General features: G+C 31.5%; 3 protein-coding genes across 8 annotated transcripts; all 3 read left to right on the top strand.

Moving 5' to 3' along the window:
- Positions 1-11,956: 11,956 nt before the first annotated feature.
- Positions 11,957-13,857, top strand: LOC119662598. 4 transcript variants are annotated; one of them, XM_038072252.1, is made up of 4 exons: positions 11,959-12,545; positions 12,711-13,111; positions 13,193-13,277; positions 13,400-13,857. In XM_038072252.1, the coding sequence occupies exons 1-4, from the start codon at positions 12,077-12,079 to the stop codon at positions 13,636-13,638; spliced, it is 1,194 nt and encodes a 397-aa protein (XP_037928180.1). In that variant the 5' UTR covers positions 11,959-12,076; the 3' UTR covers positions 13,639-13,857. The 4 variants fall into 4 exon arrangements, with proteins under 4 accessions (XP_037928179.1, XP_037928180.1, XP_037928178.1 ...); XM_038072253.1 differs by having other exon boundaries at positions 11,960-12,521; positions 12,702-13,111; XM_038072251.1 differs by having other exon boundaries at positions 11,957-13,111; positions 13,403-13,857.
- Positions 13,858-22,433: 8,576 nt separating this feature from the next.
- On the top strand, positions 22,434-24,064 carry LOC119689444. 2 transcript variants are annotated; one of them, XM_038104279.1, is made up of 4 exons: positions 22,434-22,865; positions 22,930-23,598; positions 23,657-23,701; positions 23,788-24,064. In XM_038104279.1, the coding sequence occupies exons 1-4, from the start codon at positions 22,517-22,519 to the stop codon at positions 23,952-23,954; spliced, it is 1,230 nt and encodes a 409-aa protein (XP_037960207.1). In that variant the 5' UTR covers positions 22,434-22,516; the 3' UTR covers positions 23,955-24,064. The 2 variants fall into 2 exon arrangements, with proteins under 2 accessions (XP_037960207.1, XP_037960206.1); XM_038104278.1 differs by having other exon boundaries at positions 23,764-24,064.
- Positions 24,065-39,939: 15,875 nt separating this feature from the next.
- Positions 39,940-41,578, top strand: LOC119689275. 2 transcript variants are annotated; one of them, XM_038104067.1, is made up of 4 exons: positions 39,940-40,379; positions 40,444-41,112; positions 41,171-41,215; positions 41,302-41,578. In XM_038104067.1, exons 1-4 carry the CDS (start codon positions 40,031-40,033, stop codon positions 41,466-41,468), a joined length of 1,230 nt encoding a protein of 409 aa, XP_037959995.1. In that variant the 5' UTR covers positions 39,940-40,030; the 3' UTR covers positions 41,469-41,578. The 2 variants fall into 2 exon arrangements, with proteins under 2 accessions (XP_037959995.1, XP_037959994.1); XM_038104066.1 differs by having other exon boundaries at positions 41,278-41,578.
- The last annotated feature ends 14,385 nt before the right edge of the window (positions 41,579-55,963 follow it).

Genomic DNA, 55,963 nt, shown 5'->3' with positions numbered 1-55,963 from the left:
TTCTTCGAATTATGTCCACATCTTAAAATTATACAAACATGTTAAAGTTATCTCTTAAATGTTTAAAGTTCACTTACTACTTACTAAGATAGGCGGCAGGAAATAATTGAAGTATTGTCTTCAAATTCCGAAGCTGCTGATTCTTGCGAGTCCGACAACGACAGTGTGGTCTCTCAGAAGTCCGGTCTAACTGTCGTTGGCTCCAAAGTTGGTAACCTCACTTTGGAGTCTCCTAAATTCACTCACCTCAAAAGAAGTGAGAAAAGAAGATTCAAGGCGGCTATGACATCAGGTCTTAGCAGAGCAGAAGCTCTAAAAATCGCCACGCAGTCTTCGACTGCGATTAAGCGGGGCAGATCGGAGGAACAATCTCCCGGTTTGACCACCGTTAAAAAACCTAAGGTAGGCCATGTGGGACTTGCCAAGCCATCGTACAGCCTAGCTGTTAAAGGCGTACGTTTAGGCTTCACGTCGGCTGATCCAGCTGGCACTTCGCTCTCTACAGAGCAAATAACACGTCTCCAGGAGGCGATTATTGATGTTGCCATAGAGCACCAATGTGAAAATATGCAGCCGGAGTTCGAAGGGTGTTTGCCCAGAACGGGGTGGCTACTTATCATCTGCAGTGATGCCAAAACCGCAGAGTGGGTCAAGCGATTTTCTGGTCACATAGGGGCCAAATGCGGGCTCGCCATTAACGTGGTTGAGGAAAAGGATTTCCCACGAACTCATGTAGTTCGTGGCTATTTTCCCCAAAGTTTGACTTTGTCAAACGAAAAAGTTTTGGCTACCATTGGTTCTCAAAACAAATTCTCCACCAAACGGTGGAAAGTGATACGCAGACTGACGCAGGATCAGATGCTGCATCTTGTTTTCGTCATTGATGACGAATCCATGAGGTCGCTGTCCGAACTAAAAGGTAGGATTGCATACCGGTTCGGTCACCTGAGACTGATGCTTAAGGGTACCACCCCCGCTTTTTCTCTACCCATGGATAAAGCTTCAAAGGTGGTTAAGGATGACAAAACCACCCAGTCATCCTCGACTCCGGCAACATCCCTTACGGACAGTTGCCCAACGGTGACTATTCCTGTGGAAGAGGAACTAGACGCACGTCCATCTACTAGCAAGGCGGTTGGCACTGCTAGTGGGCGTGCTGTTCAGATTCCCACCTCAGGAAATAAGTCCACAATGCCCTCCACGGGCCCAATTACGGTAGCAGGTAAACCTAGGACCGCTATCTTTAAACCACCCTTACTCAGTAAATGTTTACTGGAGCAATCAAAGGGTGCCAGAAACAAGGGTTCTCGACGAGACAAACGTGAAAGTCTCGTCCGTAAGTCTCTTAACGAGACCTAATGAGCACTTTAAAAGTGCTCCAGGCAAATCTGCACCATGCAAAAGGAGCATCAGCCACCCTGTGCAGAATTGCCCAAACCAACAACATTGCTCTAGGACTTATTCAAGAGCCGTGGGTGTTCGGTGGCCACATTCGGGGTCTTAACTCTAAATCAGGTAAGCTGGTTTATGACCGATCGATAGCAGTGCCGCGTGCAGCTATCTTAATCGGTGGAGACGTAAAACATCTTCCGTTAAATAACTTTATTTCTATAGACCTAGCAGCGGTCCTTGTCGAAGTTCCAACATTAGGAGGGGTGACAGACATTGTCGTGGCCTCTGCCTACTTCCCAGGTGATGAAAATGCAGTTCCACCAACGGAAGTCCAGCAGCTGATTAGCTTCTGCAGGTCCACTGGTCGGCAGCTAATCTTGGGCTGCGATGCAAATGCTCACCATACGGTGTGGGGGAGCAGCGATATTAACAAAAGGGGTGAGTACCTATTAGAATATATCATATCAGCAGGTTTGAATATAGCTAACAAAGGTAATAAACCCACATTTATTAACGCAATTAGAGAAGAGGTACTAGATCTCACTCTATGCACCAGAGGTATTGAGGAATCTATATGGAATTGGCATGTGTCGGACGAAGTGTCCCTCTCTGACCATCAACATATTAGGTTTGAAATTCCCGGTATATCCGCACAGCAAGAAAAAGTTTACCGACCCAGAAAAACCGACTGGCATAGGTGCAGGGACTTAGTGTGTTCCGCAAACTTTTCCATAGCTAGGCCTTTACAAACTGTAGAAGAGTTAGAGTTAGCCGCTAACCACTTAGGTGAGGTATTACTAACCTCCTTTCATAACAGCACGGTTGCAGGCAATGCCACAATTTTGGGTAAGGTTCCTTGGTGGAACTCGCAACTAGCTAATAAGCGCAAATTAGTAAGGAGCTTATTCAATAGAGCAAAACGCTCAGGTAGGTGGGAAGAATATAAAATTGCACTCACAGACTACAATAAATCAATCAGACAGTCCAAACGGACTAGCTGGCGAAGCCACTGTGAAAGTATTGAGAAGCTGCCCGAGGCTGCCAGACTACACAAGGCATTAACTAAGGTCAAAAATAACGAAGTAGGCCTTTTAAAAAAACCCGATGGATCCTTCACCACTGGTCGTGAAGATACCCTTGAGTTTCTGTTGCAAACACACTTCCCTGGCTCTTTAATCGGAGCATCAACATCAAAATCAAACAGAGAAGTAACTGCTCCTACACGTCAGGAATACGCACTTTCTGGTGTTATCTTTGACAAGGACAAGGTGAAATGGGCGATCAGCTCATTCCTACCATTCAAGGCGCCTGGTGGCGACGGTATCTTTCCTGCTTTATTGCAGAATTGTACTGATATCATTCTAGACCCATTAATCAAACTCTTTAGGGCATGTTTCATTATGGGTTACATCCCTCACTCCTGGAGAGATGTAAATGTGATCTTTATTCCCAAATTGGGTAATAAACCCATGGACCAGCCAAAGTCCTACAGACCAATTAGTCTTACTTCCTTCTTATTAAAAACTGTCGAAAGGCTAATTGATCTGCACATACGGGAAAAAATGGGACAAACGGTTCCACTCCACCCCACACAATATGCCTATTCAAAAGGCAAATCTACGGAGGTCGCGCTGTATCACTTGGTCAGCAAAATTCAAAGCACCTTTCAATCTAAAGAAATTGCCTTATGTGCATTTCTGGATGTAGAAGGTGCTTTTGACAATACATCTTATGAGTCCATATCCAGTGCATTGGCCCGGAAAGATATAGACTCCTGTACAATAACGTGGATAGATAGGATGTTACGTGACAGGAACATATCTACCAAGTTAGGTAATACCACCGTTAGCATTAGTGCAGTACGGGGTTGCCCCCAGGGTGGGGTTCTCTCACCATTGTTATGGACGTTGGTAGTAGACGATCTACTAGTCAAACTGGAACAATCTGGCTACCATGCCATAGGTTATGCAGATGACTTGGCAATCATAGTTTGCGGTAAATATGAGGCCACAGTTACTGACTTAATGCAGGCGGCCTTACACAAAGTTTTGAGCTGGTGTATAAAAGAAGGCCTAAGTATTAACCCAAAAAAAGCAGTAATTGTACCATTTTCCAGAAGGTACAAACTGAATTTAGGGTCCCTATCTATAAAAGATACGGCTATTGAATGTTCCGACGAAGTTAAATATCTAGGAATCACCCTAGATAAGCGTCTTAATTGGAACACTCACCTGGATAATGTAATTGGCAAAGCCACAAGGGTAATGTGGACATGCAGGAACGCATATGGTGGGACCTGGGGCCTTAGTCCCAGAATTCTCTCATGGATCTACCGTACAATGGTCAGACCCATTGTATTCTATGCAGCTCTGTTTGGTGGAATAAGGCACAACAAAAAGCTGCAATACTCAAATGCAATAAACTGCAAAGACTCGCATGTATCGCTATGACGGGAACTATCAGAACATGTCCCACATCAGCTGTGGAGTCCATAGTGGGTTTTACCTCTCTGCACCTCTTCATTAAAAAGACGGCAGCCCTGAGTGAAGCTAGGCTACACTCTGGTATCAATATGCACGGAAGTCTTGACAGTTAAAACTCTATCTGCAGACTGGTTCCTGGCATAGAGATCTGCGATAGGACAGATCGCATGAACATGGAACTTCGCTTCGGTAGAAAGTTCGAAGTCCTCATTCCCGATCGATTGGATTGGGTAAATGGCACCCCTGGAGCAGAACCAGAAGTGATATCATGGTTTACCGATGGTTCAAAAACCACGGAAGGTGTTGGTGCTGGAATATTTGGTCCTAACACCAGAATCTCGCTAGCGCTGGGTATATGGCCCACTGTCTTCCAAGCAGAGGTTCACGCCATCGAGGTCTGCGCTCGTATCAACTTAAACAACGGGTTGAAAGGCGCCCGCATCTGTATTTACTCAGATAGTCAAGCGGCAATCAAAGCTCTATCCACCTGGAGGTTTTTCTCAAAACTTTCATTAGACTGCTTTGATATGTTGCAACAGCTGGCAAGCAGAAATAAGGTGACGCTTTGCTGGGTGCCTGGACACACAGGTATAAAAGGAAATGAATCTGCCGACAGCCTTGCAAGGGCAGGTTCTGCAACTAAAATCTGTGGACCAGAACCCTATTGTGGTCTAAGTTGGTCAACAACTAGTTATCTAATTGATAAATGGATCTCAGCCGAGAGAGGTCGCTACTGGAGTGACAATCGAGGTAACCGTCAGGCAAAACAGCTGGTTCATCCATATAGTTATGGCAAGGCATCCCTCCTCAGCAGATCAGATTTGAGGTTGCTGGTGGGATATTTAACGGGTCACCATGGACTGCGTTATCACCTTAACAAAATAGGTCTGTCCGAAGAGATAGAGTGTCGACTATGCTTAGAGGCAGACGAGACTACGAGCCACATTCTCTGTGACTGCCCAGCCTTGATCTGGGCAAGGAGGAAATCACTGGGAGGAGAGCTGCTCTCTCCTTCTGACATTAGGAGGTCCTCAACGGACGACATTCTGGCCTTCATTCGGAAAGCGGAATGTCTTCTGTTCAATTAGGGTCAGTTACGGCACAAAAGATCAATCTGGTCGCAGTGCTCTGCTCCAGTGGGAGCTAGTACCCTGTTTATTTCTATTTCTATTTCTACTACTTACTAGTTCACTAACTATACATAAACTCGAAATAATCGAAATAAAGATCGAAATAAAATCTGCATTTGGACATGATGCATCACCATCATTGAACTGATTTAACTGATTTATAGTAAAATTATTTTAAGAAACTTCACCACTATACGCCATGATTTGAAACGGATGAGTTCCCTCAAAAATTATGGATAAAGTCCAAACTATGGTAAATAATTAGATTTTGTGAGAACGAGCTTTTATTTCGTACTGTGCAAAACGGAACCAATCTGTTTGTATCACCTCCACGTATTCAAGTATTCCAGGTAAAGCACACAATTATCATTTATTGAAATATAATTATTTGTTTAGAAAAATTATTGAAATATTTGATAACGTTCGTAAGATATTTGCTAAATAGAGATTATTTGAAGTTTATATATATTTTACTATAACTACTCTCCAAATAAAAATCAAATTAATTATTCAATTAATTCCAGATTCAAGGCCTCTTTATGATTAAGATTAGAATGAGTTATTATTATCTTACACAATATAAGACCTTTTATTTTATATTTTATCAAATTATATCGAATAATGTATACTGCCACTATATTCCTAATTATTAAAAGCATAGGAGACATTGTGTGGTTATTATATTCAAATGTGACGTTTTGAACGTGTCGAAATAATAAAATTTATTATATGTCTTAATTTGACTGACTTCCAACTTCTGTATCTTCCAACTTAACATGTTTCCGATTTAGACACAAAATTAAACCACATTTTTTAAAGTTTCAGAAACAATAATTTCAAGTGATGAGTTTGGTTCAACTGTGACAGTAAGAAACATAGTGTGCACCCTCTTGATTAAATTGCAACGTTGGGGACATTGAGATCTATTACATTTTCTGTCATTCGCAACAACGATTCGGCTTTCACGAATATTTGCGAAGGTGTAAACGTGACATCTTCATTTGTGTACGAAATTTCATACGGTGAGGACGCGTTATATAAATTTTTTTAAAATCGGTATGATAAGTTAATAATTAAATATCTATATATATCAAATTAAACAATTATTACTTTAGCAATGATTATTCACCATGATATATTCGACTGTTATGAGTTTGCGGTTAACAATACTTTTGCTGGAGTTAATAGGCAAGAGCCTGGTATATGTGAGGCTTGTGGATATCGGTACGCACCTAACCCTAACAATGTTAATACTACTGAGCCAACAGCACCCATAGCACCCATAGCCGTTCGGGAGGATAGAAAGGAATCTGATGGTGTGTCTTCCGATGGTGACAAAAAGGACAGTAAAAGTTGTAACAATGGTGGTCAATTGTGAATACAAATTCACAACCACAAATTTTTAATATAACTATGTAACATTTTAATAAATGTGTTCATAAAATTAAAATTCTAATATCGTTTGGCGTTTATATTTATTGAAAGTAAAGACCAGTTTGATCTCCCAATTTTATTAAATAAATTATTAGGTATATTAATTAATGATAGGATAATTTTCAGCCTTTGTTTATGAATTTCATCTTGAACTCACTTGGCATCTACTAGATATTTATTTTAAAGAATTTATTGAAATAGGTAGCTCTGTTTTAAGGAAACTAATATAAAAATGTCAGTCTAAGTATATGATAGCAAAATGAAAGCATATTAAGTCGTGCAATTCTTAACAAATCAACGGAATCCGGAAATTATTACAATTGTCTTAAAACATATGCTTTGTGTATCTAAAGACTTTCGTACATGAGTATGTTAACATTTGTATATATTAACTTAAAAATTATTTTGGATGAAACGGAAATGATAATTTTATGGAAGCATTTATATGAAAGATATACACGAGGTACCTGAGGATGGGTTTTTACTAGTTCCTTTTTCGCAGATTATATTTTTTGATGTAACAAAAACAATTGTTTCTACACAATTTATATTTTCATTAAAATTCATATCTATTAATATATATATATATATATATATATTCATACATATATATATATATATATAAGTGGAGAAAATAGAATTTAATGTTGTTTGATTGCAAAATGATACTTCTTAAACTATATTTTGTCTTATTTGAAAACTTGAAAAATGGTAACATTTTGTTTATAACTTTGATATATTTACTCTTTAAGAGAGCAAATGCTTATGGGTGATACTTTTACAAACCGGACCGATTTTGGCAAAAAATGACCTCATGATCGTAGATTTGGCTAAAGTCACGGGAAAAAATTTTGTGATTTTTTTCCTAGGAGATATAGACGCATGGGGTTTTGAGAATTGGCATTGTAGATACATTTGCAAATGACTATATCTCAAGTTCATTAAAAGATAGAAACTTGAAATTTACAGCGTTTCAAAGATAATTGATTGTACTTTTATGAAATTGTTTAAACAATTAAAATTGTTTATATTTAAGTACTAATATTAACCGTTTAATTTCAAAAAAAAAATTTAAATATTTTCAGTGTGATATTTCTTTTAGAAGTAATTTAAAAAAATTATTTTATCAGGTGTCCTTCACATTGCTCACACGCACCATAATACCATTAAATCAATTTTCGAAGAAAAAATATACAAAAATGTTTACTTTTTATTTCTAAAATAAATGTATACATAAAGTGTTAATATGTTAAATTAGTTCCGCATCATTTTTGTTTTTAAATTATGAATTTTAACATAATTCAACAGTTTAATAAACTTTTTTCTTATATAGATGAATTAAAACAGTTGGAAAAATACTCTGCACAGGCAAGAAATATTATAGGAAATAAACTGTAAATAAATCGATATGGAGAGTTTAGGTACTTCTATCTTATAAAGATACTGGAATCAAATTAGGCATAAATTGTTAAGTAAGTCTGACAAATCCTCAGTTTCTGTTTTGAAAGCGAACAAGTAAGAACATTTAAATAATGGCAAAAGTTGGAAAAAATAAAATGCATCTACGGCAATTGAATGACTTAAAATGTTTCAATCCGCTGATACGGGTCTTCTTATTTTATGAAAGGAGCTCATAAAAAAAATTTTAGCCAAATCTCCGATCATGAGGTCATTTTTTGCCAAAATCCGTCCGGTTTGTAAAAGAATGACCCATATGCACACGAGGTGTATCTATATTCTATATTATATCAATTTTATTTTTTCGTTGTATTTTTATCTATGAACTATAACTACAATACATTTAATATGTATATGGGAGGTATCAGCTTATATAAAAATATTTGTAGAATTTCATGATATAAATTTCACGGCATTTAACATGACAAGATTTTAATGTTCGAAAGCGAATAGTTTTTATTTTCGAATTATGTCTGTATAGAGTACATTATCTTGAGAAAGTACAGCCATTGTAGAAGCTTGGTAACTTGAACTTTTTTAGTATATTTATTAAAATTCGAGCATCTTTTTCATCCTCACTGTACTTATTAGTGCCTTTATCATTGTGATTCTGATTAAAAATCTGATTTTATTAAACAATTTTTACAAAAACTATATTTTACAAGGAGACTACAATTTACAAACGCACATTTCTGATAAAAAATTAATGGCAAATATTTTTTTTATTGTTAAATTAGATTTTGCTTACTTACATTAAATGTAGCTCACATTCCCAGATATGGGATACTTTGGGTGATAAAGTCTACGAAGTTAAATTTTAATTATGATAGAATGACATTCTATCATATTCGATAGAATATTTGAACCTATTCGTACTGATAAGTTAATGTGTCATAATCAGTACCACCTTCTTTCATAATCAACTTTTGATGTCCTTTTTTGACAAAACTTACCTACGATGGTTTTTCGAACACCATTTTCTTGATGTTCTCGATGTTTTGTCGTTCTTAGTCGTTAAAGGCTAACAAGTCGAGCCAAGTCAACTACTACATTTCGACTTTAGACTTCAGAAATGAAGATTTTTTCATCAATATTTCAAACTATATAGTACACACGGTTTCGTTTAAAATTCAAAATTTAATGCAAACTCTTGGTTCAACTAATTTTTTCACAGAATACTCTAAATTTCTAAGTGATTGCAAATTGATATTAACAGCTTAGAGACGGTAACTAGAACGAAACCAATCGAAATGAGAACAATTTAGAGCCCAGATGGTTACAATAGAGAAAATAAGGCTTCATCGATTATAAAGAGAAGGTAAAGTAATTAATATCAGATATGTCTGTTGTAAGCAGATAATGAACAACTAACGTGACACTGCAAGCATTCAGCTTGTAAATGCTATAGTGATAACATTATATCTGCTATACCATCAAAAGTAAGACTTCAGTATTATCAATCGTTTATTTTAGTTTAACATACATTTTTTTAGCTGCTTTTCAAAAATAAATTTCGCAACAAGATGCTGAATGTTTGCAAAAACCGAATAAAAAATATTTTCTATACGCTTAGGTCGGAATTAATAAATAACTAGCTCATTGAAGTAAACTCTGGGGTCTCATTTGGATCGAGGTCCTAACGTGAAGAACTTGAAGAAATTTTATTAAAAAAATTTGTGAAGTTAAATTCAAGTAAATCGATCTCAACTAACAACTTGATGTTACAAACTCTGTTACTGTACTTGACTTTAGATACGTAAACAGATTACAGATTTTCAAGTAAAGTTTTACTCGAATTTTACAAGTATATACGGGACAGGACCTACTATCTTAATTATATCTCAATTCATGCAATCGTTTTCCTACACAACTTTTTATATCTTATAACGTTGTTGTCGTTACTATTTTTAATATAAGCGTTAAAATTAAATATTTACAAATATACATATATATATGAATGTGTATTAATGGAAATATTATTATATGAATATATATGTATATTAATTTAAACTTATGTGAAGGATCAGAATTCGCGTTGTCATCAACGTTACAGCTTATTTAAGCTAAATTTGATCCTAAAAGATATAACAAATATTGAAGCGACTTTGAAAAAAGAATTATGTAAATATAACATATATATTATGTTGGGTTTGGCTTTATACCGAACAACAGTTGTATAATTACAGTTAGATGGTAAATATTGAAATGGTAGATAATAGAAAAGTATTTCGATTGTTCAGCTTATGACAATCTGTGTTCAAATTTTATATTAGAACCTGAAAGAGTAATATGCATAGAACACATAGGTATGTCAATACTTAAGGGGTCACCTCTAAATCAATTCGTTTTAAATTTTATAAACTATATAGTGTAAATACTTTATGGAGCCCCCAAATCAAATTGACATCAAATTTATAAAAGGAATTGTTCCTTCAAATGAAAAATATGGAAATATAAATAAGAACAGCTGTACTTTGCCATCATAAAAATTATTTAGGGAATAGATTGTAAAACTGTTTTATCTGTTCATTATTTATTTGATATAGTTTCAGCATTTCAAAACATACATTGTGACCGAAAGGTTTTCGGAAATTCTCATTTAAAATTCGCGCGCTGTATATTTTTCGATATTTTAAGTTTATGTAGTTTGGCAGCACTGTCCTTAATTACTATGCCAAAAATGAGCGCGATCTGTCAGACAGTTCGTTTACGGCAGCTGTTGAAACCAGTTCCCCTCAGTAGTGCGTTGCGAAAAAACAATGGAAAAAAATATTGAACAAAGAGTTTGCATCAAATTTTGTGTTTCGAACGAAATTTCGTGTGCAGAATCGTTGCGAATGCTACAAAAGGCTTATGGGTAATCAGTTTTATCGAAAACTCAAGTTTATGAGTGGTACAAAGCCTTTCAGGACGGTCGTACGACCGTCGAAGACATGCCGCGTTCTGGACGACCTTCGGCCTCTACCACCGACGAAAACATTGAAAAGGCAAAGGAAATCGTGTTCCAAAATCCTCATGTGAGTGTTAGAGAGATAGCACGAGAGCTAGGCATCGGTCGTGAGAGCTATCCGCCGTAAACGGCCTCAATTGTGGAAGGATAATTCATGGATTTTTCATGACGATAATGCTCCCTCGCACCGAGCCAACATTATCAACGATTTTAAGGCCAAACATTCAATAAATACCATCAAACAGCCACCGTATTCACCTGATCTTGCACCGTGTGACTTTTTCCTGTTTCCCAAACTCAAATTACCACTCAGAGGAACGCGTTTTGAATCCATAGAAGACGAAAAACAGAATTCGCAGAGGGAACTCAAAGCCATACCGGAAAGCGCCTATAAAAAATGTTTTGATGATTGGAAGAAACGTTGGCATTTGTGTATCGCTTCTAATGGAGCATATTTTGAAGGAGATAAAATAAATATTGATGAAGGTTAAGAATTTTGCGTTTTATTTAAAATTTCCCGAAAACTTTTCGGTCACAATGTATGAGTATAGTATATTACAAATGAAATGAAAATGGTTTTCTATTGTGTTCTATGTAACTATATAGGAGCAGTTATATTCTTATACTGAAGCGAGGTAACAATAATTATGTTGTAATTTTCTTTGTAACGATATTACAATAAACAAGGTCGTATCCAGTTTATTTACTTCAACTCGTTCATGTAAGTATCCTCTTTATCGTCCTAAACACAAATCCAATAGTTGTAGTAGTTTTTTTTTTTGTTGTCACTTCCTTACAAATAAATATATCAAATAATGATCTCGCAGCCATCCAAACCTCATCATTGTACTACTGATACAACCCCTTTATTTGACAATATTTGAGGAGATGAGAAGAGGAGAGATATATCTAAATTTTTCTCTTAAATTCTCTTTTAAATTATAAGCTGGGAGTCGTACAGTTCTCAAATTAAATAAGTTAATAATTTTATTTAAAAAAAAACCTACTTGACATAATAATATAACTATAGAACGTAAATTATTGAATAAATGCAATCAGAGTAATCATTTTGAGTTGTCAAAAAATAATAAATCTAATCAAAACTTATCTTTTTCTGTTCTGTTAAAAATTATAAATTTCTATTTATTTAGAGTCACTTTTAGTTCATTGGAACTTGAGTAAAATATCTGCTTAATTGCATTTGTAATTTTATAAACATTCTGAAGAAAATGGATCATATCGAAGATGCAAGCGCAAATACAGTTGACTTTGAAATAAGGGCCTGCACATCTACTATATTGCCTATTAGCAGCAAGAAGCATATTTTGAATGAAGCCGAAGAAGGAAAATACACTAATTCCGGTTTGCCACCTTCGTCATGTACATCTATTGCCAATGAGGAATCCAATCATGCAATAAGTGAAACTGACAGCATACAAGATGTGCAAAACGTTGCGGAACAAGAGCAGTTCAATGTTTGCTCCAAAAAACAACTCACGAATGAAATATCAGTATCAGTTATCACTGATACTGAGCAACAACAACAACTGATACTGCCTCAACAAAAAAAGTCTACATCGAATGAGCCACAATATGAGGAAGCTACAAATGAGACAGATGGTAAGATTATAAGGTTTTCGATTGATGAACTCACGAATGAAACATCAGTATCCGTTATCACTGATACAGTTATCACTGGTACTGAACAACAAAACTTGTCTCAACAGAAAAAGTCTACATTGGATAAGCCACAATGGGAGGAAGCTACAAGAGACGTGTCGATATCAAAAACTGATGGTGAGATTATAAAGTTTTCCATTGATGAACGCAAGCAAACTAAGCTTGATGTATCAGTTATCACTGATACTGAACAAGAAAACTTGTCTCAACAGAAAAAGTCTACATCGGATGAGCCACAATTTGAGGAAACCACAAATGAGGTGTCGATATCAAAAACAGATGGTGAGATTATAAGGTTCTCGATTGATGAACTCACGAATGAAACATCAGTATCCGTTATCACTGATACAGTTATCACTGATACTGAACAAGAAAACTTGTCTCAACAGAAAAAATCTACATCGAATCAGCCACAATGGGAGAAAGTAACAAAAGAGGTGTCGATTTCAAAAAATGATGGAGAGATTATAAAATTTTCCATTGATGAACTCAAGCAAATTAGGGAAGATATAGAAAGCAAAGTAACTAGAAACAATTTAAATTGGGAACCATTTGATCTTACAACGAAAAACAATAACGATAAGGTTTTTATTATTATATTCTTTCCAAAAATTGTATATTTCTCCTTGGTAATAATTAATTTCACGCTCTGCGTTTGACTACAGGTTATTAGTAACTCAATAAGCAACAAATTGAAAGAAGTTTTCCCTTATCACAGTGATACCTCTTTGGAATACCAATATTCTACAGGTAATGTTTACATATTTCAAAACGACGTTCTCTGAGCTTATACCTATATAGCAAATAAAAAAAATTAAACTCTGTTATAATTTAAAATAATTTTTCATTTCCGATCAATTATGCAATAAAAGAAGTCAATACATTAAGTGAGGTCCGCAGAACAAATTTGAATATAACAAAGTCGTCTAGTTTCCCATACATTCCGAATTCAGTTTCTCAGGGACACATGAATTTTTTAAATGAGAATACCATCGCGTCTGAAAGGCCAACGAAGAAACCTGCCAAATATCAAAAGCACATTACTATTCGATATGATGACTCAGACGAAGAAGATAAAAAACGAGTTCCATTCTGCCCATACTGCTTATAAGCACCTGTAATTGTTAAAGGATACATAAAGATTAGTCCTAAAAGAATATATGAAATGAAAGGAAACAGTGCTCATATATCTATGTCTATGGATTACTAAAACTCACTTCGTGCCTTCAGTATAAACATAACTTCGTCGAAATTTTTTGTTTAAGTCTTATTGAATATTTCATACATTTGTGTTCAATATACGTTCAATATATATTTTAGTATTCCATCTATAAAGTAAATAAAATCGTTTGTGTTTAAGTATTATTATTATTAGGAATTATTTAAAAAATGACACTGCATTTCAGACTCTATAAAAATCTACATTTGAATATTTATTATCATTCTAAATAAAAAATATGAATAGAATGCAATACAGAAGCTAAAATCTTGTCATGAATTGCGAACATCGTTTTAAATCCTCTAAAGACAAAAAAATACAGATAATTTCAAAATTTAATACAGATGAATTCATTTATGAAAATGTTTTAATCATAAGATGTTTTTGAATACAAAAACAACTATCATACTTCACCCACTGAAGAGTTTTATTTTGCTTTTATTTTTTGTTTTTCAACTCCGGAGACTTCGTTACTATCCCATTAATTGAAATTTCCGAATACTTTCCGAATCGTAAATCTAAATACGAACAGCACTACTATTGAATGCTGCTATTCGTACATTACTTCAAATATTTCTCAAATCCATTTGATTCACTGGTAAATCTCTTGTATACAGACATTTGTTGTCTATCTCATATTGTATGTACAGATTGTAGCATAAAAAAGTAGTGTAAATATTCCCTATAAAATATTTTAATTTTTTAGGTTTCTCCAAATGATTATACATACAAATACACATCAAAAATTATTGTGGTTTACTAACCTGAAAAAAGTAGAAATAATGTCTCTGACTTTTTAGGATCCAGTATGTTGCTAAAACTCTTAGGAGATCATTGTAAACGCTATCTTGTAAACAACATCTGTAGAGAGATGATTAACAGTAGTTGTCGAACTTAAATGTAATAGTAGTGTATTTCGAAAACATTCGATCACGCCTTCAGTCCTCTAAAAGAAAATGTTGAATTTATACAAAAGAAATGTTTGTTTCTTTTTTATAATTAGCATATGCTTTTCTTAATGGTATAATGTTATCCTTCCTATCTATCAATTTAACAGTTATTAAAGTCAAAGATATAAATATTATTTAAACAACGAATTACAATATTTTTTAAATCATTAAACTATACAACATTTATTATATGCTCAAGTAACTAACAACAACTAACTCAACTAATATATAATTATATATTATTATTTATAAAAATATATAATACAATATATTATGTATATAATATAACTGGGTACACATATGAGCTTTAAGAATAGTTATTATTATAACATATATGTTATAATATTATAATATTTACTATAATAGTTATTATTGTTTGTCATTACAACTTGTTTTAAAATGAAATTTGTTTGGCTTTTGCAGTGATTGGCCAATCAGACAGAGGAACATCTTTAACATTAAAATTTCTAAAACGCAATCGAGCAACCACGCCTGGATTCGCCATCCTCACCGTAATCCTCACAAATTTTTCGACAACTTTTTGCATTCATTTCACCTTTTTTTAAGGATATAAAGGATATAAAGGAAGCATCAAATAGTGTATTTAATAGATTTATAGGAAGGAGTTAACTTGTGCGGGCTTCAGATCAGTCCTGAATAATTCGAATTTAATTTGAATCACTCATATTCAGTGCAACTTTTTTAACTTACTACTTAATGGCATTAATAAATAAAGTTAAGAATTCTTTTTTGATGGTTTAATAAATTTCAATTTTAAATAAAAAAAATCACAGCATTTTGAAAAGTCACAATGTGAAATTATTAAAGGATCTAGTTGTTTTGAGCAAGCCAATGCATGGATAAATTAAATAAAAGTGTCCTACAATACATATTGAAAGTTCTATGGTTTGATGGTCAGCATTCTGGACTTGATTCCAGCGATCCGAGTTCAGTTCTATGTAGGCGTTCAGAGTTTGCTGTTGTGATGGATTGTATAAGCTCGATGATTAATATAAATTGGATGCTTATTAAGAATACTGGAATATTAGACCATTAGAGAGTCTAGACTACAGAGAAACAGTCTAAGAAAGAGTGGTAGATTTTAATTAAACATGTGAACACTGCTTTAAGATACTCTGCGCTTTTCTCTGCATTTTAAATAATTTTCTAAATACAACATACTATATATTAAATTCTATGTATATAAAGAGGTTTTTTCGAACAGTGGTGAACTGCAACAACAAATATTTTATTTTTTATATTATTTTAATTAATTGAATATTTGGCTGACCATACAGCTGTTTCGAGTATTGCCAAATACCTATCATCAGTGGTCTTGGAAATAAATCTTGTATTTAAATATTCTTAAATACTTATTTTTGAGACTGCAAGTACCAGGAATCGAACTCGGGTCCTGCCAAATGTGAAGCTCAGAATCAGCAAACCTATATACATGTAAATATAGTTTAAATAAATAAATCATAAAACAATTACAATTACTTCCGTTAATTATAATAATGAATATTAGTAAAAAAAATAATAAATAACTACAAAATGTCCACAGCTTAAAATTATACATATATGTTAAAGTTATCTCTTAAATGTTTAAAGTTCATTTACTACTTACTACTTACTAGTTCACTAACTATACATAAACTCCTTATAGTTAACTCTAACCGCAGGTACTCGCAAACGTTCCTACAAACCTTCCTCTAATCATGTCTCTGTTGTCTTTACCTCCTTTTAGTGATCGAAATAAAATCTGCATTTGGACATGATTCATCACCATCATTGAACTGATTAAACTGATTTGTAGTAAAATTATTTTAAGAAACTTCACCACTATACGCCATCATTTGAAACGGATGAGTTTTCTCAAAAATTATGGAAAAAGTCCAACGTGCCATCTCGGAAAATTATCTCTCCAGACTCTCCAGATTTTGAATGCTCCTTTGTTGTATTTTACTAGGTCTAAATTAAATCGAAATTTTATATTTCTGCCTAACATACAACGGAAGACTGGTGAAGTGCCAAATGTTGTATAATGTTTCATAGCACGATAAACGATAAAAGGACATCTTTCAAGTATTACTTTAGACGTAATACTGTTTCTTGATAAAATTTTCAGCCAGAAAGTGCATAAATTGATTTAATGCCATTTGCTTTTAAACAGTGTTGGAGTTCCCCTGCTGTGGATTGGGTTCCATTATCGTTTACTATGGTATCCTTGAACCACTTTACAAGAAACTTTTCTCAGTATTGTGATCGTGGATGCCGTCGTTATATATATGTTGGGTTTTAGTAATTCTTACCCATTTGGAGTATACATCAACTGCAACTAAGAAGTAAACATTTTTTATTGGTGCGGCAAATTCAATGTAAATCAGTGTTCAATTGTTAAACGTTCGTTTTCTCACAGAACCTCCCGAAAATTCTACCGTCTTATGCGAGACAATTTTGTTGATTGCAAAAGAATCTAATTATGGTTCAAATTCACAATTCCTTTTATTTTTTTTAAATAGGCAAACCATTCCAATTTTGTTTGATCTTTACTGCGAAATGCTCCAAAAAAAGTTTGACTCTCAGCACATGTTACTCTGTTTATAATAGAGACTCTGTTTATAATTATATTATAATAATTTTATAATAGGTCTAACCATTCTACTTGATTATCCCGATATTCCATTACAATAAAATGGGAGTCCAATATTTTCACCCAATTCCTCTTACTTTAAACATGTGGCCTGAATTTTAGCGCACCTTAGTTGTTGTTATAATGAACACTCTATCGTTCTGGACCATTATCTCATATTTTTTTTTTTTTTGTTTTTTCTAACTTATCGAAAACTTAACGCATCTCTCTTGTATTCTACTCTTATATATAAGGTGTCATTTAATACTTCTTAAAAAAATTTTTGTTTTTGTACTTTAGAAAATATATTTCAACATCTTGCAATCACCGGGACATAAAGGCAGATAATAGCTTTGCTATATCTTTACTGATTATATTAACAATTAATGTTAAAAACAAACTCAAATGTGCTACAATTATTGCCTTATATGAGGAAAATACACAGATATTCTTTATTCTTGTTTTATAAAAGCACAATTGTATTCTTGGAAAGCATCATATTTAATAACCATTATTATGTATCTAAATCGTACCATTTTAGTTAAAAAATACCACAAATTAACCCTAAAACCCTAAACATTTTTAACCATAATTATTATTTAGTAATGTTTAATGTGCTTCATTTATTATTTAACACATTATTTTTTTGATGTTTTTTAACCAAAAATTTAATTAATAAATTTAAGAAATGTGAAATGCAATAAGTTTTAAGAAATTTATTGACGAAATACTGATATTATTTATATATGTATTTTTCATTAGTATTTTAATAAAAACTAGTACTTGAATCAAGAACACTAAGTACAAGAGGACATCTCAACTCAAGCAATTTCATTTCTACACACATTAGACAAATTTTTTAAAATCTCAATTGAGAAGTTCTCTAGTATTTAGTGTTCTTGCTTGAATACTTTAAAATGCAATTAACTTTCACCATTTTTTATATATGAGATTTCTTTGTAAAAGAATATAGAAATAAATACCTATCATCAGTGGCCTTGGAAATAATTCCTGTATTTAATTATTTGTAAATAGTTGTTTTGAGACTGTAACATAAATACCAAGGATTACCAGGGATCAGGGTCAGCGCTCCTTAACTAACTAACCCAAAGCCGTACTTGACTTGTACCTATATTTGAAAGACAAAAGTGTACAATAAATGAATAACTAAAAGAACAGAAAATTTACATTGTTTCTGTATGTGGCGAAAAATAACTATATCTGATCATTTATGAATTGTTGAAAAATAAATTTCACAAAGTAAGCGAAATGGAACTATAAGAATTTTAAAGTAGGGTGAGAATTAGTTACGAACAGGAGATTGTTGTGGACAAAGGATCATCATTTTGTTTTGGTGTTAAGCTCCTGGAGGTCGTTAAGAAAAAAAGAAACCCTTAACCTGGCTCATTCAGCCAAATTATTATATTTCTTAGCACAGGTCATCCGTCGTTTACGAAAGGATAAGAGAAACCCCGGGCGCCATGTATTCAAGAGACATAACTTCACCTTTATGATATAATTACGCGCTGGAATAATAATTTCTTTGATCTTTGTCAAAAATATTTTCTTCAAATTATAAAAATATATCTCTTTTGTTTTAATTATAAATCTATTTTGTTTGATACAAAAATAAAAATTCGATTTTTTTAAAAGTGAAAGAACGAGTTCATCGCACAAATTGTCTCACCTAAATATTGTTTTTTGAATTTAAAACTAAATGTTTTTCATTATTATTATTATTTTTTGTATATTTTTTTTATTAATAGTTTAATGCATTAACTTTTAATTTAAATTTATTTAAATTAATTTGATTTGTGATTTTTTTTTAAATTTTTTTCTCTTCCGTAACAAATATTCAAATTATTTAACATTAATTTTATACTTCTTTAAATTTTGTCAGTAATAAGAGTTTTAAGAATTTTTCTGGAACAATTGTTTTATTTCATATATATATATATTAGGGTGCCATTAAGGTATATGGGCAATTTTTTTTTTCGAGAAATCGGTTGACTGCTCCTTCAAATCGGTTCATTTCACTAAAAAAATAATCTGTGTAAAATTTTAGTTCAATTGGATAAATAGAAATGGAGCCCCAAAAGCACCAAATTTTGGAAAATAATCATTTTTTCCATAAAACACATATTTAATTGCTTATATTTCCGACATATTTAATTGTGGAGTTATGGAACCAAAAAAATTTATAGATCTATTAGAAATAAACAATTCACTCATACAAAGTTTTTCTGATTATAACTTTAAATACAAAATAATATATTTGAGATAAATGTAATTTTTTTTATTTATTTATTCTGAAGATATATTTATAAATTTATTAAAACTTATAGTTAAAAGATTTATAGAAAACATTTTTGTTTTGATTGACACATATATACAGCCATAGTCTCTATGTATTTACACAATGAAAATTTTTATTCATATTGCATTAAAGCAGGATTTTATCTATGGAGAAGCAAATAAAAAAAGCATAGGAAAGATAACATTAACATTAATTAGCATTTATTCTAGGATTTCCGTAAAGTAAGTGCAGTAGTTAGGCAACTAATATTTCATTAGGAATTCCAGGATCACACAATTCAAGTTTCTTTAGTGTTTATTTACAATATATTAACATTAGACAATTCCTTTCAGTTCGAAATGAATAATCTTATAAATAATTTTTTTGAAAGTATATGAGAATTATAAAAAGAATATTTTAATATATGGCTTGGTTGTGTTATGGTCAGAAACAAAATTCCACCACAAGCTAAAGACTGGGTAAAAACGATTTTTTGTTAGAAAAAAGAGGAATAAAGTCGAAACGAAGGAGAAATAGTGATTCATTTCAGTTTCGACTCTATGGTACGAGTTCAATACTTGCCTATACATACGTTATGAGCATCGTTTTTCAGTTTTTAAACTTTATTAAATTGACGAAAAGAGTGCAAACTATAAAAATTTAAATTATACATTTTAAAAAACTAAGTTATTTGATTTGAACTACATTTTAACCAATTAACACTTAATTTAAACACATTTAAGATATCCATTCAAATGCAATTACATTTCGAAGCCCTGATGAGTTGAAAGGTCACTTGAAATGTCATATTTAAAAGTTTGTTTTCTGTTCTTGAATAAGTTTTTATAAACAATTTTTAATGCCCAATAAATGACGAAATCATATTTTATACAAAAAGCTATAAGTAAACATATAAGATATAAGAAATATAAGATATATGATATAAGAAATATGAAAGAATGTTCATCCAAAAATTTAAGAAAAATAAGGTTTTCTAGAAATTATTTTGATTATGTTTAAATTTAATATTATTGTAATATAAGGCATCTGGGTTGGATTAATACAGGTACTTCGAATGTATGATTGCTTTGTATAGAGTTTCTTTTTTATTCTGCATCTCAAACGTTGTAAATGGATCGTCCCAATACGATATATCTTGTTTTGTGGTACAAGAATCTTTCACCTAAAGTTAAAGTTCTTAGACACACCATATAGAGTTTGTCTCATATCTTAATAATTATCATATATTTGTATCATATTCTTCTATTCCAACTGTTAACCTAAAAATATCATGTATTTTGCAAATTTTTTTCCTGTCCCGATAAAAATTCGTTCGTTCCTTACGGTACTTTCTGAATTAATCGAATCGACTCGTACTACAGTACCGAGTTTTATTTTTATTTTAGTCCTTGTACATGTTGTACCTTAACTTTAATCTTAGTATTTGGAATTCAACAAACCATTTAGTCCTTAATTTACACATGTAACACCGAAGCAGGGAAAGCATATATCCAGAAATTAGTGCTGTTCCGGTTATTGGCGGGCAGTGATGTCGGGTGGTGATGCTTGTACTCTACAAAGAAAAGTAGAAAAAAAATTATTGCTATTTATCTCGCCAGTCAGTAATAGAAAACCTTATTTATATTTTATAAGAGTATTAGCTTATAATATAAGCAAGACTGTTGCACATAATGTGCACATAATGTAAGCAAACTACATTTTATAAAGGCAATTTTCAGAATGTAGGAAATTTTTAAATTTCCTTTCACAAAAAAATTAATAAGTTAAAAAATTTTATATATATTTCAAAATATTTTATATTCATAATATTAAAATTGTTTAAACTATTTAAATAGGTTTGGAATTATTTCTGGTATTGAATTATTCGTAAATAATTTTTTGAGACTGCAAGTACCAGGAATCGAACTCGAGCTCTTCCAAATTTAAAGCTCAGAGTCAGCGTTCATTAGCCAACTAACCCAAAGCCGTACTTGACTTCGATGCTCGCACTTTTTTTAGAGTTTTCTTAATTTGCTGTTAAAATTTATTAATTCATGTTTGTCATAATTGATGTTTGTCTGGTGCTAGATAGAAATAAATATGAATAGCATAAATTGTTAAATAACGAACAAATGCAGAAACTTACTAAATATTATTTTAACAAGTTAACAAACACTACTTACATATTCGAATGGTTAGAATAGAAACACAACACTTAATACCATTAAGAGCATTTTTTAACAAGACTACCCAGACAAGAAAAAATGTAACTGCATAAAACTGTATATATACAGCTCTATGCAGTATATATACATATGCTTGAAAAACCTTAGCATATATGCAGCGCTAAGGTTTTCCAAGCATATTTTATTGCATACTTATTTCAGATGCAAATATACATACATACATAAATGACCTATAAACTTTATTTAGACATAAGTTCTTTGATGATTTGGCATACATTCCATAGACAATTGTCAAGTATGAGGACAAAATGCACCTTACCACTCCCAAAAAGTACTATAGCAGTAGATCTCTCCAGGTAACAACAGCAACATATTCCCATTAGGACTGGAACCCTGTGATCACCTGATCTGTTATTCCAAAATACTAGTAGTAGATTATTTTTTACAAAACATTTATATTTCTGTCAAATTATTATGTGTGTCAAATTATATATACGAGCAACAAAGCAATCAAATTTGGACAAATTTTAAAAAGTCAATTTGAGTTTTAAGTTTTAAAAATTTATTTTCTCAAGAGTTTTTTCTTTTGGTTTCTTAACGACCAAATTTATTTGTTGCGAATTTATTTCTAATAAATGAAATAATAATAATCACTAGACATTTTGAGTTTAGACTAGACATATTTTGGATATTAATTGTTAAATTTATGAAAATGTTGTGTAGATATTGTGCGCAAAATCCTTCTCCGGTTGGAGGCCACATGTCTATGAAAGGTTATCTCGTTTCAACACAAAACTTATGTGAAGGTTGTGGGCAATTAATTCCATGTTTTATGCCTGTTGATAAACAAAACTCTATGGCGGACAATAAACATGAGGTGCAGAAAGATGCTGAGTCGATAGAGTGCTCCGAGTCAACATCAGGTTCTAGTATAAGTACTCCGGAATTAATGCAAGCCTTACAAATGAATAAAGATCTTCAGCCATTTAAAACTGATCAGCAATTGACTGTTGATGATGCTCAGTCACAGTTTATAGACACTGCCCAACAACAAGGTGCGTTTTGATATATGTTAAGTAAGTTGAGTTCTTTAAATTAATCAATTTGTTTCATGTTTAGAGCACCCACCAGAAACAACAAGAAAAATATCTCATATTCATGGATTCAATTCAAAATTATTTGCCGATATTGATACTACCGGATTTCCTCGTACCATATTCACTTCAGCCACACGAGAGAATGAACCAAAGGATCTCAACAGCCCATCAAAACAATTGGAATTGAATTTAAATCAAGCAACTTTGTGTAATCCTCATGCCACACTTATAAAACCAGGACTAGTTAAGAAACTTCGTGATAAAATAGAATATGGAATTATTCACGACGGACCGAGAAAATATAGTGAAGTCAACACCTTAAATTTAGACGAAAATCGCGCAATTTGCTTAACGAAGTCAATTCAAACACAGGTTTATGAAAATGAGGAAGCTGTTTCTCTTCATTTAAATGGTTTGGGTAGAAACGCATTTACTAGATCCCAAAGACCCACTACTTTATTGCATGGTGACCAGAATGTCCATAAAGTAATGAGAAGTACAAATACTACAACAAACGTTCATATGAATAAGAATGCCAAGAATATTAATGCAGTGAAGTGTGAGAAAAAAATGCCGGCGTCATTGTATGAGGAGTTGAGCGCCGCTGTTAAATTACATGGGAGCAGACAGATTGACAAAAACCGACAAACCGAAAACGTCTTTGTGTCATCTAACTTAGCGTCAAACTCAAGTAAATTAATTTTATTTATAATGAATATAACATTTTAAGCATACACAATTCCATTTAGAAAACGCGCAGAAGGATTTGTCAGTAGGCAAGAACTCAACAATTGGTAATTCTGTACAATATAATCAGTATTAAATTTATTACCGTAATCCATACGAATTAATTTAGACAATATTACATCTATTATTCCAGATGTGAAGGATTCGCCAGCCGGTAGCACAGCACTATTAAAACTGAAAGACCAGAAAGTACCTACTGCTGACCGCTTTTCAAAGAACTCGTGTTATGAAAAAGGACAAAACACAAATCTATCGGCACTTCAAAAGGTGTCGGAATATAATCAAGCGAACCCCAACTGAAGAGTTTTATACGATGTGAATTGTCTATATCGCACATATTCTTAATGCTTTTATGATATATTAAGTACCGTAACTAGTTATAAAAATGCATAGTTTGATTTGATTAATAATAGAACTTAATTTTTTTCAATATACTTGTAAACGTCGTTTTCTTCCTATATGGTACACCAAGAACGAAGGTTTTAAAATTATCATACCTGCACGATTGACTGCAACCTATAATTGATAAATTTTTATATGGGAAATAAGTTTATTTTACCAAATCAGGGCATTTACAGAAGAAGTGCTGTCATTTTTTTACAAATCTGATTGCATGTATACCTATATATATATATAGTAGTACATATATATAATAACTACAGTATTTAATCAGAGAAATAGGACTTGGTAAAGTAGGTACGAAATTATATTTTGATAAAGAAATTAGACTCAAAAAATTCGTCAAAATCCATGTAAGGGAGCCACAATTCTAGGTACCAACATTTGGTAGACCATTTGAGAGTAGAAATTTGCTCTCTATAACTTTTACGATTACTTATAGAATTTAAACACTTAAGCGCAATCGTTATCATATTTGCTGCACTACTGTGCAAGACAAGATTCTGCTCTACAATCAAATTTTAAAACCTGCATAGTTATATGGTACTGAACTATGGGGAACCGCTGGTCAAAGTGACTTCGAATAATCCAACGTTTCCAGAACAAATGAAAAGTTTTTAAAAGATTTTATTTTAAACGATATTTCGACTATAATCTATAGTCATCACCAGGCTACTATAAAATTTAAACACAATGTAACAATATTTTAGTACATATATTATCACAAAGAAATAATTATAAAATACATTCACATCGAAACATGAATTATATATAACATATGTATATAGAAAAGAATTAAACAATACTATGAAAATAGATATGAAAATGGCATATATAGGAAAGATATATTAATTCTCTTCCGGATTTGTTGAAGGTCTTTTTGTATACCTGAGCATAGTGTTCTATGTCAGTTTTAAAATTGAGTCTGGTATCACTAGGAGTTTGAAGGATGTATAATATTTCCAAGAAAAAGCGTTTTTGTTGATTATTTTCTTGGTGTAATACCTTTATATCATCGAGGTCCAGCTCATGCTTTGATATAATACAGTGTGATGCCTACTATTCGCCAACTAGAAATTGCACAAAGCCAGGCTCTGAGAAGACTTTTCAAGTTACCATGGTACCATTAGACGAATGTCATCCTCAGGGGCCTCTAGATTGATCCGATCAAAAAATACATAAAGGATAGAGCCCTGAAATTATTTACAAAAACTGACAGGCTTATCAACACCGCGTTAGCGAATCTCAGAATGGTTACAGGTTCCTCGGGGAGGTATGCAGATATAAGGTCAATTGTTGCTTAGTCTGATGAAGCGATAAACAATAATCCAATAATCCAGTCAAGGCATTTAGAGGAGTTACAAAGAAACCTTGCAGTTAATAGAGAGTAAAAGTGCCCAAGTGCACTGACTCAAGTAGTCTCAACATAATAATAAAATGCTTATTCCCTTCATTCAAAATTGGTACTGACAATAATAAAGGCATAGCAACATAGGTTGCTCTGAACATTACAAATGAAAAATTAAGCATAAGAGAGATTTTTTTCATTCATGTTTTGCAAATTTGCTTGATTATGTGGACGCAGTATCAAAGACAGTCTTGAAGACAATGTCTTTGAAGACCACTTTTCCAACTGAAAAGTGCTGTCAATAAATGTATCGTGAGAAGTACACAACAAATAATTTAACTGTCTTTAAAATTACATTTTCTCAAAATGTTAGACTTGAAACTAATCTGCAATAATAATAATAATAATAATTTGTCAATTAACCTTTTCAAATAAAATTTAATTTTGTCTAATGGTGAAATGAGTTTCCTGAGTGCCTCCGTGTGATGTGAATACATTAAAAAGTCTATAAATTTAAAACTTACATAGCTACTTCAAATATCATATTAAATAGGATTACTAAATTCATAATAAAATGACATCACTATTTATAATTATATTATCAGGATTTTCCTGGAGTAATAAGTATGTTTATTTGTTTATTATTTGCATTTGAGAGCCCTATTAAAATAGATGAATATATAAATGTTCTTTATTGCTCATGTAAGTTATTACTCCCACATGACCGAAAATATAATCCTTTAGTAAAACAAAAATCATTAAAGGACAATTAAATTAAATTCACAATAAAACACTTCATACGAATGTCATCAATCATTAGCAAACAGTGGCGCATTGACAGCAACCATCACCGTCCTTCAGCATAATTCCCCAAACCGATGTTTGTATGTATATAAATATGATATCAAATATATGTGTATGTGAATGCCAGCTGTACATAAATCTAAAATAAACAGATAAATCAAAATCAGCCAACACCTAACTATATATATTAATACTGTCGCATTCACACCATATGTGCGGATGCATGTATTCCAATGTGACGCAGTTGATGTCCTGAATTCAGCATAAACATTAATTCCTCTCTCCCTCCCGTCAGCAGTTTACAACATATGACTTTAAGTTGCTTATGAAATAATAACCTTATAAATGTAGCATAAATTTATTTAGTTTAAAATGGCTCATTTGGACATTTGCGAAATATTTATATTAGAATATGGGAAAAACTATTTCTGCTTTAAGCAGCAGTAGTCGAGGCAGTACTCTAGATTGGTCCATTTTCTTTTTTATACAAATTTTTTGAGATATAATTAGGATGTACCTAAAGCACAATCCTGAATAAGATATTATAATAATAAGGAATAAGTATTTATAAGGACGCCATCTATTGGCCATTGCATACGTCTACAAATTCTTTAACTAAAAATAGTCTTTTAATTATTTATTAAGTTAATTAATAAAGAGGTTTTCGAACAGAAGTGAAACAACAACAAAAATTTATTTATTTTTTTTTTTTTTTTTTTTTTTTTTTTTTAAATTTATTTTAATTTATTTAATTTTTGGCTGACCATACAGCTGTTTCGAGTATTGCCAAATACCCTTCATCAGTGGTCTTGGAAATAATTCTTATATTTAATTATTCGTAAATAATTATTTTTGAGACTGCAAGTACCAGGAATCGAACTCGGGTCCTGCCAAATATGAAGCTCAGAATCAGCGCACCTTAACCAACTGATCCAAAGCCGTACTTGGCTTTTTTGTTCGCATATTTTTCTGGAGTTTTGTTACTTTTACTATGAAAGTTTTTATTAACAATTTTACTTGCTGTGTTTATATTAGAACGAAATCATAAACCAGCTGTAGAATAATTGAATTAATTAATTAATTATATTTTTTTATATTTTTAATTGTTAAATTTCAATACTATTCTATTCGTAGAGGCATTATTTATTGCATGATTTGTTCTTTCTTATGTATAGAACCTAATCTAGGAACGTAATGCTGAGAAAGTCATGCTAATGTTACTCCACTAGTCGCACGGGCGAGACCAATATTTTGTGAGAATATATAAGTTGTAATTTAACGTCAAATTTTCCAGACGAAAGTGACTATTATATTTTAATAGAAACTTATTATATTTCATAAAGAGGTTTTTCGAACAGTAGTGAAACAACAACAAAAATTTATTTATTTTTTTTTTTTTTTTTTTTTTTTTTTTTTTTTTTTTAAATTATTTTAATTAATTGAATTTTTGGCTGACCATACAGCTGTTTCGAGTATTGCCAACTTAAGTTAATTAAGTAAAAGTAAAAACAAAATTTTAGTTTCGCAAACGTTTTACAATACCTTAAGTCTAAATCTATTATTCAAAAACAGTTGGCTCTGAACTATATAATATGTCACTCCGCTTCAAAGGAATTTGATCCTCATGGCTTGTGCGACATACACATATAAGAGAAATTCTAAGCTTTCATTTGAAATCTATTAAACTAATATTAGTAATATTGGTCTCTAAATGGGTTTTATGATAGCAGTCTTTCTGTGTAGTAAAATATTTCATAGTCTTCATGTATTGATGTAGGACAGTCAGTAATATCATAAAACTAGAAAAAATATAATTTATTGTGGATGTAGAAAGCATACGAAAGATATCGACTTACTGAAGAATTGATTCAATAAAATACTTGCGAGTACATTACCGTGCTTTGGGATCCTATTTTTAAAGATATTCTGATTGAAATTGCGATCACTCCAGAAGGATGTGTCATTTTATTGACGTCACTTATTTACAATATTTGCATTTTATGTTTTAAGTATTCAATTGTTCGAACGAGAAGTTGTAGTTGATTGTATCGTAAGTCAGATGCGTATCTCCCAAAACAGTGTTGGTCAACTTTTTCCACTTCTGCAGTTGAGAACAATACAATGATTGTGTCACACTGTTTCTTAATTGCGACAGATTTTCCAGGTGTTATAGGTGCTGTGATTGTACGCAAGTTGAAAGAAAAAACTCACATAGAAATAGAGCATCGCTACAGAAATAGAAAAGGTTATTTTTCGAAAAATGTGCAGATTATTTGCGATCATGATTTAAAAATCTTGGGATGCTATGCACGCTAACGGTGCCTTCATATGGGAGAACAGCACAACCAAAAAGTTTATAGAAGCCAATTACATGCAAAATAATAATTCAAATTGGTTACTGGGTGATTCCAGATATCCTCTATAACCCAGATATCTAGTTCGCTTTGCTCTGGCAACGTTATGATTTGGTTGTTGTTGTTGTTGTTATTGTTACATATAATGTTGCATGTAAATGTCATTATGCATAACTCATGCTTGTCATTTCAGCATGATTTGATTGTTAAGTAATATCTATAAAAAATACCTGTTGTTCTCTCCATAATAATAGTAAACACCATAACTTTTCCATGCCGGCCGGTGTTACAGAATCACCAACAAACAGAAACCGATTCTACAGATTTTTACAGCAGTACTTCTTTTTTAAATGAAGAACGAAGAATACGCGACTTTATTACAAGGAATTATATTCATAAATAATTTCTGTTATTTTATTTCATATTTAAATTGAAAAACCATATTTTAATTTGTTTTAAGTTTGCGTTTATTATAATTGTTGTATTGAATATAATTGCAAAAACACTGCAATCAAAACGACCTTAGCGCGAAGAATAGAGAACTGATCTACAGCCAGATAATTAGACCAGCACTAATTTATGGGTGTGTTGCTTATAGCAAAGCTGCCGACTCTACTATCCAGAAGCTACAAGTTGCTCAAAGTCAGGCTCTCCGAAAACTCTTCAAAGTGCCATCGTATATCCGCACGAATGATATGCTAAGAGACCTTAGAATAGATCCGATCAAAAAATACATAAGGGAAAGAGCTCTGAAACTATATGCAAAACCAATAAGTAGGGCACTTAGCACTATCTAATCTCAGAGTAATCTCTAACCATATGAGGCGGTACGCAGATCTTAGATCAGTTATTGAATAATCACGAAGCTTATGCGAAATACACAAAGTAGTCAGTGAGAAGGGTGGACTCTGCAGAAACCCGTCAGCTATCAAAGAGTAAAAGTGCCCAGATGCACTAACTCAGAAAACGTTCAACATATATATTTAAAATAATTAGAATACTAAATATGCGTAATACAATATATATTTTTAAGCTATTATATGAATGTGTGTGTTATTATTCTTTATGAATATATTGCGCCTCCCACGAAAATTGTGAGAAAAAGTGAGAAAGGTGAGAAAATCGTTTGAGAAAACGAAGTGAGAAACTTACATTAACGAGCCATAGATATTATATTTTGAATAAATTTATAACTTTTTTTTTAAATTACAAAGAGTTTCAGTTTTTATTTTAAATTACTGTCATTTTGAGAAAAAAATATTTTAATTATTGTCATAAATTTTAAGTTCTTTCAGTTCTTTTTCTAATTATTTTCCAAAATTTTAATGGAAATCTCTTTTTTAATTGAGATAAGCAACTTTTTTGTTTTAGAAATATAAAAATTAATCCAAGTAAAGTACGTACTCGGTTATTGCCACCTAAATAATAACCAGGCTCTTGCAAGTACCCAGTTATTGCACTTACCGAGGAAAAACTCACGTAATAGATCTAACAATACAAATAAGTAAATACACAATAAAACTCGAAATTTCTTTTATTATTATATTATAATTATTGAACAAATTTTATATCTCACAAACTTAGGACTTATTGACCTATTATACCTATATACATGAATATTTATTTATAATAATCAACAAAATTATCTGTAAATTATAATTGCTTTCTTTAGCATGAGTGATACTTTTTAGCACAGCTTCTTCTTTACGTTTTTTTAAAACTAAAATATCATGTGTGGGTACGTATTTCATTCTCCTCGACCCACTGAATGTGTACGTATTGTATGCACCTATAACATTAGTTGACGTAATATTTTGCGGGGGAATGATTTCTTTAGCCTCAACTCCAGCTCGTTTTTCTCGTCTTCACTATCAATTTCAACTATCAAAACAAACTTGACTCATCGGCGCTATGAATTTCATCAGGAGACATATTTCGCTCCTCAATTATTTGAGTGAACCTGGCAAGAAACTGATTAATAGATTTTGAATTATTTCCAGTTTTTTTCCGAAAAAATTTAAGTGCAGAATTTTATAACGTTTACATACTTAAATACTAAAAATATGGCTTAACCCGATTTTGGTATATATTTCGTTGTTATTCATTGTTCTCTCTTGAAACTCATTGTCATATTGCTTAGTGATTTTTGGACACCGATTAAATATCGATTTTGATAGATATGTAATATGGTTAGCCTTCATATCAGTCAGATACGATCAGAAAGTATGGTTGGGTTTTATTAATTTTTAAACAGATATTGACTGATCATTACGGATATTGTCAATATTTATCCAGATGCTGCAATTTTACCTAAGTTTTTATAAAAAGAACTTCACAATATTTACTTTCCATGTACAGTGACACGGGCACAACAAAATTGACTCTTTCGGGCTATGCATGTTAGGCAGAGTATCAGACCAGTTGGTCAAGTTCGTATTTTTACTATTATTTTTGTAATAATTGACTGTGCCTAAATTTTAAAGGAAATATATACATACATACATACAACACTGCTTTGATTGAGTGACGTGGCACATATAGTTTCGGTTCTTATGACAGAATTTAAACCGACATTTGTTTTTTTCTCTCACTCTCAGTTTTTTAATTTGCATTGAAAACAACAACAACAACAACAATTTCGATTTTGACGTGTCCATTAAGCGCAGTGCAGACTATCATTTTTGTATGTCATTCAAGTTGCGCTCTCTCTTGTTCAAATATATTCTAGCAACCGCAGTTGAACATGCTCACATTCAAGAGTTATTATTCAAGCAAAATTTTTAAAGAATAAAGCTGTTTGCGCGCACTGTAAGTGTGTTAGTGTAATCACACGAAAATATGCTCTTGAATGACGAGATTTTTATTTTTTATTTAGTCATTTCTTGCAATTATATATAATGTTTAAAGCTTATTGAAAATATTTAATTGTAAAATGAAATTTGTTTTCAATTTTTTTAATTTTCTCATTTGCATTTTCAAGTTCACAGCAATAATTTAATTCAACACTTCATATCGAAATATATTTTCAATGTAAAAGCACAAGATACAAGCAAGATATCACCATGAAAATTACAGAAAACGCATGTTATTGAATAAGAAACCATCCTCTACATCACAGAGTGATTAATGGGTAAAAAGTGTGACATCATTGTGTAGGGCGTGTGATATTCATATAACCAAATTTCAAGAATTTTTATTGTAAGTCTGTTTCAGTGTGAGCTGAATGTGATGTAAATTTTGCTTGTGATACTGTTTACATAGTTTTAGGTCGTAAATTGGTCGTTAAATACATTCTCCACAAATAGTTTTAGGAATCAAATAAACCACAAAAACATCAGTAATTAATTGACATTTATTTTGTCTCTTTTAAAGTGGTAACTTTGAGATCGCTTTAAGTAATCCTCCAGGCATTTCTGAAATTCATTCCTTTAATTAGTAATTTTAGTTTCGATAAAAGAAAAATTACATGAAGCATTGTCAAGGGAGTACAATAACATATTAGGCATTAAGTTACAAGAATATTTATTGGACTAAAAGATAGTAAGTAACTTAAGCTAACACTTAAATTTAAATGTTGAGATATTGCTAAATTTTTTGAATGTTTTTATTTTAATATTGTCTTCGTTTTAAGACGAGTACCTCTATAAATAATATAAAAAGATTCCTCCCTTTCGAACGATCTCTCGTATAATCTTCAAACCATATGGAAAGGTAATAAAAAAAACTCTGTACATTAAGAGCTTGCATAACATTGTATGTATACTACACAGATTAATTTGTTTCAAGTGTCATCAACATAAAAGCTCTTTCTTATTGCATATACATATACAAAATCTTAAGATTAAAAGTTCTCAGATATCGACCACTCAGTAGTTTTCAGCAAGTCGTCCAAACGCGATTAAAAATTTTTTCTTGTTGCAGTAGGTGGAAAGCATCGAAAGCCACAATGTGAGACTTGAACCCACTAAAGCCACCGTTTCAAATAATTTGCATAAATCATATTTATTGTTTAGAGGGAATATGGCAGTCCACCTATTGGGTCTATTGTGCCCTGCATAAATGACAATAAATTATTAATTTTTTTAAATATCAAATTTTCTTAATATGTGATGCCATAGCTGAAAGCAAAAACTAAAAAGTGCTAATGGAAAAATGATTTGAAGCTGAGAAAAGATCATGATCATATAATACTGTTTCCATTTTCATCAACATCATTTAAAAACATCAATACGAATAAAAGATACATCTATCCATGAGAGTACCCATGCTATGAAGGTTAATTTAAACCCTTTAACTTCAACCACTCATGTAGACAATAACTCAAATAAGATCAATAAATACAAACGATTTGGCGAGATCTTAAAAAACTGGTCCCAAAAACATTTTTGGAGCTGTGCCATCTATGAGTAAACAATTGAAGGAGAAATAGCATGCACTTATTCGCTTTTCATATTCTGCTGTCATCTTACATTTTACATGAAGCCAAGAGTGAGCACCGGTTTAGGTGCAGGAAGTTCTAAAAAATGTGTACGGGAAAAAATGTATGATCTAAGCACAGGTTTTCTATTAACTTCACCTATTCCGAAACGATCGGTAGTACCTATATTCGCTAAAAAATACATGCAATAAGAAATAAAGCTTAACAAATTTTTAACAAAGATTTTAGTAAAGAAAATGCATGTTCATATTTCGTGCTACTCCGACAGATGATAAAAAATGCTGAAAACCTATTCCATTTTCATAGTGCAGAGAGTTATCTATGAGTATAAATCATTTCACAGATGTCATAGAAGTTATTCAAAAATATAGCCCTATCGCTGCAATGATGCAGTCACCAATTGACAAAGCCAGATAAATAGACGCTTAAAGCGGCTACTTTTATCAGAACTTTCACTATAATAATACATAACACATACATAATACAATTTTTTTTGTTTAAATCTTTTTATTGACTAATCTGCTCCATATATTTACTTCCTTTATTATATCTATTTAAAATACAATGGAGACAGTTTCTTTAACGGTAAAATATTATTATTCTCATTAAATCTCTACACAACTATGAATCTAATCACAAGTCCCATTAGAACTGCGCTAGCACCAGACACAACCTCACTTTACGGATGCTACAAAAAATCCGCTCTTTGCATAGCTGTTCTACGCTTTCCGTACCATTGCAGCTAAATGTACTTTAGGTAATGCCAAGGTTAGAGCAAAGCTAATAACCTGTTCTGGACCGTTCATTCTGATGAGTAAACAGCGCTGGAAAGTACTGAAAGTACGAATACCTGAAAACAAATGACTAACTAGAAAGATCGATATCTGGAAATTGCTGGAAGGACGAATACCTAGAAACAACTGAAGAACAATGTTTTTAATAAGTGGAAAAATGATAACTGATATAAAACATTTTAAACGTGACGTTTATATATGTGCCTGCAAAAATGAAAGTTTTGATAATATTCAATATATGTATTATATATGTATATAAAAGGCAAACTTTTGCGGTACATGGTCTGTCTGTTTAATTATTTTTACTGTTTAACACAGAAATTATAATGTTGTATGTATGCAAGCATACAATAAGTATGGTATCATTTTATTTATAGTAACAATAATAAATTATTTAATCCGATATCCGATTAAACTATATTGATTGTATGCTACACTAAATCTTACCATCCAAAATAACATATTAATTAAATTTATGTAAATTAATTAAACTTATTATTTTGAGGTATCTGAATAAGAACCGGAACAAAATTCGGGTCAGTACTTTCTTCTGTTCTATGGAAGAAAAGATATGGATAATCAAGATCATCGTACAGTTAGTAACGGTAGCGAAATTATAAGTGTAAGGAAAAAAATTATATTGATTGTTTGCCTTAGTGTGTTATCTGTTACATTAATTGTTATTATATACAACAATTAATTCCCATATTAATTTCCAAAATTATCATCACACCTTCAAGAAAGATTAACATAAAATGGTGAGGAATGTTTGAAGAACTTAAAAAATGAAAGAGCTAACAAAGGACGTTGTGAAGTCTAAATGGGGCGCCCATAATGGCGGTGCACATTCAGGATGAATTTTAATCTTTTAATATGTTTTAATATTGATATATTTAATTGTTAATAAATAAAAACATGTGAAGTTTGTCAAATAATATTGTAAAATACGCATTGGATTTCTATTTAATTATGCCAGCAATATGGTAATACTCTATTTTGTTTAAAAACATTTAGCCGCACTTATACTTGCTTTCCTTTAAATAGTTAAATCTGCTAATATTATTATGAGATTCATGTGTAACGACTTGGATTCGCTGTTTATTTTGCTGAGGTATTACCTAGTCATGGTCCGGTTCGTTGCAATAAATTTCTTCATCAACTTATTCGAGAAATAAAATCAAAACCAAGGAGTAAAGCAAAAAAATGATTATTTTTACTTTTGAGAGAATAGGAGAATATCTTTATTATAGAAACTAATAGTTCAAGATTATAGTGTTGATATCAAAATACCGTTGTCGTTATAAAAATTAGTGATAATATAAAAGTTCTAGCCTATGCCATCAAAATGCCAGTGGCGTTATAATTTAGGGAGATACGAAGCTTATAGTCTATAGCATCATAATACCACTGGCGTTAAAGTTTAGTGAGTTACAAAATCTCTAGCATATAGTACAGATCAAAATGCCAGCGATTTTGTAATCACTTTTGTTTTCCATGATCTCGACATCATATTATTACACGGGTCTGTTGTTATCAGAATTGTTATTGGTACAAATAATACCTCTACAAACAGAATAATATTGAAATCTAACAAATAATTTATGATTTCGTTCTAATATAAACAAAGCAAATGAATTTGTTAATGAAGTTCCACAGTAAAGTAACAAAACTCCAGAGAAATGTGCGAACATTAAAGTCACGTACAGCTTTGGATCAGTTGGCTAATAAACGCTGACTCTGACCTTCCAATTTGGCAGGGTACACATTCAACTCTAGGTACTTGCAAGAGAATTGTTTACAAATAATTAAATATAAGAAATATTTTCAAGACCACCGATGATGCATATTTGGCAATACTTGAAACAGTTGTGTGGTTAGCCAAGAATGCATATAATTGAAATAATATAAAAATGAATTTTTGTCGTTGTAGTTCACTACTATTCAAAAAATCTCATTATAAAAAAATATTTTCATACAAGCCAATTAGCAAATATAATGCTATCTCCATAAAAGAGTTGTGGATTAAAATCTATGATGAGATTCTTCTAAAGTATATAAATCGTAGATTTTTGTGAAAGATGGTCATTTTTACTTTATTTACTAATAAGTATAAATGCTACTAGCAATCGATTATCATGAAAATATTGTGTGTAATTTATAGTAATTTCCCATAATCAAGTAAATAACATATAACTCTAAAGTAGGTTAATATCCCTATTTTTTCCGCTGAACATGTCAACCAAAAGTTAAAGATGTGACAAATAAATGCTTCACTAAATGTAAGTCAAAAAACTTTGCTTTTAGGGTACCAATATTTTGTTAATATATATTTCATATTTGTTTTTAAATGAAACGCTAAATCCCTTAAGATATACTGATAAAGCAAGCATTTCAGTTCCCTTGAAAAAAAAAAAAACTGCTTTGTCATTTATGGTTTCGAAAGAAATCTCACTCTGTGGTTTCTCATACATATTTTTTCTTTTTTCCCGTGTATTTCAATAAACAGCATCACCAAAGTAAAGTTTGTTTGGCTAAAATTGATTAAATTAAATACATTTTACATAAATGTATGTACATATCAACTGTAGTCTTTTAAGTTTCATGACAATTTTACACTATAACAAAAATATAGCAACAATTTCAATATGAAAAATAAAAATCATCGAATCAGGTTTTTTTTTTCAAAAATGTAATTATCTTCCGAAGTTATAATTGCAATTTTAGGAGCGAAAAAAAATTTATTGGAGCCATATCAGTTGAATATAAACCTATGTTACTCATACTGAATTTTTGCCATAACGATACTTTTGTGTGACGGTTTATTATTGTGGTGCAAAATCAATAATCGGCTATTGCATTAACAAATCCGGTCATTCATGTCATGTTCTACCAACTTTAGATACTACCAATCTGTTAAATATATATCAACTTTTACATATATCTCGCCACATATATACTCAATAATATTCCTTATTCACTAATTATCACTCCCCATTGATATAACTTTGATTTTCGAACTACTTCTACTACTTCTCGGGTATTCTAATATAGTAGGAACTTAGCGTGCAGTTGAGCTTGTTACACTGAGCGCCTCTTCTACGGATATCCCTATTTCAATCTCTGCCTCTGCCAACTACAGTCGGAGATTGATCTATCACATTTTTTTGCGATAGGCTAAAAGTGAGTGATTCCATACTAACACAGTAGCCAGGCCATATGGTATATGGCCAATCTATTCCAAAAGCAGAATCTCTGACTTGATACACAAAAGCAAATCAGAGATATTTAGGTTAATATCTGTTTTTACAGAGCACTGGTTCATAGGGCGGCATATAGCTAGACTTGATCTAACTTGTGTTATCTTCTGCAACGCATGTCTACCAATTCTCGAAGATAGAATATCAGAACACCTGATTTGTCTATGTACAGCCCTAGACAAAACTAGGCTTATGTTTTTGGAGTGTGTTAAAGAAGAGGGTTTTAACATACTCAGCAATATCTCCAGTTGTAGCATTGGCCAGACTCTTGCTTTTATAAATGTGAAGTGTGGTAAAAAAATAACACGTCGCTCGTTTAAGGTCGCTAATACATATATTGCGTCTGTAGAATAATATGTTGCCAAAGCGATAAGAGATCTATTGTGAACTTTCATTGGAAGTTTCAACGAATATTCCAGTTAGCTGTCAACAGTAAATAAAAATATAAACGAAATGAAAAAATTTTACAAATTTAAAAATTGTTTAAATGAAATATATCAAAAATATGCAAAATAAAAAATAAATATTTTAAAAATAGCTGTAATTTTTTCTTTCAGTATAGAAAAAAAATAGAACACATAAGACTGCAACAACTATAGATTATCTAAACCACATTATAATGGTTAATTATGATTATTATGGTATTTGATTATCCAATTATAACTATTGGAATATTCTACGAAAGAAAACAGTGCTGCCAATTTGTTTTAAGCAGACTTAATGCTGTTTTTTTTGCAACTCTGAAAGAAAAAATTACAACTATTTAACTAGTCTAACATCTAACATCTAAGTAAGTAAGTATATACGCACCTGCAGCGAGGCTTGTACAAAGCAGATGTACCGCACGGCGAAGGGTACCGCAATATTTGAAAATATTTGGCGTTATGGGGTCAGTGTACGCTTAAGCCGCCAAAAGACAATCAATACTTGTCGCACATAAACAATTTCCTTGAGCCTTTTCTTTCGTTGCCATAATTTTCCATGCTAACCGGCATTTTTTTAATATTTTTTTTTCTTCAGTCACTAAGCTCGTTGCTATTTACAAAAATCTTATTTTATTACAAAAAATTCAACAACAGGAAGTGCTTTGAGGCACACGAAACCGATCGGAAATGGTTTAAATTGAATTTTTCTTCAGCTTTTTTTCTTGCTGCTATCCTTCTTCTTAGTGCTTCGATATGGACACCCGAAACCCCACTGCCGTACGCGTATTTTTGTGTCAACAGAATTGCTATTATATCGTTTTGCCCTTTGTGTTGATGTTAATGCACAGTAAATAGGTTGGTTAATAATGCGCGTATATCCAATAGACTCGTTTAGGATTTGGCACAAAATTGCTTCAATAAATTAATTTAAAGATTATTTGTTGAAAAAGTGAGAAGTTGGGGAATTTTATGCCATATCTTCGCAATGGCTTCATAACTTATTTGAATTTTTCGATGGTAACTAGTTCAGGTATGGTAACTAGTTCATACATTTTATTATTGAATATAGCAAATTGTATATAGAACATTCCAAAATCAAAAGCACTTTATGAAAATAGATATTGATAACGATATTATAAATTGAAACAATGGAACTATTATTACTATTACTGATTGTTATATAGTAATATTTTCACAAAAATTTTTTTTTAAAAAGGTTGTTCAGCTATTAGTCTATGGATCGTCCATCGGTATTGATTTAAGTTGAGTACATAAATCATTTTTTTGAATACTAAGTTTTTAGAGTTATTTGTAAGTACTTGTAAGCTTGCATTTAAAGTTAGTAAACTACTTCACGACCATGGAGCAGAGTCCAAACTGCAATTATTATGTCAAGCCCTTGCAGTCATGGTATATGTTCCCATAAAAAAGTAATAATTAATCAAGACATTAAATAACTTAACACTACACTATAACTGATTAAAATTTTAAAAGTCTTAAATGCAATCAAACTAGTCAAAAAGAAAATATCTCCAGAACGAGGTAATATGCACACGGAATTCCTAAAATTACATCTTAATACAGCTTTCCAGCAAGCATCCGGCTTCCCATACTACAACAAATATGGAGAACAGAGGAGCTAGCAAGTGGCTGGAAAGAAGAAATTCTAGTTAAGATTCAAAAAAAAAAAAAAAATAAAACACATAAGACTGCAACAACTATAAGTTATCTAAACCACATCATAATGGTTAATTATGATTATTATATGATTATCCAATAGCTATAATCCAATAGTTATAATTTGATTATTCTAAACCGCATCTCTCAGGCTGTTGAAGCTACTCTAAGGGAAACCAATTTGCTTTTCGAGAGAACCTAACCTGTGGACCTAATACATACAGTTCGAGTCATTTTTGAACATAGCTATGAATTCCGCTGGTCAATTTATGCACTATTTCTCGACCTTAAGAAAGTCTTCGACAGTCTGAAACGTCCGTTTGTATGGAATATCCTACAAAAAAAGGCAGATTTTATTGCATACTTATTTCAGATGCAAATATACATACATACATAAATTACTTATAAACTTTATTTAGACATAAGTTCTTGCGTGATGAGGCATACATTCCATAGACAATTGTCAAGTATGAGGACAAAATGCACCTTACCACTCCCAAAAAGTACTATAGCAGTAGATCTCTCCAGGTAACAACAACAGCAACATATTCCCATTAGGACTGGAACCCTGTGATCACCTGATCTGTTATTCCAAAATAGTAGTAGTAGATTATTTTTTACAAAACATTTATATTTCTGTCAAATTATTATGTGTGTCAAATTATATATACGAGCAACAAAGCAATCAAATTTGGACAAATTTTAAAAAGTCAATTTGAGTTTTAAGTTTTAAAAATTTATTTTCTCAACAGTTTTTCTTTTGGTTTCTTAACGACCAAATTTATTTGTTGCGAATTTATTTCTAATAAATGAAATACTAATAATCAATAGACATTTTGATTTTAGACTAGACTTATTTTGGATATTAATTGTTAAATTTATGAAAATGTTGTGTAGATATTGTGCGCAAAATCCTTCTCCGGTTGGAGGCCACATGTCTATGAAAGGTTATCTCGTTTCAACACAAAACTTATGTGAAGGTTGTGGGCAATTAATTCCATGTTTTATGCCTGTTGATAAACAAAACTCTATGGCGGACAATAAACATGAGGCGCAAAAAGATGCTGAGTCGATAGAGTGCTCCGAGTCAACATCAGGTTCTAGTATAAGTACTCCAGAATTAATGCAAGCCTTACAAATGAATAAAGATCTTCAGCCATTTAAAACTAATCAGCAATTGACTGTTGATGACGCTCGGACACAGTTTATAGACACTGCCCAACAACGAGGTACGTTTTGATATATGTTAAGTAAGTTGAGTTCTTTAAATTAATCAATTTGTTTCATGTTTAGAGCACCCACCAGAAACAACAAGAAAAATATCTCATATTCATGGATTCAATTCAAAATTATTTGCCGATATTGATACTACCGGATTTCCTCGTACCATATTCACTTCAGCCACACAAGAGAATGAACCAAAGGATCTCAACAGCCCATCAAAACAATTGGAATTGAATTTAAATCAAGCAACTTTGTGTAATCCTCATGCCACACTTATAAAACCAGGACTAGTTAAGAAACTTCGTGATAAAATAGAATATGGAATTATTCACGACGGACCGAGAAAATATAGTGAAGTCAACACCTTAAATTTAGACGAAAATCGCGCAATTTGCTTAACGAAGTCAATCCAAACACAGGTTTATGAAAATGAGGAAGCTGTTTCTCTTACTTTAAATGGTTTGGGTAGAAACGCATTTACTAGATCCCAAAGACCCACTACTTTATTGCATGGTGACCAGAATGTCCATAAAGTAATGAGAAGTACAAATACTACAACAAACGTTCATATGAATAAGAATGCCAAGAATATTAATGCAGTGAAGTGTGAGAAAAAAATGCCGGCGTCATTGTATGAGGAGTTGAGCGCCGCTGTTAAATTACATGGGAGCAGACAGATTGACAAAAACCGACAAACCGAAAACGTCTTTGTGTCATCTAACTTAGCGTCAAACTCAAGTAAATTAATTTTATTTATAATGAATATAACATTTTAAGCATACACAATTCCATTTAGAAAACGCGCAGAAGGATTTGTCAGTAGGCAAGAACTCAACAATTGGTAATTCTGTACAATATAATCAGTATTAAATTTATTACCGTAATCCATACGAATTAATTTAGACAATATTACATCTATTATTCCAGATGTGAAGGATTCGCCAGCCGGTAGCACAGCACTATTAAAACTGAAAGACCAGAAAGTACCTACTGCTGACCGCTTTTCAAAGAACTCGTGTTATGAAAAAGGACAAAACACAAATCTATCGGCACTTCAAAAGGTGTCGGAATATAATCAAGCGAACCCCAACTGAAGAGTTTTATACGATGTGAATTGTCTATATCGCACATATTCTTAATGCTTTTATGATATATTAAGTACCGTAACTAGTTATAAAAATGCATAGTTTGATTTGATTAATAATAGAACTTAATTTTTTTCAATATACTTGTAAACGTCGTTTTCTTCCTATATGGTACACCAAGAACGAAGGTTTTAAAATTATCATACCTGCACGATTGACTGCAACCTATAATTGATAAATTTTTATATGGGAAATAAGTTTATTTTACCAAATCAGGGCATTTACAGAAGAAGTGCTGTCATTTTTTTACAAATCTGATTGCATGTATACCTATATATATATATAGTAGTACATATATATCATAACTACAGTATTAAATCAGAGAAATAGGACTTGGTAAAGTAGGTACGAAATTATATTTTGATAAGGAAATTAGACTCAAAACAATTCGTCAAAATCCATGTAAGGGACCCACAATTCTAGGTACCAACATTTGGTAGACATTTAATCTGCTTAAAGTAGAAGTAGAAAAACCTTTTAATTATTACATTTGGTGGAAGTCTGTTTAAATACAACGAATAAATTTTGTATCTGTTATAATACGAAAGCATCTGGGACAACTGCGATTGCATTGAAGAAGATCTGATTGACTATTTATAAATAAGACTCAGATATTGAAAGGGAGTAATGAATCCATATTATGGACTTAACTGTACAGATAATAATGATTCTAAGCCCAATATTGGACAACAAGTCCATAACGCAATAATGGACTTAATTTATTCTAAAGACCTGATGAACCAAATTAATTAATATTATGTATATATATAGAATATAAATACTAAGGTGGAATCGTAATCATATTTGTTTTATAGCAATTATTTAATTGTATTATGATTTTCATTGATTTTTTGTTTTGAATGTTATTGGTGATTGTTATAATGAATATATCAAGCTAAGACTAAAGAATTTTAAGTGTGTTATTTAATAATGAAAATTGTTTTGAGAAAGTACAAGCAAAAAAAAACTAAGTAAAATGATGAGCTTCTAAATGTTGAAAAAAGGAAGAAAAATTAAGCATAAAGCCCTTTCAAATAGTCCTTTTGAAACGACATTAACTTTTATTACTAAGCAGAATTTAAATATCAAAGTTTTATAAATAATATCATAAACTAATAAAGGCATTATAATATCTAAACTTAAATTCAGTTTTTACATTAAAATAAAACTAATTGAAAACATGTGTATGTGCGGGGCAAAAACTTTATAATTGAGTTTTCATGCAAAGTTGTTTTCCTTTTCCAAATTAAAAGTTTTCAATGAACCAATTTCAAATTAAAAAATTTTCTCAACTCACAAAATGATTTTTTATTAGGTTTTCACTTGACGCCTCTGTAAAAGAAGCAGAAGAAAACATGAACATGTAATGTATTTACAGACATATCCCAGACATTTACATATTGTGGGGCTTTAAGAGGTTTGGAATTTTAAATTGAAATAAAATACAAATTGCCAAAATGCGTCATTCGATAAATAACTTCATGTCAATATTGACAAAATATTTTGATTTTACGGTACATACCGTCATAAAAGTATCTGAGGATTTGTTTCCATCATCTTTTCTACTTGAGCGGCTTTGACTAATAAAGCACACGATAATGGGATTTAGGACTGAAATTGGCTGAAAATTGGTCAAAATATTCTTTTTTAATAAATACACTTATGTTAATAATGTTAAACTTAAATGAAATTATAGTTCTCATATATTTATATTTAATTAAAATGAAGCAATTATTTATTGCATTTCTGCAAGATAAAAAATACATTCAAATATGGCTAAAGTACTTCAAAAATGTCACATCATTGTTTGGGATGAATGCACAATGTCACATAAATATTCATTGGAAGCATTAAATCGGACACTTAAAGATTTAAATGCCACCGATAGACTTTTAAGAGGGGCTTTAATTTTATTGGCAGGTGATTTTAGACAAACATTGACAGTTATTCCACGTTCAATCTATGCTGATGAAATCAATGTGTGCCTAAAATCATCTTTTTTGTGGCGAAGTCTCCATATACTTTATTAAATTTCCAAAAAATTTTTGTAAAATTGTTAATTCGAAAGAGGAATTAATAGAAAGCGTATTTTCTAACATATATCAAAATTATCAGAATCATCAATGGCTTCAAAGTAGAGCAATTCTGGCTGCCAAGAACTTAGATAGCGATGAAATCAATTTCAAAACTCAAGCTATACTGCCTGGTAATTTAATTTCGTTTAAGTCCATCGACAAAGTGGTAGATGAAAACGAAATTGTGAATTATCCCACTGAGTTCTTAAATTTGCTTGATTTGCCAGGACTACCACGACACAATTTACTTTTAAAAATTGGTTCACCAATCATTTTATTACGCAATCTAAACCCACTAAAATTATATAATGGAACAAGATTAGTAATAAAAAGAATTATGATGAACTTAATTGAATCAACAATATTAAGTGGAAAATTCAGAGAGAAAATATATTGCTTCCACGCATATCAATTACACCAACCGATGTTCCAATTCAATTCAAACGATTGCAATTTCCAATTCGTTTAGCATTTGCGATGACAATTAAGAAATCTCAAAGTAAGTGGACTGAATTTGGAAAATCTATGTTTTTCGCATGGGCAACTATATGTTGCATGTTACGGTGTTGGAAAACCTTCTGATCTATATGCATACGCTTAAAATGGCCTAACAAAAAATATTGCTCATGATTTAGCTTTAAGGTAACATTATAGTAGCCCATAATTAAACTGTTTAACTGTTAAACTGTGAGCTTTTTGCAGTTAAAAAAAAAAATTCAAAATAATTTTCGCATTAAATGCTAAAAGTTAAGTTAACATATACGGACACTACTAACATTGCTCAGGCTTTATCTTTAAAATTATGCGGTTTAATTCTAGACACGGATTGCTTCTTACATGGTTAAACCTGACAATCTCTTTATCTACACAGATATTGAAATAACAACAAATATTACAACTCAGCTGAACAAGGACTATTGATTGCAAGGGGAGCCAACCTTCGCCGGGTCAGCTAGTATATATATAAATAGATATGAATTTTATTGAAAATACAAATTGTGTAGAAACAATTGTTTTTGTTTCATCTCAAAATATAATCTGCGAAAAGGGAACTAGTAAAAACCCATCCTCTGGTACCTCGTGTATATCTTTCATATAAATGCTTCCATAAAATTATCATTTCCGTTTCATCCAAAATAATTTTTAAGTTAATATATGCAAATGTTAATGTTCTCATGTACACAAAGCATATGTTTTAAGACAATTGTAATAATTTCCGGATTCCGTTGATTTGTTGGGAAATGCAGGACTTAATATGCTTTTATTTTGCTATCATATAGTTAGACTGACATTTTTATATTAGTTTCCTTAAGACAGAGCTACCTATTTCAATAAATTCTTTAAAATAACTATCTAGTAGATACCAAGTGAGTTCAAGATGAAATTCATAAACAAAGGCTGAAAACTATCCTATCATTAATTAATATACCTAATAATTTATTTAATAAAATTGGGAGATCAAACTGGTCTTTACTTTTAACAAATATAAACGCTAAACGGTATTAGAATTTTAATTTTATGAACACATTTATTAAAATGTTACAAAGTTATATTAAAAATGTGTGGCTGTGAATTTGTATTCACAATTGACCACCATTGTTACAACTTTTACTGTCCTTTTTGTCACCATCGGAAGACACACCATCAGATTCCTTTCTATCCTCCCGAACGGCCATGGGTGCTATGGGTGCTGTTGGCTCAGTAGTAGTAACATTGTTAGGGTTAGGTGCGTACCTATATCCACAAGCCTCACATATACCAGGTTCTTGCCTATTAACTCCAGCAAAAGTATTGTTAACCGCAAACTCATAACAGTCGAATATATCATGGTGAATAATCATTGCTAAAGTAATAATTGTTTAATTTGATATATATATATATTTAATTATTAACTTATCATACTGACCTTAAAAAATGTATATAACGCGTCCTCACCGTATGAAATTACGTACACAAATGAAGATGTCACGTTTACACCTTCGCAAATATTCGTCAAAGCCGAATCGTTGTTGCGAATGACAGAAAATGTAATAGATCCCAATGTCCCCAATGTTGCAATTTAATCAAGAAGGTGCACACTATGTTTCTTATTGTCACAGTTGTACCAAACTCATCACTTGAAATTATTGTTTCTGAAACTTTAAAAAATGTGGTTTAATTTTGTATCTAAATCGGAAGCATGCTAAGTTGGAAGATACAGAAGTTGGAAGTCAGTCAAATTAAGACATATAATAAATTTTATTATTTCGACACGTTCAAAACGTCACATTTGAATATAATAACCACACAATGTCTACTATGATTTTAATAATTAGGTATATAGTGGCAGTATATATCATTCGATATAATTTGATAAAATATAAAATAAAAGGTTTTATATTGTGTAAGATAATAATAACTCATTCCAATTTTAATCATAAGGCATTCCCAGACCAACTTTGATTAGAATAAAAGGTTTGCTTATGATTTTAGAGCTGCTTGGCTGTTGGAAAGAATGCATATTTTAATATTTTGGATGCCCCTGCGTAGGCACTCTCTTGCACTTAGCTCTAAGTCATGGACCTCTGCCTGAAAAATGGAAGCGGTTTTTCCCATTACGATTGATTTACAGAATTTCGATTCTATAATTCCTGCTCTGCACTGCCATCGTCCATTTTAATTGTGAGCTTTGTTTTAAGACATTTTCATTATTCCTCCAAATTGATTATTCACCCTGGAAAAAACTAATCTTCTGTTTATTTTACCAAGGACCTTAAGGCACGGAGAATTCCAGACTTCATCCAGAATCTTTGCGTATCCTGTTAGATTGCCGTATTTAAGATTACATAGTTAAGGAAGCCATAGTGCGATCGCTGTCTTTTTTAACCGTCAGGTGCAATGGAGTGAGTCCAGTAAGCATTGCTTGGGTTTCTGTAAGCACGTTCGCATTGCTCCACTTACGCTTAAACAGGCTGTTCGATGAATCTTGTTAAGGATCATCTTAGTCTTTGTTTGATTTACCTTCGGCCACCATGTCAGGAAAGCATAGGTGAACATTGGTACTATTACCGTCTTGTATGACCAAGTCATCATTTTTGATCGCAGACCCCATATTTTACCAAACAGTCTTTGGCACGCATAAAAAAGGGTACTTAAAGTTCACTTTAAACGCAAGATAAAATCACAGATTTTAAATTGGTTTCTAAAAGAAGTGGTCTTTAGTGAAACAGAAATTGGAATCAATAGAGCATCGATGCCATTGTGATTCTTCTGACATCGATGCCACTTTAAGCTGCTGGGTATTGAAAATAGACAACCTCATAAATACTTTTTTTCGTTTTTCTGGCCAATGAATCATATTGTGAAATGAAAGCATTTTGAAATGGAATACTCTGTGTTTTTCCAATGTAACGATTTTGTTGTCTATAAAAATAATATAATTGATGGCAATTAGATGCCGTTATTAGACATATAATTTGACGCACAATTTCGACAAAACAAATTGACTTTTTATGGATTTTGACACAAGGCTGTGTCATATATAAACTGACAAAGATGGCAGGGTGAAAATATTTTTAAACTCATGACAATGTAATAGGAAGCTTAATAGGACACACTTAAGGCAATGAGTAATTGAATCAATTAATAAAGTCGAAATAAACTATTCACGAAAGGACGAAGAAGAAGAAGAAGAATGGATTAAGAATTGCTGGAGCAAACTCTTACTTTTGTGTTGGTTAAGTGACGACCAAGAAAGTTTATTGTAGAGAAATACATACGACGATATTTGATATGCTCGTAATACGAAAGCCAAAGGTGCTCACAATGTCAAGAATCATATAGATTAAAGTTGTTTTGTGGAAAACTTTTGCTTTGCTTTGAAGCAAAACGTACTAAAATAATACTTAAAGTTTTTGTAGATATTAAAATATTTAAATTTCTTCGCATTTTTATACGTATTTATAAAAACTTGAATAAGTTCTGGAATTCATCAAACGAATATATCAATATATAGTATGCATGCAGATACAAAGCCATAATATCACGTATCACTGGTTAGATGGATGCAACACTTGTCGCCAACAAAGGGCCAAATAAATTTGGCACAAGTGCATGAAACAACAACATAAAAAGTAAATAAAAATAAAAATAAAAATTCTATAGTTTATACAAAAAATAATAAAATAAAATTTCTTTATTTAAATTTCATAAAACTAAAGTTTGAATTCAACAAATAATAGAACTAAAATTTGAAAGTAAAGCAAATTTAACCAAGTTGTAGGAATGTTAGGAAAGAATTTATAAAAAATAAGAATATATTGTAAAAATTGTTGTACTTTAAGTGTAGACAAAAAGACGCGACACTGCACATTCAAGCAGAACAGAATTGGTGGCATGGTGAGTATGATACTGCTATGAGACACACAGGTTCTTGTACCCCCATTACTCGTATGAAGTATTAACAGTGGCACAGTCGGTCAGGATACAAAGACTACAAAACGAAAGATTGTCCAAATTTTGATTGTTTCTTAAACAAAGTTTTTCGTTTATTAGTTGAAAAGCATCAAAACCCTTGAACCCCTGAAACACTTGAATCAACTAAAACCATCTCTCAGGAATATATAGAAAACAGATTTCTAACAAAGTCCGTGGAGAAACCAGGCAGGGAATCACATTCCAGATTATAGGGAAAGAAACGAGGTAAGAAATCAAAGACTTAACATTTATGAAATATATAAATATATCTAAGCCAAGCCGTTGAGTAGGTTTTTTTTCTTGAGGTGAGGTGGTGGAATGCTTAATGCTTCGTCAAACCGAACGTCGTCGGTATGGTGTGTCCCACTCCCTAACATTAATGTGTAGTATAGGAACTAAAGCAAATCCTTTTCGACGAGATTTATTCCCCTTCGGAAATGATTTCGCATTACTTCGTGGAGGGTCTGTTTTATGTTAGCAATTCATGTCACGCTTTTGTGATTTTCGATCTGCGTACAGACCTATACTTTTTCAACACATTCTCTTGGTGTCTCCACTTTTTATTATTCCAGTTTCTGATTTCACTTTCTAGGTCTAATTCCATCGTTTTGAGGACTTGAATCACATATGACTCTATCATTCGCCAGCTCTCTGGATTCTCTCTCAACTTTTCCACTATATATTCGGGATTTATAGGTCCAATCAATGCTATTATCTCTTCTCTATTTGTAAGCCACCTATTACAGTAAAAGTAGGTAAGCTCTGTAATCACAGTCTCCATTGCTATAAATGCAGTCGTGTAGATCCACCTTTCCCATGCGCTACAGTTACTTACAAAAGTATCAAGTATGTCCGTTCAGTAACTGAGTGAGTTATTGCTTCTTGCCATTTTTTCTTCAAAACATATTAAAATTGTAATAAAGGTAGAAATTCTGACACTTATTACTGCACAACTCTGCTTTGCCTAAGTGTCGAGACACTTAGAACCGGACTAGTTCTCATGCCAATATTTGAACCGATATATTGTTTTTTCTCTTACTTTCAATTTTATAATATGCATTGAAAAGAAGAATAATTTTGCACATGCAGTGTCCGAGATATTCTATATAACATTACCCTACATAACGCGGTCTGCATAACATGACCCTAAAGGTCATGTCATACAGAGACGTTTAGAGAGATGTTTTTTAAGGCATTAAATCCATAAAAAATTTATTTATTGTAATTAACAATTAACAACTTAAATATAATAATAAGAAGTATTTCTAAATAATAGCTGAAGCCCTTTTAAAAAAACAAAATTATACTCCTCTGTCTCAACTCACATCCAATGCTATCACATACCAAAATCTTTATTTTTTCTTCGTTTTTTTAAGCAGTCCTGCTGCTGTGAAAAAGTGAAATTGTAAACGAAAAATAAACGTTAAATTAAACGACATTCGTCTAGTTAGATATTTTTGTACACAGATACATATTTATATTGGAATAAGCAGCGTATGAGTGCACACGTTTCTATACAGATAGTTTGGTACACGTTTAAGGATAATTTGACAGCAGCTTGTGGTGCGATAATACACAAACGCTGCCACTATCTTAAATGGACAAAATCGTCAAAAGAGTAGTACTGAAACCGAATGAAAATAATTTATATATTGTAAGAGGACAAAACGAAAAGAAAAGTGAATTTGGGGGTTAACCCAGACGTTTGTTGTCTGTCACAAGTTGTTATTTGGCTATAATTTTATGCTTCGTCTTAATACACAACAACAGGGCAATGAGTGACAGAAGCCATAAACACTGCCACTGTAATGTGTATTTAAGTTGACGAAAATTTAAGTGTCACCCCAAGTTTGTAGTGAACTAGATCCCTTATCGTCAGTTGAGTGCTACACTACAGTGGAGCACACCATTCGGTTGCAGTTCATTCGGTTGCAAAATATACAACATATTTATTATATATACCTATAATGTAATCAAATATTTAGTGAAGTAATTTAAATTAAAAAAAAAAAAATCATTTTTGTGATTCGTTTTGTGATACACTAAGATGTTGCCATTTTCACAGATGGAAAGCTTTTAGGTCATGTGCGACTTCCAGGTTAACATGGTCCAACTATAATAATAATGAATCTTCGGAACTCATCAAAAGAGACCACGTGAACACTGCAAGGCTTACTACAGTTCTTACTGGTCATTGGTGTGTAGGAATTCACGCAGAGAAACTGCGTATTCCTCATAATCCTCACTGCAGAAATTGTGGAAACCCGCAGGAGAAAGAAACCATACTACATTTTCTCTGCGAATGCGCGGCTTTAGCGTCCAAATGATATAGGTTCTTAGAAGAATACTTCTTTGAGAGTTTATCAGTTTATCAAACTGCTTAACGGTGAAGATGAAAGACCTATTAAATTATCTAATCCATCGGCGGGATGGATTTAGTCTCTACTCTTCTATACTAATGTGATATGTGAATGTGATTGAGGTAAATGGAAGTTACCTAATGGCCTGCTACTGCAACCAGCCAACCAAGACTAAGATGATAGGCAGAAGATCGTTAAAAAGATTAATATTCCTAATAGATTCTATTAACGTAATCGTAATACATAATCGTTTAGAGAATAGCGAATAATGTTCAAAAATGAGTTTTTTCGGTCTTCGACGTTTTACTACTTATCGTAGTAAACATTTATTTTTATTTTCTAATATCATACGTCTCTTAATAAGTTTTTAAAAGCTGATATTAAAAATAAAACTCTCGTGTCATAAAAGTATAATTAGAATATGAAAGTTATATATTGACATAAATATGTTTTCTAAATCCCTATTACAAGACTATTTTATATAAGTTTACTTCTGAAACTAAGCTTCGTAACTTGAAAAGGTCATGTAAGGCTTTTTAAGCAATCCTATTTAAATCTGACGTATACGCACGTAATACTTTTATATCAATAATTAAAATATTTTTGAATAGAATTCTTATAAGTAAATGAATATAAGTAATTGAAATATTCAACTTTATTCTTATAGCACGTTCACACTGTCTCATTTAGGCGGTTTTGCTCATTATACCCACTTACGAGGATGATTTACCACACAAAGAGGTTTCATATAAATGAGCTTATTAGCAATAAATCAATATAAATTAGCTCATTTAAAATGAAATATATTGAATGCAACCCTTAAAAATAAATTTCTCACAAGGGAAATCATCAAAATTTGAAATATGTGTCATGTATTTTATATATCAAAAAAAAAATCCAATCAAACAACAGCTGAGCTGAGAAACTAAGTATTTAATAAAATCTTTGTTTTTATTATATGACTATGTAATTTGTAATTGATATATAAAATATATATAAATGATTTAATATACTTATCACTTACATATTCAATTTTTATGTGCGATATACTATTATTAAGTGAAGTTTATAAAAGTTCTATCAGCTGCATAAATGAGCTCATTATAATGTGAACGTTTAGTCTTTGCTATAAATGAGCAATTCCCTATAAGTGACAGTGTGAATGTACTATTAAATTACTTTATATACAGCAGAGTTTGTTCAGTTTTGATTTATATTGTCAGTACTTGACCATATATATCATGATTGTTATGTATTTTATGACTTCGATATATGAAGCGCATGCCTTCAGTCCACTGTGCCAGTCGAATGTACTAACTTTTTTACATTCAGAGTTTCTATTTTTGGATGTATTTTATATAATCTTTGTAATGATGTTGCTGAATTTTCTCTGTCAATTAGCTTTTGTTATTGAAAAATACATTATGCATTTCTTCTTAGTCTTTTGGTTTAACATCTGATTTACTTAGAACATATTTGGCCTCTTATTGACAAAATAAGACTGTAAAAATACAAACTAAACTTTATACGTCAAATCGAGAATTTCATACAAACCAATATATTGCTAAAATGGATCGGATCCAAAAAAAAACTACATATGTAAAGAAAAATAATATTGATTTTGTATTTATTGTCCTTATAATTAAATTAGGCTTCGCATATTTGAGTATAAATAAGAAATTCCGAAATAGTTAAAAGAAGAAGGTGACTGTAACAGTAGTAAAGTTTTAAATTCTGTTTAAAAATATTGGCGTTTTCCATTGGTAAATCTGGACTCAATGCACATATACTCTAGATCTGTCAAATTTCTGTAGTTATGTTAGTAAGCTTGTCAAAAGCTTGCTGTGAATATTTTTGGTAAATAAATTAATATACATAACATAATTGATGTCATCATACATAGTTAATATGAATTTCAGATGATGATGATAATATCTACAGTCAAGTTCAGTCACTTCAGAAATGGCTAGAAGAAGATATGAAATATATGCTCGATTTATATTTAGAATATCAGCAACAAATTGGTCCACAAAAATAAAAAAACATATGTTGGGAAAGTTTGGGTCACGAGCTAGAGAGAAAATTTGTTTTTCTCTGTATTTCTTTTAAATGCAAATCCAAATTTTTTGAATATGCAGTCAAACTTCTATAACTCGAAGTTCAATTTTGCAAAGAAAAGGTTCGACTTATGGAGACTTCGAGTTAGAGAATTTTTTATTTTTGAAAGAAACTAAAATTATATTTTACGATAATTATTTATTTGCTATCAAATAAAGCAAAGAAGTTATAATGAAGTAAAATATTCAAAAATTAGGGTTTGGGACTTTAATTTTTTTCTTAATTTCAGTAAAAATAGTTTCCAATTTATTCCAATTCTTATAGTGATCATCAGTTGTAGTATCATTCGTTTGCAAATATAAATTCAGAATTTTGAATGAGTCTTCTACAACATACTTGGAAGGTTGATGAACACTTACATCCACCGAACACTCATCATCACTGTCCGTTGCGTTTAGAATTGGATCCAGTAATTTAGAGCTATAGTGCTCAATAATATCATCGTCTGGTGGAAAGCTTGATGTACAAATTTCATTTTCAACCTCAATATAATCATTAAGAGTAGCATTGGAAGTTATTTTATTTACTTTAAACCATGCTCCAAGCGACTGGCATTTGAACAAAGAAGCAATATAAGAAAGAAAAAATTAAACATTTGGTTTGAAAAAGGGACTTCCCCTAACAGCAAAATACTTTTATACTGAAAATAAAAATTTGATTTATAGAATGCACTTTCCCATATTCCTATCGGCACGGAAGAAAGTTTTTGTTCGAGTTATAGAGAAATTCGAGTTATAGAAATTCGAGTTATGGAAGTTTGAATATATTTATAATTTGAAAATTTCGAATATCACTCTTAAATGTGTTAGCTATTATTTTCCGTTTTTCTAAATTGTATTAAATTGGAAAATATATTTTCATCTGAAGGTTTATCATGTATTTATTTTTCACCATTTTCACAAAACGACCTCCAAATATAAAAACAAAGAAGTTTTGTATATGTGAACAAATCACACTTTTTATCTGTCAAATTATATAAAACAGCTGTTAGTTTAATATGGCGTTTACACTGGTCGAAAATGAATGATTTGTATTTGGAACATATTTGGAATGCATTCGAACGTCGTTGGGACGCATTCATACAGAATGTAATGAAATGGATAGCATTCGCGTTTGAAATTTTGTATGCAAGAATGAGCCATTCGCTTCTCATTTTCGATTGTTTATCAAAATGAGTCATTGTCGGCCAGTGTAAATGCCGTATAAGAGTAATCTTATTGGAATCTAAATATCTAAAGTGAAAAATATCTAAAGTGTTATAAATTAATATCATATATATTATTGTTATATAGATTTACCAATCGAAAATGACAATTATACTAAAAACAAATCTCGATTAAAAAATTTACCCTATATTAACCGATCGAAAATGCCATATGATAATGCCATATATTGGAACATTTTAAAGTGTTTTTAGAAGGAAAATATTTATAGTGAAATCATCCTATAGCAAATATATTTACCGGAAAGCTCAATACCTGATGTACTGTCATCATTTCGTGACAATCAGACTTTTACACTAAAAAAAAATTTTTTTATATCAAAAATGCTTTAAGTTTTTTTCGGAGTCATATTGTACCGAACAATGTCTAGCAGTTCTCGTAAAATGTAAACATTTATATTGAAATTATTATTTTAACAATTTTTATATTTGAAAAAACATGTAATCGTTTTTGACTAAATATCAACTTAGTTGTCATTTCAATAATTTTAACTTTTGTTCTTATGTACAATAAAAATTGTTAATTTTACTCAATAAATTGTTGTCGTAATATGTTACGTTAATTCACAAAACTAAATCAAGAATAAGGAATAACACACTGGCCGTATGTATAAATTTTTTATTTTGTTGATAATAAAAGAATTCAAAACAGATTTAATTTATATTATAATAGATTAGAAATATCTTCTTCTTTTTTGCCACTATAGTCCAGTGTGGTCCATGGCCTCCTTTTCTAAAAAAGGTTAAGTAGCGGGTGTATTTTTCCGTTGCGAGGCTACTGTCCTTGCGATCAACCCCCAACCTGGAGGATCATATCACCTTATTTATTTAATCTTGGGATAAAATTGGTGTTTGGTAGAAACTCTCTTTCCTCTCTCCTAGTTGTTTTCAGGTTATATGCGAGAATAGCATCCACAATGTGTAGGTGAGGTGCGCTGTTGAGGAGGCAACGTTGTGTATTCACATCACTCCCCCATTGAGGCACAAACTTTTGCCCCTTGTATCGCATCTTACTATTAAACAAATTAATTTGAAATTTTAACATAACTTATCCATTATTTAATGTACATGGTTGAATAGGAAGAGAAGCTTCATTTATTAATTTAAAATCATAAAAATCACATTTGCCTAAAAATTTGTACGATTGAAATTTATTGGAAGAAATCGTATTAATTTCTTGATCTATCACATAGAAGTTATTAGTCGATTCATAAACTATTGTTAATATATAATATTCTTCTGTACGTAGTTTTTTTTTTTCATTTATTATACCCTTGTAAGATTAACTATTGACTTCATACACTTCCTGAGCATCCGTCTTAGATGACTTATTCATTTCTCTAATCCGTGGAGGTAATATAATCGCATATAGTAAGTTCAAAAAATGAAAGTGCTTGCAGTCTAGAAAAATATATGTTATGTTGAAATATATCAATAACATAATATTACTCCATACTCATCACTTGCCGCTTTCATTTTTTGCAAAATATTGCTGATTTAGTTTATCTGTTATAGAAGACGGAAAAAATAATTTAGTTACTTTTTGCACTAAGTCCTCTATTTTTTCATACATCATTTCTTTGCTAGGATAGAGGGTTTAAAACTGAATATCAATTAATTCGTGACTATTACAACCGCCGTATCTGGGCCATTGATTAAGAAACTGCTCTATTGATTGATGGGGTCAATCTGAAATAAAAATATGAGTCATATGCATCAGATTGTACCAAATTATAAAAATAAAATACATTATGGCACAGTGAAAGTTCAGGTCTAAACTTTATTTTTTATCAACCAATAGTTGTTCGTCATTAAACATTTTATGGAGATCATGGGATTGCATCATTTTCAGAATATCAATAGTACTTATTTTCAATTCTACAAGTCGGTATATAGCACCAGACGATAGCTCCCATTTTGGAAATAATAACATTTTAAGGGGTTACTTCTAAAAACAAGTATTCATTCGAATATGAGTTATTCAGGTTTATATTCATATTCATTCATATCAATATTTTCTTTTATTTTTTGTAGAATATTACCTATACAAGCTTTATATATATAAACTTTATATGCATACGTTATCATAACGATTACTAAATCACTTTTCATTTTTTAGTTATCACATCAATTTCAAGTACCCAGTACAGTACTATTTTAATTAGCGCTTTACATATTATTTTTAATTTCAAAAATTATTTGTTTTAACATCAA

This window comes from Teleopsis dalmanni, chromosome X (genome assembly GCF_002237135.1).
Source record: "Teleopsis dalmanni isolate 2A chromosome X, ASM223713v2, whole genome shotgun sequence".
NCBI classification, from domain to species: domain Eukaryota; kingdom Metazoa; phylum Arthropoda; class Insecta; order Diptera; family Diopsidae; genus Teleopsis; species Teleopsis dalmanni.
Note: the sequence above shows the minus strand (reverse complement) of the source record. Positions and strands in the feature narration are given on the sequence as shown.

Excerpts from the sequence above, each read along its gene's own strand:
- LOC119662598 (XM_038072250.1), top strand. The coding sequence starts at position 12,077 with ATGGATCATATCGAAGATGCAAGCGCAAATACAGTTGACTTTGAAATA. Across the intron at positions 13,112-13,192 it reads CGAAAAACAATAACGATAAG|GTTATTAGTAACTCAATAAG; the intron begins GTTTTTATTATT and ends GTTTGACTACAG. Across the intron at positions 13,278-13,399 it reads GGAATACCAATATTCTACAG|AAGTCAATACATTAAGTGAG; the intron begins GTAATGTTTACA and ends ATGCAATAAAAG.
- LOC119689444 (XM_038104278.1), top strand. The coding sequence starts at position 22,517 with ATGAAAATGTTGTGTAGATATTGTGCGCAAAATCCTTCTCCGGTTGGA. Across the intron at positions 22,866-22,929 it reads AGACACTGCCCAACAACAAG|AGCACCCACCAGAAACAACA; the intron begins GTGCGTTTTGAT and ends TTTCATGTTTAG. Across the intron at positions 23,599-23,656 it reads TAACTTAGCGTCAAACTCAA|AAAACGCGCAGAAGGATTTG; the intron begins GTAAATTAATTT and ends AATTCCATTTAG.
- LOC119689275 (XM_038104066.1), top strand. The coding sequence starts at position 40,031 with ATGAAAATGTTGTGTAGATATTGTGCGCAAAATCCTTCTCCGGTTGGA. Across the intron at positions 40,380-40,443 it reads AGACACTGCCCAACAACGAG|AGCACCCACCAGAAACAACA; the intron begins GTACGTTTTGAT and ends TTTCATGTTTAG. Across the intron at positions 41,113-41,170 it reads TAACTTAGCGTCAAACTCAA|AAAACGCGCAGAAGGATTTG; the intron begins GTAAATTAATTT and ends AATTCCATTTAG.